Below are 72,089 nucleotides of genomic sequence, written 5' to 3' on the forward strand. Positions count from 1 at the left end.
GGATGAGAGTTCGTGCCCCGGTCCGGGAGGATCCCACATGCGGAGTGGCTGGGCCCGTGAGCCATGGCTGCTGAGCCTGCGCGTCCGGAGCCTGTGCTCCGCAACGGGAGAGGCCACAACAGGGAGAGGCCCGCGTACTGCAAAAAAAAAAAAAAAAGAATGCAAAACACTTGTCCCCATCCTCCTGTGCACCCCTAATCACTGCACTGCGCCCCTAATCACTGCTCCCCCTGCAAGGCCCCTCATCTTTTTTTTTTTTTTTTTGCGGTACACAGCCCTCTCACTGTTGTGGCCTCTCCCATTGCGGAGCACAGGCTCCAGACGGACAGGCTCAGCGGCCATGGCTCACGGGCCCAGCCGCTCCGTGGCATGTGGAATCTTCCTGGACCGGGGCACGAACCCGTGTCCCCTGCATCGGCAGGCGGACTCTCAACCACTGCACCACCAGGGAAGCCCATGCCCCTCATCTTTTAACCTATCAAATAAATTACCTGTTATGTCTATAATTTCTTATCTGTCTCCCCCACTAGATTTAAGTCCTATGAGGGCAGGGATCTGTCTGGTTCACTGATATGCTCCAAGGGCCTAGAACAGTGCCTTGGCAGATAGTAGGTTTGCAATAAATATTTACTGTATAAATATGTGATAGGCTACAGTCCCACTGGGCCCACTGTGAGGTGCTCCCAGGTAAAAATTCCACGTATCACCTGTGCTGCACTCGCCCCACACTGACCAGTGGACCTTGACACTGGGCCTAGGTTACATGCCACACCCTAGCTGGAAAACAAGTGTTTGCTTCTATTTTGGAGAGGTGGGATTCACAAGGTGAGAATTTTCTCCAGTGTGGAAAGGTTGTTCAGATGGTACTAAAGCAGCCACAAAGCTAAGTCACTACATTGGGCTACTGAAAAAAACGAAATCATATTTTTCTTCAATTTCCTGTTTAAGTACTGAACACAAAGAATGCATTCAATTTAAATGAGGTGACAATTTATTAATACTTTCACCAAAAAAACAAAGTTTATCTTCCGTCATGTTGGAGGATATTGGCTTAATTCATATTATTATTCCCACTGATGTTTTACATAATATGGGACATATAAAATGTACTGCAAATAAAAGTTATTTTCATTCCAACAGAGAAGAAAATGACAGGTTCATAAAATCAAGTTTAATATCAAAAGAAGTTGATATCAAAACATAAAAGTTTTTACATTTCAAAAAATGTGATAGTGAAAATATTACTAAACTTGTGATGAGATATATATGCTGAGCCTCTGAAACTTTTGAAGTTGAATCTTCTGCTCATAAATAGTGCAAGCAGAGCAGACCTTTTCATATTCTGACAGGAGGCGAAGTTTAAGAGTCCTTTAGTTCAAATATCCATTTGAGCATATCAGTGAACCAGTGTTTCTTTGTCAGAAACACTCTTTAGAGTGTAAAACAGAAGCTCTTATTAAGAACAGGTGTCCAGCAGCCACGGCCCTGTCTTAGGGGAGTCTGTTTACTTGGAAGCCTCTGGCACTGTCAAGATTCCAGAGACAACCATCTTCTACTCTGTACAGCTGACGTATAAGGACTTGAACCTGGTTTACAGTAGCAAGCCTGCTATTGCCCAGGGGAGTGCGACTTCTTATATTTGTATATGAGCGCATCTGTTTTTCCAAGGCTAACTCTGTAGCATTCCACTGGCACCAAAGAGCCGAACGGCGGCATTCCGTCCAAGCACTCCTGGTTACTGGCTGCAAATGAGGATGACGCTGGCTCTGATATGACAGCTTTTTCTTCAGGATTCAAGCACTCCATGCTTCCAGGTTTATCTGTGCGGCTGCCCGTGGAATTCAAAGGGACGCTGCTCTCTTCACAACCTTTAAGGCGCCTGTGGTGATCTTCGCTAAGCAACAACACAATGGTCCCGCCAGCACGAAGCACTCTGTGACAAAAAAAAATGGTAATTGGTAGGAGTATTTCCCCCTTTGTAGACAGCACACAATCCCACTTTGTTTAAAATACTTGGTGTTTTTGATCTGAAATTTAATTTTATCTATTTAAATGTGAGGATTTTGATAATTAGGTGGTATCTTCCATAATGCATATTCATTATAGTAATTATGAAATCACCAGTACAAATCTGCTTTAATTATCTATTTTTACTCTATTTAAAAGGCAAGCCTCAAAGTAATGTGTAGTCACAGTTTAACAAATGATGGTACAAAGGAAAAGGCAAATGAAAGAATCCCGAGGAATCGGCGCATGTGAAAGGCAGCAGGCTGATGGCAGGAGAGAGTCACCAGGAAGGAGTGAGGACATGAACAAAGACAGGGCAAAAGGGAAGATCAGAAAAAGAAGGGAAGACCTTGAGATGTCAGCTTGTGGAGGAGAATTCATTTTCTCAATCATCTGACCGAAGTCTGCATGGCACTTCTGTGGAAAAAGTGATGAAGGACATACTATCCCCCGAGTTGCTGAAGAGAGGACTGAACAGTGGGAGAGAGAGGCAAGGGAAGAGTTGAAGAGTGAGGCGCTGTGGGAGCACCTTAGCTGGGGCCCACACCCAGCACTGAGAGTGGGGAAGAGCCCCAGGGGATGAGAATACCTGCAGCGGGTGTGAAGGACACCCAGGCGTGGGCCGGGCTGAGGGACAGGGCGGGACTAGAGCAAGGGGGGTGCTGGAGGCCGAGAAGGGAGCCAAGACAAAGAGCAGCGGAGAGCAGGAGGCCCTGGAAGTGCTTCAGCTCAACGGCAGGTCAGAGGGGGGCGGGAGGAGGGGCAGGGCAAGAGCTCCGTTTGTGACGTGCCGAGTTTGGGGGCCGACGGACAGCTGGACGTCCAGCCTGCTGGTGATGAGAAAGACCAGCGCTCGAGGTGGAGATTTCACAGTTTCCAGTAGTAAATGGCAGATGGAGCCATAATGGGGCACGAGATCATCTGGGGTGCAGAACAGAGAGAGGACAGACAAGGGGCCAAGGAACAGACTTAACATTCAAGGAAGGAGGGAGAGCCCATGAAACAGCCTCAGAGAAAGTCTGGACCACGGTGATGTCATGGAAGCCAGAAGAGTAGAGTTTCAGGAAAGGAGTGAATAGTCTCAACAGCGTCAAATGCTACAGGACTAACAAGCGACGCAGCAATCTTAGTCGAGGGCAGGAGCCAGTGCTGGTCTGCTGGAGTCAATGGGGGGCGGGAAGGTGAGGAAGCAGGGATGGCGAGTGTAGACTTCTCTTTGAAGAAGCTTGGCTGCAGAGGTAAGGAAACCGGGCGGCAGCTAGAGGACCAAGACTTAAAGGGAACCCCCTGCCACGCCCAGCAAAGACGTCAGGAGCTTAAGCAGCTTTCCCTTATCTAAACAGTCAGACCCTCTAGATGAGTCCGCCTCCAAACGACATCACAGATTCATCCACTTCAGCCTATGCTCGTGCTTCTCCGGCACTAGCGCCACCTGACAGGCCTGGTTCCCATTCCTGTCACCATCTCCCCACCTCCCCTTCCCGGTTTCCACACAGGACACAACTGCAAATCCCTGAGACCTCTCTCTCTTCCGTTATACTTCCAAGAAACTCTCATCTCCCACTTGCTTGCTTCCCTTTGCCCACTCTGCTTTACACACACCAACCTCCCTTCTCGCCTCAGGACGTGCATCCCTGTTGTTCGTGTGGCAATGACACCCACTCCTTTGTCCCAGAGGTCAAACACCATCTCCTTGGAGAGGCCTTTCCTGAGCATATATCTAAGGTAGCCACTGCTTCTCTCTTAGTCACTCTCTGGCGAAAATGTCCTTTTTAGTTTCCTTCTTGGTATCAATCATGATGTGAAATTATCCTGCTGATTTACTCATGATCTGTCTTCCCACGCTGGAGTGCCAGCCCCACGTGGGCAGAGGCTCTGTCCTGTTCACAGCCAAAGCCCCAGTGCCTAGTACAGCGGGCGGATATGCAAGGCCACAGAAGTGTCCTGGGAAGGGATGGCTGGATCTGGGAAGAACGAGGAGATGAACAGGTTGAAGATAAGGATGAGAAGTGGGCAGAGAACGGTCCTTGAGGAGGTAGGAACCAAGGGGATAAACCCAGGCTACTGGGAGAGGAGGGGGCGAGATGAGGACAGATGTGGCCGTCCCAGGGTACAGACACAAAAACCATACAAGTATCTCTAAACACAGGAGAAAACGTCATTAAGATAATAAATGAGATACAACTTTTTACCTACCACATTAACAAAAATAAAAAGACGACCATACGTAGGATGGCCAGATTTAGGAGAAAATGAGTACTTCCAAAGACAAAAACTCGTATAACTTTCTTGACAGTAGTTTAGCAATAATGTATCAAAAATATGGAATGTACATAACCTTTGACCCAGCAATCTCACTTCTAGGAAATTATTCTAAGATATAAGAGTAGAAGCAGAAGCAGTAGTATAATAACAGTGACAATAATGGCAGCGACAGCTAATATTTATTGAGTACTTACTATGTGCCAGCCACTGTGTTAAATGCTTTGTATTATATATCATTCAGTCCTCAGAATTCAAGTATATTCTGTTAGCACAGCCATTTTGCAGATGAAGAAACTGAGGCACCGTGGTTTTTTTTTTTTTTTTTTCTTTTTGCGGTATGCGGGCCTCTCACTGTTGTGGCCTCCCCCGTTGCGGAGCACAGGCTCCGGACGCGCAGGCCCAGCGGCCATGGCTCACGGGCCCAGCCGCTCCGCGGCATATGGGATCCTCCCAGACCGGGGCACGAACCCGCATCCCCTGCATCGGCAGGCGGACTCTCAACCACTGCGCCACCAGGGAGGCCCCATAGGCACCGTGGTTTTAAGTAACTTGGTTATTACAGTAAGTTTGAAAAACTGTTTGGTGCAAAGATGTTCAGAGCGTTGTTCTTTATAAAAATGAAAAAGTGGGAGTCACCTAAATGCTCATCCCTATTATGTATACAGGCTACATAATGGTGTATCAGGTACATTATAACAACTGATCAGAAAGGAGATTCATGACATATTTTTTGAGTGGAAAAAAAAAAGGTTATATAGTGCAGTAAATTAAGGATGATCCTATTTATGTATGGCTAGAATTGAAGACATGTTATCTATTTGTGTGTATGTCCATGGAACAGTGTCTCGCAGGACATTCACCAATTAATTTATTGTAAATTTTTTCACATAATGGAGAAAATAAGAAAGTAAAAATCACCTGAAATCCTGCCACTCAGAGATGAACATTTTTGATAAATGTTCTTCTAGGCAACTTTCCATGATCATATACACATAATTTCTTACTAAGAAAGCTATTCAGAAGTTATAAAGCAACATTTCCCCAACTGTATTCCTCTGAACACTAGTGTAGTATGAGAGATTATTTCTTGCTAAAAAAACCCAACAAGAATTATGTGGTCAATAAGTTGGGGGAAACTCTGTATCAAACAACACAAAAGAGATTTCTCTTTTGCATGTGAACCTGCAAGACTAGGGGTAGGTGATACAAATACCCAAATTATTTGAACTTGGAAAGCATTAGGCCTTAACCTTCTACCACTAATCTCTGCTCCAAGCAGTCTGGTATATTCATTTTCTTTTTAAATGAGGTGTTTTTTTATAACCTTAATTTATTTATTTTTTGGCTGTGTTGGGTCTTCATTGCTGCACGCGGGCTTTCTCTAATTGCGGTGAGCAGGGGCTACTCTTCGTTGCGGTGTGAGGGCTTCTCATTGCGGTGGCTTCTCTTGTCGCGGAGCACGGGCTCTAGGTGCGCGGACTTCGGTAGTTGTGGTGGGCTCTAGAGCGCAGGCTCAGTAGTTGTGGCGCACAGGCTTAGTTGCTCCGTGGCATGTGGGATCTTCCCGGACCAGGGCTCAAACCTGTGTCCCCTGCATTGGCAGGGGGATTCTCAACCGGTGCGCCGCCAGGGAAGTCCTACTCACTGTTTTTTGAACACGCTTTTTGCTTCACTATTTACTCGAGAAATACTTGTTGAATATCTGTATGTATAAAACATGGTGTGGTCTCCGTTTTTATTCTTTGCAAATTTCTAAATTTCATTGAAATCATGTTTCTTCCATGAATCCACCTCAAGTCTTTTGGGGATGTAGTGACTTCTTCCTTCAAGCTTAGCAAGTTTAATTTCTAATTTTGCTCATGTGTTTTACATGGTTGTATTTGAGAGGAAAGCGCAAATATTATACTTCTCTGAAGCACTTTACATACATGAAATTGTTACTGCTGAAGTAAATTGAAGGAGGAAATAATTGACCAGAGCAATTATCTGTCTGGAATTTAAAATTCTGATTGCATGTTCTTTCTTGAAGAATCCAGTGCTGTTTGACATTCAGGGCCAACTATTTCCATTGCCTATTGTAAACAGGTTTACTGACCTCTTGTATTTTTTCTTGTTTTTACTAACACAATTCCCCCTCCACTCCCTTCCATTTTCTATCTAGAGTCTTAAACTATTGGTAAACCACTGGGAAAAAAAAGGTATGTGTACTTATATATATTTACATATAGCCCCATCTACTTTCCCAAAGCATTGGAAGTGGTTTACACTAACAAAGAGCTCACAGCATTTCTAGGTGCCTAGCACTGTTCTAAGAGCTTTAAATCCACTGACTCCTCAGGACAATGCTATGAAGTAGGTACTGTTATTTAAAGATGAGGCACAGGGTGGTTAAGCAACGTGCCTGTGACAGAAGAACTACTGAGTACTAGAGCCAAGATTACAGCCCAGGTATTCTGGCTCCAAAGCCAGTGATCTTCACCACTACATTACACTACACAGCCTGTATAAAACCTCAAACCAGAAAAGTCAAAGGCCAAACGATAAAGGCTGAGGGCAGGTGGCAAGGAAGCTTGGTCACAGGAGCAGGGAAAGTTCCTTATGTACAAATACATAAACTTTGATTCTATGGAGGCACCTGAATTATGTGGGAAATCTTGAACGTCTTCCTGATTCTCAGGTAAAAATTTAAATTTCCTGAAACAATGTGAGGGCAGTCATATCTATTACTGCCTCATTTTCAGTTACCTAGAACAAAAACCAAAACTGGTCTAGAGAAAGTGAGGCTGGTCTAATTTTACTAAAGCTGAAGAGACTGTCTACTCCAAACACTGCCCTCCACTGACTTGTGGAAATGTTTAAAATATACAGCACTAGATCGTCAGGTAAGCTAAGCCACCATCTCTGGTGGAAAGTTCAGGTTAACTGTAAATTTCCATATTAAGTGTAACATGCTCCCAGAGTAGTATCTCACAACGAGCTGGCTTCATAGTATACCTGGTGAGTTACCTCGCCAGCAAAGGCTGTGGTTATTAACCCTGGCGGCACAACAGAATCACCTCGGGGGCCATTAAGAAATACCAACGCCCAGATTCTACCCCGGACCAGTTAAGTTAGCCTTCGTGGGGAGGAGTGGAGGATGGGCATCAGTATTTTTCAGAAGCTCCTGAAGTGATGTTAAAATGAAGTCAGAGTTACAACATCTCGAGGGGAATGTGCTGTCAGGCACATATAAGGGGATATAGGAGCTCAGGAAATGTCTGAATTACAGGTGCTGAGATCCCAGGTGATGTCATGAGTTAGGTAACTGCGTAACAGGATTACATACAGGCTCTTGACCGTGTATGTTATCCTGCACCATCAAATGCTCAGTTGAGACAATTTAATGTGAACTGACTCCTTATCCATGTCCTTTCTTTCCTCTGTGAAAGGTTCTCCCTTTTATCAACTGAAATGATCAGGAAAATACATATTCAGGCCTCACTGTTTGAACCTCTCCAAGAAATACTTTCCCTGAGGTTGACCTTAGAATCACTACATGAAGAGCACCTTTGCATTTTCATTTAACAATCAACAATGAAGGTGTCCATTCTATGTGACTGAATGTTCTGTATGTAAATTCTGTTCTGCTGCTTAGTAGTTCTGTGATCTTGAGAAAGATAATCTTTCTGGGTCCCAGGTTCTCTCCAGTAAAGTGTGGGGGATTAACACAAAGGAGGCAGGGTTTTGGGGAGAATTAGAAGTAAGTATGTAAATTAACTAGCTCAGAAACTGAAATATGTCATTGTTTTACATATTCAAATTTCAGGCAGTAATGAAAAATTAATATCTTTTCCTGAATAAACTTACAGTATGATGATATAGAATAACTATTTCAAATATAAAGTTCTGATTTGAAACCTTAGAAAATTAAGCTATAAAAATTGGGAAATTACTAAAATGCAATCAAATCTTAAGAGCTACGATACATTTTGGTTAAATGCCCAATAGCTCAAAAATTATGGAAATAAATTCAACAACTTACCTTTCCATTTCTTGTATAATGTGTTTGATGTCTTTTTCTAATTTAAACTTTTTCCCAAATGGAATATCGGAAATAATAATATCGACACTTTCTGAAGGCAATGGTAATTCTGAAACACAAAAATGAGAGAATCTTGTTGCAGTAAGTTCAAACATTTGCAACCTAAATATGAGAAAACTGAAGTACACTGGATTATTTTTGCATATTAAATAAAATTTAGGGTTGCTAATATTGTTTCTAAGGAATTACAAGATCCTGAAAGGCTTTCATAATCACTAAAGATAGATGGCATAGTTGTTGTATTCCGTTCTTTGAAAAGTGTTTTTTTAGGTATTGTTGTAATAAAATATGACATAAGCAGAATTTTAAATTAACCAGAAAATTCAACTCTTTAAACATATTACATGAATAGATACTAGATCCAAGAAGAAATATATTAGGATGTCTAGAAAGACCTTTTACAAAATTACGTCCTATAACTTTCATTTTTCTTTTCATGATCATATATAAAATTTTGCATGATCTATTTGTTTTTAAGAGAGGTGGCCCATAGCTTTCATTGTGTTTTTAAAGGAGACTCAAAGGGTTAAGAACATCTACTTAAGTCCTAAGACTAGAGAAAAGGCTAAATAATCAATAATCAACAAAATGAATATCATCTCTAAAACAAAATACAGTGTTTGATTATCAAATCTAAATTTCCTTCTCAACTTTACATCTTATTCTCAGAAATTAGATTACCATAAGGTAATCTTACCTACACCCAATCTTAACTTCCACATTTTCTGAGTATACTTTTCACTTTCCAATTATTTTACTTCCACCACCATCTAAACTAAGTTAGATAATCATTTTTATTTTGGAAAGCATCTAATTCTATAGAAGCGCAATAGAATTTAAATAGTCTTTACTATCTGAATACAATACAAATTTTTGTTGGCAGGAAATTTAAAAACAAAATAAAAAATCCTGTTATCTGGGAAAATCTAATGAACACTTGCTAATCTTTCCTAGTTCTGACCTTACCTGAGATTAGAAGAGCAGGCTGTTAGAAAACAAGTAACGGGCTAATATTCTGTTCGGACTAGGCAGGAAATCTTTTCTCCAGGTCACGTTTTGACTTCATGCCTTTGGTTTTAGGTTACTGATATAGGACACATCCATTTGAACACTGTTAACTATACTTTTTGTGAAACTACTGAAGACAATGAACAGACATGGTTATCAAACGTTTCTACATGAGGAACCAGGCAGTAACTTACTCCTGAGATTAAGCCCAAGTCTTTTGTCTACTTAAACACACACTCATACATGAGTTGCCCATCTTCAGATTTGGTAACATTTTTTCCCCTTCTGGTTGGTGTCTATTTTTATTTGTAACTTTTCTTTTTTTTTTTTTTTTTTTTTTTTTTGCAGTACGTGGGCCTCTCACTGTTGTGGCCTCTCCGGCCGCGGAGCACAGACTCCGGACGCGCAGGCTCAACGGCCATGGCTCACGGGCCCAGCCGCTCCGCGGCACGCGGGATCCTCCCGGACCGGGGCACGAACCCGTGTCCCCTGCATCGGCAGGCGGACTCTCAACCACTGCGCCACCAGGGAAGCCCTATTTGTAACTTTTCTACTCTGTATCATATAATTTGCTGAACTGCTTTAAATCATTTTAGAAGCTGAAGGAATAAACTTCACTGATATAGAAGAGAGTAACTTTTTTTTTTTTTTTCTTTTTGCGGTATGCGGGCCTCTCACTGTTGTGGCCTCTCCCGTTGCGGAGCACAGGCTCCGGATGCGCAGGCCCAGCGGCCATGGCTCACGGGCCCAGCCGCTCCGCGGCATATGGGATCCTCCCAGACCGGGGCACGAACCCGTATCCCCTGCATCGGCAGGCGGACTCTCAACCACTGCGCCACCAGGGAGGCCCCGAGAGTAACTTTTTTACGAAGTTCTAGAACTGAGTGGTGTCATCTTCCAATAGAACATAAAATAATATGAACTTCTGTTGATGTGGCTTTTGTTGTGTAGTCTCTGGCATCAGACAGCTTGCATTTGGCCCTGCCACTTACTGGCTATGTGACTTTGGGAAATTATTGCTTCGGTTTTCTCATCTGTAAAATGGGATAAGACTACCCATCTCAGAAGTTAACAAGCGAGGAACTCACGGAAAGTATTTAAACCTGGCATGTAATGAGCACTCAGTAACTGTCAGCTATTGTCATTATTTACAATGTCCTCTCTGAGGTGTATAAGGAGATGACAGCCAGGTGGAGACCAGTGGGTCAGCATCCTTCAGGGAAGCTCTGCAGAACTTAGCAATTCCTTGTCACAGCGCCTCAAAGGCCTAAGTGGGGCAACTACTTCCAGATGGGCCTCTTTCCAACTCACCTTCCCTTTAGCAGTGGTTCTTAAAGTGTGTCCCCAGAGAAGCAGCATCAGTATCACCTGGGAACTACAAATGCAAACTCTCAGGGCCCCCAGCCAAACCTATTTAGTGCGTATCAGAATCGACTGAAGGGCTTTGGTGGAACACAGACTGTTGGCCCCGCCTCCAGAGTTTCTGATGCAGAAACTCCGAAAATCACGAGCACTTGACCCGTAAGATTAAACATGCAGTAAAATCTTTTAAATTATTAAATGTTTAAACTGCCTGTGAACAAAGAGTTTGTAATTAAGGAGATAAAATTCTGAAATAGAAACAACTCAAAACAAACAAGTAAAAAAATCATCTCTTTTTTACATCTCTGTAGGATGATTCAAGAACATGAAAAAATTTTTAAAAGGCTGGTATGTCTTGAACAAAAACTGTCCTATTTACTCCCTCCTTCTGGGAGAAAAATGAGTAAGAACTGCTTAAAACCAGGATTATGGCCCTAAGATGTTTTCTTCCAAAAGGTTTTAAGAGCCTTTAAGATATCTTTCCATGTGTCTACTTAGACAAGAGACAAGGTAAATTGAGCACTTTTATAAAATTGGGCACACCCTTCTTCTATTTTCTTTCATTGTACTTTGTTTGTTGTTCTTTGCATCGTCCAGGTTTATAACAATCGCATTCTGTCTTGTAATTCTCAGTTGTTCAAAATTGGTTGTATATTTGATTCAATCCTCATGACCATTTTACTTTGGCTTTCTCTATTCCTCAGCTGGTTCATCTCTTAATATCTGGATTTTATTAATTTTTTCCCCCCTCAAAAGTGCTTCTTAGTGAAATGTTGACTGAACTTTTTTATATTTGAAAATATCTCTATAGTAAAATGACATCTTGGTTGGGCGTGATATTTCTGGGTCCCACGTTGCCTCAGTAACCTTGTAAGTAGCCACTATTCCACTGGCTGTTGCTCTACCACTTTCTGTTTCTTTCCATCATGGCCAGATTTTGAAGTTTATTGCATTAGATTATGCGCTTTACTTATCTGGTTGCTTCTGGTGAAATTTTTCCCTTTTATTTATACTATTCTTTTTCTGATTTCATTAAATACAAGAGAATACAAATACTTCAATGAAGTTGAAGTTTCAATCTGTCTTCTTAATCCATAATGAGTCCTGAATATGCAAAATGTAGTTTGGCATCTGGATCTGGTCACCATTTAATTTATAGTCCAAACAGAAATCTATATTTATTTATTTATTTATTTATTTATTTATTTATTTATTTATTTATTTATTTATTTATTGAAGTATAGTTGATTTACAGTGATTCAGGTATACAGCACAGTGATTCAGTTTATATATATATATAAAAGAATATATATATATATATATATATATTCGTTTCCAGATTCTTTTCCATTATAGCAAACAGAAACATTTTTGAGAACAAAGAGGTTAGAAATAAAATTATATACTTTTTGAGATATTTATTGTCTAACAAATTGGTTTATTATTATGGTGAACCTAAAAAAATAACATATCTGGCATAGTGAAGTTTTTTTAAATTAATTTTTTTATTGGAGTATAGTTGATTTACAATGTTGTGTTAGTGAAGTTTTTTTTTTTTTTTCTTTGCGGTACGCGGGCCTCTCACTGTTGTGGCCTCTCCCATTGCGGAGCACAGGCTCCGGACGCGCAGGCTCAGTGGCCATGGCTCATGGGCCCAGCTGCTCCGCGGCATGTGGGATCTTCCCAGACCGGGGCACAAACCCGCGTCCCCTGCATTGGCAGGCAGACTCTCAACCACTGCACCACCAGGAAAGCCCTGAAGTTTTTTCTTTTAAATAAAAACTTAAAATATTATTTAACATTAAAAATAAGTGAAATACTTATTTATGGTCTGTACTCAAATGCTGAGCAGTTTCTTAGATGCATCAGCTCTAATACCATGTCATCACTGGCATTTTTCAGAAGAAGGTAGTATTTTTTTTAAAATATGGACTTCTAATATTTTTTGTACAGTTGCTTGCAACATTCTTCAAAGTTTCATTTTTGTGGTTGATAGTATGGTAGAGCTCAGAGTAAATTTCGCTAAATGGAGGAGACTCTCAATTCTATTTTTTTTCATAGGGAAAGTTTAAATATATCGGCCCTCTAGTTCACAGTCTCTCCATTCAGAGTGCCTTTGACAAATATTTTCACAACACAAAAAGCAAATAAGTTGTCTCTATTATTCTTTTAATTGTTATGCCAAATTTAGAGGCTATAAAATCTAAGCCTTCTCAATTTCATTCCATTCCATTCTAGAATATACATTTATCCAATTAAAATTAAGGAAGCCATTAGAAGATTCTTCCTATAATATACCCAAGGTGTATTTACAAATTTCAGAATAAATACTGTGCATAATTGAGCTCTCACTGTTTTAATTTGTTTATTTCTTCCTTGGTGTTTGTAGGGATAGATTTTAATGTCCAGTTGCCAGTTTTGTTTTTAATAACTGCGATTCATCAAAACTTTCAAAAACTTAAGGTTTTTGGCACTCCATTTGTTGAATCCTTTGATTACAGATTTCCAATGAATTTTGAAAAAAATGCAACTGCAGTTAGGCAACTTGTTTATTTTATAAAGTTTATAGCACAATTATAAGATACCCTGGCTGATTTACAAAGTAATTCTTCAAAGGCTTCAACATTTTAAAAAACATTTAAGTATAGTTGATTTACAGTATTGTGCCAATCTCACTGTACAGCAAAGTAACTCAGTTATACACATATATACATTCTTTTTTATGTTCTTTTCCATTATGGTTTATCCCAGGAGATTGGATATAGTTCCTCGTGCTATACAGTAGGACCTTGTTGTTTATCCATTCTAAATGTAATAGTTTGCATCTACCAACCCCAAACTCCCAGTCCATCCTGCTCCCTCTCCCCTCCCCCTTGGCAACCACAAGTCTGATCTCTATGTCTGTGAGTCTGTTTTGTAGATAGGTTAATTTGTGCCATATTTTAGAGTCCACATATAAGTGATATCATATGGTATTTGTCTTTTTTAAAAAATAAATTTATTTTACTTTTGGCTGCATTGGGTCTTTGTTGCTGAGCGTGGGCTTTCTCTAATTGCAGCAAGTGAGGGCTACTCTTCGTTGTGGTGTGTGGGCTTCTCATTGTGGTGGCTTCTCTTGTTGTGGAGCACAGGCTCTAGGTGCGCGGGCTTCAGTAGTTGTGGCCTGTGGGCTCTAGAGCACAGGCTCAGTAGTTGTGGTGCACAGGCTTAGTTGCTCCATGGCATGTGGGATCTTCCTGGACCAGGGCTTGAACCCATGTCCCCTGCATTGGCAGGCAGATTCTTAACCACTGCACCACCAGGGAAGTCCCTGTCTTTCTCTTTCTGACTTACTTTACTTAGTATGGTAATCTCTAGTTGCATCCATGTTGCTGCAAATGGCATTATTTCATTCTTTTACAGCTGAGTAATATTCCATTGTATATACATGTACCACATCTTTAGCCATTCATCTGTCGTTGGACATTTAGGTTGTCTTCATGTTTTGGCTATTGTGAATAGTGCTATGAACACAGGGGTGCATGTATCTCTTTGAATTATACTTTTGTCCAAGTATATGTCCAGGAGTGGGATTGCTGGATCACATGGTAATTCTATTTTTAGTTTTCTGAGGACCCTCCATACTGTTTTCCATGGTTGCTGCACCAACTTACATTCCCACCAACAGTGTAGGAGGGTTCCCTTTTCTCCACATCTTCTCCAGCACTTGTTGTTTGCAGACTTTTTTTTTTTGGCGGTACGTGGGTCTCTCACAGTTGCGGCCTCTCCCATTGTGGAGCACAGGCTCCGGACGCACAGGCTCAGCGGCCATGGCTCATGGGCCCAGCTGCTTCATGGCATGTGGGATCTTCCCAGACCGGGGCACGAACCCGTGTCCCCTGCATCGGCAGGCAGACTCTCAACCACTGGGCCACCAGGGAAGCCCTGCAGACTTTTTAATGATGGTCATTCTGACCAGTGTGGGGTGGTACCTCATTGTAGTTTTGATTTGCATTTCTCTAATAATTAGTGATGTTGGGCACCTTTTCATGTGCCTACTGGCCTTCTGTATGTCTTCTCTGGAGAAATGTCTATTAAGGTCTTCTGCCCACTTTTTTGATTGGGTTTTTTTTTGTTGTTGAGTTGTATGAGCTGTTTGTATATTTTGGAGATTAAGTCCTTGTCAGATGCATCATTTGCAAATATCTTCTCCCATTCCGTAGGTTGTCTTTTTTTTTTTTTTTTATGGTTTCCTTTGCTGTTCAAAAACTTGCAAGTTTGATTAGGTCCCATTTGTTATTGTTTTTATTTCTATTGCCTTGGGAGACTGACCTAAGAAAACACTGGTACAATTTATGTCAGGGAATGATTTGCCTATGCTCTCTTCTAGGAATTTTATAGTGTCGTGTCTTATGTTTAAGTCTTTAAGCCATTTTGAGTTTATTTTTGGGCATGCTCTGAGGGTGTGTTTTAACTATTGATTTACATGCAGCTGTCAAACTTTCCCAACACCACTTGCTGAAGAGACTTTTTCCCATTTTATATTCTTGAAAGGCTTAAACATTTTTAAACCTACCTAATGATGGGCAAGCAAATAAAGCATGTACTGTCATGCTGAGTTACTTTTTGTGCATTCAACCGTCTTTATCACAGATAGCCTGCAGTTCAGTTACTCTGCGTATATTAAAATTTTTTTTAAAAGCCTGTTATTTTGATAACTTAAGTTTCTATTTCAATTCAGGACATCACAGCTTGTTTGGAGGTAATTATGAATTATGTAGGTACCATGTCGAATTCCAAGTACATTTCTGCTTCACAGGTTACTTTATTTAATAAGAACATTAATTTTCACCATGATGCTGTGGTTCACCAAATAATGCATTAAACAGACACACATGCAGTGCTGAGCTGAATTTATAGTAGTATTCAAAATAATGAAAGATGTTTCATTTCTGACAGAAAAACTTCCTAAATTTCTAAGAATTGGGGTAAAAAAAAAGCTAAACCACTACTGGAATTGACTTAGCTGATCTTCTTTTTGAAGCATCTGATAACACTGATACAAAAATGGCAATATCTACCTTTCTGCAGAGGTCTTCTGCTAATGGAATCAACATATTAATAGCTATAGCTTCATTTTATTTATGTACATAAGAAAATTTGGAATTGAAAATGAGCAAAATTAATTTAGAAGAGTGGTCATTTGATCTAAATGAAAAGTCATGCTTCACAGGGTGATATTTAAATGCAGTTATTTCAGCTGCATGTGATAAATACTTAACTTTGGCTCAGTCTCCTTAAAATAATGACTAAGTTTTGAAGTAAATGCTAGATGCTTCTACGAACAGACTTCATTTGATTAGTGCTATCATCATGGCTCTCACAGTGGATGATAAATGGTAATAAACATTTTACTCAAGTTATCTGTTCATCAACAGATTTCTTGAGAAATATAAACTTTTTCATTAAATATGCGCTTTTAAAACCTAACTACTGCTGAAAGAGTCTTACTTTTTCATTAAATATGCACTTTTAAAACCTAACTGCTGCTGAAAGAGTTTGTTACAGAATAGTAGCATTACCAAATGATAAAAAGGGATTTATACCATATGATAAACCATAAAGCCATTGTAGCAAAAACACTCAAACTCTGTGGTGAGCTTCTTACCCCCTATTTCCCACACACCTAACCCATCACTTCCTACATTTCCCCCTGACTCCCCAAATGCCAGGGCATCCTGGCAGCTTCATGAATCTTGCAGGATATGGTGTGAGTCACAACACACCTGAATAGAATACCGAGGGCCAGGTGAGCAGGGGCAGGACTGGTATTAGAGGAAAACTAACACTAATAAGAAACAAAATGCAACCACCACATTATGGGGAGCTTATGGGTGTAGAAAAAAGCATGTCTTATATCTACAAGTGTAGAGACGAAGGCAGAGATGTGACTGAGAACAAAGCACAGTTATTACCAATAATATTATACACTCTTTCACTGAATGTGACAGGCTATAGAATGTCTAGTTAGAAGGAGTGAAAACATTCCCCTTTTTTCACCTGCCTATAATTTTGTCATTTTAGTTAATCATTCGTGTGTTTCTTTTGCTCAAATCTGTATATATATTATACTGAGAATGTAAGTATTTCTGTGGATTTAAAAAAAGCCTAATCAATGACTAATTATTTCCTAAGATAGCCTGCAACATAATATTCATTTGGTTCCAAATTTTCATGATGATTAAAACTTAGGAATAAACATGTGCAAAATTTCTGCATGTTAAAGGATTATCTCATCTTATATTAGTAGAGGGTTATAAGATAAAGTGAATGTTACTAAAAAAGTAGAAAAAAATAAGGCCATTAATGCATACAGAGAATGAAGACAGTGATTCTGCAAAAGCACAAATCACAGTAGGAGTTTCATTGAATACTAATGTTCCTAGATGTATCCATGCTTACAGAAGTCTTTAATTCATGCTGTGTGTCAGACACTGGGCTCCATGTAGTTACATGATAAATTCTCACTACGGCCCTATGAAGTAGGTACCAGCTTCTTATTATAGATGAGAAAATACAGAGAGGTCCAGTGTTTTGCTGAAGGCCCCATAGTGAAGAAATAACAGTGGATCCAGGATTTATACTCAGTTTGATTCTGAAGTTCATATGTACTCTCATTATAGTAAGAGGTGTGAGATCCTTGTGTAGAAATACAATTCTAAATTGTAGTTATGGTTAGAGCTCTAAAAGGTAAAACCAAATTAATGAAGAAAATATACAAAGAATAAATGTGGAGAGGGTGTGGAGAAGAGGGAACCCTCTTGCACTGTTGGTAGGAATATAAATTGATACAGCCACTATGGAGAACAGTATGGAGGTTCCTTAAAGCACTAAAAATAGAATTAGCATACAACCCAGCAGTCCCACTACTGGGCATATACCCTGAGAAAACCATAATTCAAACAGACTCATGTACCACAATGTTCATTGCAGCTCTATTTACAACAGCCAGGAAGGACATGGAAGCAACCTAAGTGTCCATCGACAGATGAATGGATAAAGAAGATGTGGTACATATATACAATGGAATATTACTCAGCCGTAAAAAGAAAAGAAATTGAGTTATTTGTAGTGAGGTGTATGGACCTAGAGTCTGTCATACAGAGTGAAGTAAGTCAGAAACATAAAAACAAATACCATATGCTAACACATATATATGGAATCTAAAAGAAAAAAAAATGGTTCTGATGAACCTAGGGGCAGGACAGGAATAAAGATGCAGACGTAGAGAACGGACTTGAGGACACGGGGAGGGGGAAGGGTAAGCTGGGACGAAGTGAGAGAGTAGCATGGACATATATACACTACCAAATGTAAAATAGATAGCTAGTGGGAAGCAGCCACATAGCACAGCGAGATCAGCTCGGTGCTTTGTCACCACCTAGAGGGGTGGGATAGGGAGGGCGGGAGGGAGACGCAAGAGGGAGGGGATATGGGGATATATGTATACATATAGCTGATTCACTTTGTTATACAGCAGAAACTAACACACCATTGTAAAGCATTATACTTGAATAAAGTTGTTAAAGAGAAAAGAAAATAAACACTTGTATCTAGCTAGAATGTCCACCTCTAAAGTAGAGGCATGCAACGAAGGGGTACTTATTAAATAGTTAATATTGGCCCCTATGTACACAAGATATATAATCCCCCCAGACTGACTTTTAATATTAAAAGGCTGTGATGTTAAAATAATTTAAAACAGATGTTTTATTCTTTCCACCAGAAAGTTATCTTGAAAACTAGTAATTCACAAAAGAAAAATCTACAAATGACATAAAGTGAAAAAGGTTTTATCTCACTAGTAATTAAAGGTAAATTTTACAAATTTTTACCAGATTTGTAAAGAGTTTAAAAAACCGTAATAGAATGATAATATCCGGCCTCAACAGAGGCTGAGGGAATGTGCACTATAATGGCCACACCTGGTCTGGTGTGACCTGTTACAACTTCCATCCTCATGCGCTCTGCCTTCCCGTCAGCAGGAGTGCCCGTCCCGCCACTTGTGCACCGCGTCCCATCCTTTCTTGGGGGCTGTGAGTGTATCAGATGAGCAAGTCTCTCTCTCTTATGCTGTCGAGTTTCTCCTGTTTATCTGTTCATTCTCTTTAGCATAAGAACATGTTGTACTTTTTTAAAAAAGTGAATTCTATCTTCAAAAAAATCCCTGCTTGATCCCTAATCTCCCCACTTTCTATTACTGCCCCATCTCTCTGCTCCCCTTACCTGTCAAACTGCCCAAAAGAATGACCAGGACCAGCCGTCTGCAGGTTACCTTCCCCCATTCTCTCCAGAACCCACTCAGGCGGGCAGGTCTATGTTCCTGCTGCTCTACGCAAACAGCCAGGCCATATTTTGCTTCAACGCCCAGCAGCATCTGCCACAGCTGATGGTTCTTCCTCAGATTCTCTCTTACCTTCTCATCACTGGTTGTTCCTTTACTAGATTCTCACCCTCCAGAACTCTAAGCATCTCATCCTCAAAGAAAGCCTCTGTTTTCTCTATTTGTACTTATTTCCCAGGTGATCTCATGGATTTAAATGTTATCTATACTAGTGATGTCCATCTTCTCCCCTCAACTCCAGGTCTGTATACTGACCTACTACACTGACATCTTCTCCATGTGGTGTCTAATCATCATGTGGAACTGAACAGGCCCTAAACTCTAACTTGTTCCGCCTGCAGTTTTCCCCAACTCAGTAAATGGCAACACCACCCTCTAGCTGCTCAAGCCAGAAAGCTCAGTCATCCTTGTTCTTTTGCTCATATTTAATCCACCAGCAAATCCTGTTGGTTCTACCTTCAGAAAATATACATACATATCTCTGACCTCTACTTAACACCTCCACCTATATCACTTTGCCCCAAGCCGCCACCATTTCTTACCTGGATTATTGCAATAGTCTTGTAACTAGTCTCTTTGTTCCAATCCTTGCCCTACTATTGTCTCTTCTTAACACAGCAGTTAAGAGTGATCTTTTAAAAAGGTAGGATTTATTTGGCTATTTGGTGTCATAGAGAACTTTTTTCTTAAAATTTTTTTTTTTTTAGTAACAGTTGAGCACTTATACTTGATTTTAAAGTGAAATCTTATGGGAAATGCCCCAGACATGAGAACTGATGAAAGTGGAGTTGGGAGCGCAGCAACGTTCTGATGGGCAAATCAGTACTTCCTTCGTCATGCTGTTAAGGCACTTTGGAGATTGTACAGGGTATGAAAAACCACTGCTCTGGAACAACTTATAGAGCTATTCCATTTTTCTTGATGTCTCAAAAAAATAGCTTTCTTAAAGAAATTAGAGTATATGAAAACTTGATTTCAGTCTAATCACCCCTTGGCTTCCTCTAGAAAATTGTGTCTTACGCACAGAGTCCCGTTAAAAACCTTGACAGAAAGGTTGAAAAGATAGTCATTGATAGCAAACAACTATGAGATCTCAATCAATAGTACAATTTCTTCTTTGACGCTGCTTTATTATGCATTTATATAAAAGTTATCCTCATATTTTCTTCTTGTTAATAACTCATCTCTACTACTTTTCTACTATAATAAAAATTTGTTTAAACAATATTCTGTTCCTCTAGACTACAGATTCAATACTGGGACTTACCTACCACCTATTCTCATTCTCATGTCAAGAGAATACGAGTTTCTTAGCTGGGAATTAAATGTGGTCACTTTTAAGGGAGAAAGGTGCACTAAGGGAAAAAAAGAAGGAATGTGAGGCTTCTCTCAAACAGTCTAAATACCTTGGGCCTTAGGGAAATATTATTTTGGACTCCACAGACTTGATTCCTCATCATGTTTCTTGCTGCTGATTCACCATCAGTAAACTGGGAGTTATGGTTTCCCTCTACCTCACAGGGTGACCAATTGTCCTGGTTTGCCCCAGACTTTCCCAGTTTTAGCCCTGAAAGTAGTACTGGTTTAGCAAACTGGGATAGTTGGTCACCTCACTCCCTATATCACAGGAATACTGTCCAATGAGGCAAGGAGAAGGTAAGATAATTCAAAACATTTCATATACTTTATCTGAAAGAAGCCACAGAGCTATTATTATTATTATTCTGTTTATTTTATGCCTATACTAAGTGATCCCTGGTTATGATGTGAGAAATGGTTCAGATGCAACAAACACATCTTAAGAAGGCATGCTTTTACTTACATGCTTAGGGAAACTACATAAATACCGTTCCTGATCATGAATCATTTGAAGAATTAAAAAGTCACAATTATCATATTGGAAATAAACTGAGTATTGGCGCCACAGATATATTACAGGGTATAAACAATTCAACCTTTATATATGAAAAGTGAGTTTCGTTTTATATTATGATTCTAAACGTATTTGCAAATGTTCATTTACCCCAAATGTTTGCATTTTTAATATCTTACCTATCACAGAGACTTTAAGTAACTCAATTTTATCCTTAAGGCCTGCAGCTTTCAGATTGTCACATGCACCTAGTAACTGTGAGTCACGGACATCAGCACCCACGTAATACACATCCTATGAGGGAAGAAATTCATATTATAAGTATAAATAAACCCATATTTTATGTAGTTAAGAAAATCTACTTGCATTTTCAATGATGAAAATGAAATTAATAGATTTGTTAATTCAGGTTAAAACAAATTTAGAATATTTAAAATGACATTCATGGGCAAAAAATTGAGAAGTTTTTGTTAAAATTTTTAAAACTGTTAATAATATTTTACAATTACAAACGTCTAAGGAATTTAGGGATTTATATAATCTAGGTCATGACTAATTATTGTATTTCTATCATATTTTCCTAAATTTATCACAGTATTTAAAGAAATAACACAGCAATTTAATTAACCCTTCATAGTCTATTTTTATTACAGTTATATAGCAACTTGTATAATTAAAAAATAATCCCTAAATAGACAGTCTACCTGTAAATAATCGGTAAGTGAAGACACACACACACTGATTAACGTAAAACATTGCCTGGTTTACCAAACTTTAGAACTTACTGGCCATTCTTTAGCAGCTTCCAAAAGTATTGTTCCAAGTCCACACATTGGATCTAAAACAACTGCACCAGCCTATAGACAGAAATGTTGATTTGCTATCATTAAATCTATTATAATAGGTATTACAAAAGAAACCTAACACTTGAGGAATCAATATTTCAGAGTAAAGACTCCTTTCTATATTTTATTAGGAATTTCAGGTAGTTAAAGCCCTAGTGCAGGTATGCTTGACACATTTAAAGATGAGGAAGGAGACCAGTGTGGCCACAGCACAGTGAGCGAGAGGGGAAAGGTGGTAATTACGTCAGAGAGGTGGCCAGACTACTCCACCAAGATGGGCTGCATAACACCGTGTGCAGTCACAGCCACCAAGTCCTACAGGTTTAAAACACCGTGTGGCTCAGGCTCCAAGCCCACAGAATGACACCGGGGGCTTCTGCTCCTCATTCAGCAAGTCAAACAGTGAAGTGGTCACCACCTGGAGCACGGCCACCGCTGTGGCAGAGGGAAAGAAAGCAAGACGAATCGGGCACTGGCTTTTAAAGGTGCCATCTGGAAGTGATATACATCATTTCCACCAAAATTTAATTGCGGAAAGCGTGTCAGTCACATGACACACACAATTTGAAGGGGCCAGGAAAGTGTCATCCTATCTGTACCTGAGAGGAGAACAGGAAATGTGGAGAAAAAACTAAGAACTCTCCCATCTGGGCAGTGGGGCTGGGGTGGGGTCGCACCACGTCAGATCTCGTAGGTGTTACAAGGGGTCTGGTTCTATGCTGAAGGGTGGGAAGCTGTCGGAGGGAAACTGAGCAGGAGTAACACGATGTTACATTTCAAAGGCATCATTCTGGCTGCTCTGCTGAGAACGGATCACAGAAGGGCAAGAGTGTTACAGGGAGGCTAGTTAGGGAATCCAGGTAGAGATAACGGTGGCTTGAATAAAGTGACGCTGGTGGAAATGGGGAGAAGTAGTTGGATTCTGGGTATATTTTAAAGGTAGAACCAACAGGATGGATGGCATGCGGCATGTTAAAGAATGACAACGGTCTGAAGTGACTGAAGTTTTTGACCTGAGCATCAGGAAGACGAGCTGCCTGTTACTGAACTGGGAAGTGTTGGGGAGGAAAAGCTACAAAGGAGACAAGAGTGTAGTCTGGACATGTTCATTTTGAGATGCCTCTTAGACCAAGCATGGATGTCAAGTGGACTTAAGCATCTGGAGTTCAGAGGAGAGGTTCAGGCCACAGATATAAATTTGGGAACCGTGGTTGTTAGTTTGCAAATGGTATTTAAAGCATCAAAACTGGATAAGCCATCTAGGAAGCAAGAGAAGTTAGAAAAGAACAGTCTGTGGGCTGGACGCCGGTGACCTCCTAAGTACAGACATTTGGTAGATGGAGATTCAGCAGTGCACACCGACAGCAGCCCATCCTGACGTAGAACCTGGAGTGGTCCTGGAACACAGTGGAAACACCCATTTCAGGGAGTGAGGACAGTGTCCACATGCTTGTAGATTAAGCAAGATGAGCTGTTTCAGTGGAGTGCTGGCGAAGAGAACCTGAGGGAAGTGGGCACAAGAGAGAGTGGGAAGAGAAGAAGCAGACACCAAATATGGACAACTAGTTTTAAGTTTTTCTGTAAAGGGAAGCAGAGAAGGGGGTGGTAGCTGAGGGAGTGTGTGGGTTCAGGAGAGGGTTGATTCTTTTTTAAGTTGCAAGATATTACAGCATGTGTACATGCTGATGGGAATGACCTAGTAGAGAAAAAAGTCCTCAAGTAGGCAAGAGGGAATGGAATCCAGTACACAAGTAATGGAGTGAAACAAGGACAGTTCATTTATTATAATGACGACAAGGCAAAGTATGAGGGCGTAGCTTCCAATATGTCGGTAAACTTGGTGGGAAGAACATGTTACAGTTCTCTTCTGATTCCAATATTTAAGTCAATTAAGAAGTAAGAGAATTAAAAGTATGGTCAAGAAATGGCTGTAGTGATAGAACATAAAATTCAAGCTGTGAAAGAGGGCTGAGGACAGGTGGTGAGTAGGGTCACCTACTAGAGGTCCCACGGAGTTAAAGAACTGCTTTAGGGCACAAGAGGAAGCGAAAGGGAAAGAGAAGGTTAACAGCAGGATTCTTGAATCTGAGATTTTGGAAGGCATACCCTTCTGGGTATGATAAAGTCTAGGATATGACTAAGGCAGATCATTAGAGGTAGGGAAGCCAAGGGATCAGACTACAGAGTGGACACTGAGGTCATAAAGAATTATGACAGGAGTAATGGTCTATACCATTACCGAAAAGATAGGAAGAGATCTGTAGACACCGGGATAATCTGATGGCACGTGCTTCTAAGGCAGTGAGAGACCTGGGGCAGAAGGGGTGACGAGGCCAAGCAGGACACCTACCCCACCTCCAGGCCCAGAGGTCCCTTGGTCTGTCTACAGAGGAGGCAGAACGCTCAGAGGACAGCCAGGTTTCAGTCAGAGCCAGGGGGTACCTGATGGAAAGAAACAAAATGTCCTTCAAGAAAGAGACTTTCCCCTGGCACGAAATTACGGAGAGTAGCACATGGGTCCCCCATGAAGGGGCAGAGAGTGACAAAAAGAATAATGATTTAAATGGCAACTTTAAGATTAATAGTGGTATGAGAACTAGCTTTTATGAAGATCTTAAAATGTGCCAAACACTGTGTTCTTTCTCCCCCATGGTCCCTGTTCAATGAGGTAGTTTGACCTTAAGCATCTTTCAATGTCTGTTTTACCATAGGACCTTTTCTATCCATGACATTTGGGTACACAGGCAGAAGCAGAGAAGTATTTCCATGTGCTTAAAAGAATAACTGAGATGTATAGAGCTTGGTTTTCCTTACTTGTTATGATATATAGGAAGAACAGCTTATAGGAAACATGAAAAATATCTCACGACCCCAGACTTAAGTTTCATTTTTCGTGGCACTGGCCTACCTGAGGTTGAGCTGCTTGCGCACTGCTCTGGGTACCAAGCTCCAAAGAGGGGCCTGGATCAACGCTGGATACTGGGATCACTTACACGGTGGGTCATCACTGCATTCCCCCCAAAAGAACCCTGCTGTGCTGTTTCTCACCTACTTTAACAGACCTTCTTTGTTGGTGGTCACATTAGAGAAACAATTTTTACTTTCGGTCCTAGCAGGACAAACTGACAAAAGGGAAAAATTTCATTGAGTAGTATCTGTGGATATTTTCGATCATTTACTTTCTATATTTCTGAAAATTGTATGTTTGTATCAGATAAAGGCAACATTTCAAATTTGTAGGTGGTTATATAAATTTATATGTAAATATAAACTGTGGTGACATCACTGGAAGTTTGGGGAAAAATAAACTGTTACCATACCCCTCTCTCCTTACTAAAAGAAATTTAGGCTAAAGATTTAAATCAAATAAAAAAGAAAAATGGATTCTGGGAACGTGGTAACATGGAAATAGCTCTCTCCTTTTTCTCTCAACTCTGAGCTACTTACTTCTGAGGCAAGTGAGGCTCAGAACTAGAGGCAACCGGCGCTAAGAGACGCCCTGGGCTCTGCTGACGTCCTGGGAGAAGGAACCATGTGAGGTCTCCTTGCCATGGGCTGGGTGGGTGATTAGAGACCAGCACTGGAACCCAGAGGGGAAATCACTGGAATCAGGGAAATACCTGGTCTTCAGAGATCTGTGGCCCTGCAGGGAGCCCGGTGCACAGAAAAGTTTTCACCGAGCGCTTCAGCATGGCTGACAGTCTCCTTACACTACCAAAGCCAGGGGTGCCAGAGATCCACTTGCCTTTTACCACTTACAGGATTCCAGCCATTTAAAATACTTTACCAACCACACTTGAGCCCCAGTGAGCCAACAAAGAAAGATAATGACACATCTAAGGGGAGGAGGTCCCTCAAAACCTAGAAAGAACATAGAGCAAACAGAACACACATCTAGTGAAATGAAACTTTTGGAGGGAACAGATAAATATGTGAAAAAAAGTAAGACCTTCTAGAGATAGCAAATACAACACACACACACACACACACACACACACACACACACACACACACACACCATTTTCCAAAGCTAAAAAAGACCATGATTTTAAAGCTAAACATTTCAATAAATAAAGTAGAGCACATCTTTGTGACTCTCGTTATAGTTTCTAAGATAATATCCAAGAATAACTCAAAATGCAGAGCCAAAATATAAAGAGATGGAGAGCATGTGCGAAAGGAAGCTTAACATGCTTATCACAGGAATTGCAGAAGCAGAAAAAAGGAAGTGGTTTAAGGTTAAAGACACTAAAGCAAAATAATTGAGGAAATAATAATTAAGTAAATAATGCACGAAAGAGTACCTGAGGTGGAGGAAAAAAATGGTTTTTTTATAATTATACATTCCAAATAATAACCATTATAACTATGATTATTATTACTGTTGGGGTCCAGGGCAGGCCACCCCAAAATATGCTTCAATGGCATATTGATTATCTTGAATTAAAGTTACTTGAGAAACAGCCAGTAAAAAGAAATGATATTCACAAAGAAGGAAAGAAAGAAAAAGACACTCTGATCACCTCCTTTCCCCCTGAAAGCAGCAACTAAATCTCCCTTGTGAGGTATCCTCCCACTACTGGGAGGAGATAGAAAGCATCCTTATCACCAGAGTTAGGGAACTGAAGGCCAAGAAAACTGTATAAACAAACTTTGTTAGTTCTTCATTTGTCTGCTACTACAAGCACAGGCCCCTTTGTTTCATTAAATCTTCACAAATAATTGTTTCTTTGTCTAAAAATAATACATAAACAGCCTGCTTTGGTCACTTCAGGGGTCCCATTTCTATTAGACTTCCATGCATACAAATTAAATTTTTTTCTCCCTCCTATTAATCTGTCTTGTGTCAGTTTAATTATTAGACCAGCCAAAAGAACTCAAGAGGGGTAGGGGGAAAGTCTTCACCTCCCCAACATTACTATAGCAGAAGTCAACACTTACATACTTTCTATATGCTAGGCATTGTTCTAATCACTTGATAAATGCTAATTCACTTAGTCCTCACATGACCCTGTGAGATTATTATTTTCATCTTGCAAATGAGAAACTTAGGCACAGAGATGTTAAGTTATCTTACCTAAAGTTTCCCAGCCAGTGTGTGGTAGAGCCAGAATTAGAACTCAGACAGTCAGACTCACCGAGTTCTGGGTTGAATAGAAAAGACTCTTACATAAGTATTTACATCCTGGTGATATTCCTGAACTTTAGAGGATTAAAGAAAAAACTCTCATAAGCTTGCAAGCAGAAAGGACAAGCAAGACAGGCATAATGGAAAAGAAAAATCACACTGGCGTGAACTGCTCACCTAGAACACCAGAAGTGAAAAGACAATGGAATAGCATCTACAGACCTCTGAGAGAAAAGGACTGCAACTCAAGAATCTTATACCTAGCCAGAGTGGCGATACCCAGGTTGACAGGAAGAAGTTTGAGGATATACAGAATCCAGACAGTATATTCCTCAATACCACATTTGAGGAAAGTAGCTAAGAAAAGACTAACCAAGCAACAAATAAACCTGAGCCAAGGCCTCAAAGTGAAGAACAAAGGCGAGGAGCACTGCACCTCACAATATACCTTTGTGTGTTTATACAGAAACGTGCATGTTACACACATGACATCTTAATGATTCAGGATAGGCTGTGTAATATACGTGCAGAATAAGAACTTTTGAAACAGAGGGTCATGCTTTAAGGGAAAGTCTGATACATAATAAATAATTTAGTTCAATCTAGTAGTTGGGAGTTGGGAGTGGAAGGGGGGGAATGTTTCAAAGGTCTCATTGTAGGGAGGAGTAATTCTGTGGGGCAGAAGAGAAAGAAGTACCCCGGAGGTCTCATCTTATGATAGGGGAGAGGGGACGGGGCGGGGGAAGATGAGAGTGTCTTGGTGGTGAAAACAGTTTCTTGGCAAAGAAAAGAGTCGATGTCTTGTAAAGTTAGAATCGAGTCCCATGTGTTTAATTACGAGAGCTGGGAGAGGGAGCCACTAATGGAATAGAACATAAAGTAAAATCCAACCTCAGGGAGAACAGTGAAATGATTAAGTTGCTTAAACTAGCAAAAATAAAGAGTAAACTGTAAGAAGTTACAAACAATAAAACAGGAAGAATGCAATCAGGTGTATCTATCATAATACTGAATTCTCTCACTGAAAGACAGAACCTATCAGAGTGGGATAAAAACAGAGTTCTGTGTTTATAATAAAAAACACACTGAAAACAAAGTTGAAAATAAAGCAGTGTCAAAGAACTACTACAAAGGAAAATGCAAAGAGAAAGAAAACAGTGAAAATATTAATAAGACATGGTGAAATTTAAATTTCCAAATCAAAATAATGAAAACTTTAATAACAAGAAAGAGGCACACTGCATAATGAAGCAGTAACATTCATAAAAGAGTATAAACCAAACTACACAGCAGTTGAATGAGGTAACAATAATAATGCAAAATCTTAAAAAAAATGTAATCACCTAATAAATTTCAAAATACCTCTTTCAGAACTGAGCAGATAGTAAGACAGTAAGTAAAGACATAAAGGCCATCTCTTGACTAGAAAATAAAATTATTTTCTTATGTCCATGGAATATTTACAAAAACTGATCAAGGTCTTGGTTAAATTTTAAGAAGTAGAGGTTGTACAGGCCATGTGATTGTGACAAAAAATTAGGAATAATAAAATGTAGCTATCTTTTGACTCAGCTTTTTCATAGCCAAAATACTCTCAGAAGTTCAACAGTATATAAAAACACATCACTGCAGTTCGTAAGAGTAATGGCAAGAAAAGAAAAAGAAAAAAAAAGGTTAGAAGAACTAAAGAGAAAAGATGACTATCAATAAGAGACTGTGTAAGTTAATTATGGAAAGGACCTTGCTATTACATTAATAAGAATGAGAACAGTTTCCTTACCTTAATTTCTGCGAGAGAGGCCATTGCCCACGCTATGGTAGATCTCAGTCCTGCTGTCTTGATGTAAGCTCTGCTGGCTAAAGGAACCCTAAAAGAAAAGAACACCCAATATTACTGTATGTTAAAGAATATGATGTAAACAAAAATAATTAACCCATTCATATCTGTACCTCATTTTAACAAGTTCATACAACATGCACTAAAGTATTTCCTGTTAGAGAATATTTAACCTTATTACAAAATTACCTTCTCTAATTGGCGTCTTGTCTAACCAGACAGTGTGGTATTTCAGAAAGGTAAATTTTTTAGATAAGTGAAATTTAAACCCTTATGTGTTTAACTTATAAAGAGTTAATCACATGAGGGAAATCTTCCTAAAGAGTTTATATACTTCCCTGACTTCCCACATGGACTAGACCTTTCCTTGCTGATCTGGAGTCATCAAGAGGAACAGACTGCATTGTGATATAGATGTAGTATAGGAAGCAGGGCTGAATGGATGCTAACCCTTGAAATATGTTTTCTAAAAGGTCCCTCTTGTAAGTTTGCTTTTTGCTCATTTGCATCTTTCTCAAAAGATGGAATGAAGCATGACATTGCATTGCCTAAGATAATTTATCGAAAGAAGGGCTGAAGCAGACATCTCCCCAATGAGTTCACCGGTCTCCATTATGTATCACTTTATACTTTATCCTTTACCTAATCATTGCTACTATCAGTGTTTCCAGATTTGATACAAATTTTCAGAATATTATTTTTATGTTTCTAATGCAATGAACAAGCCTTTCCTTGGAAATATCAATGCACTTTTCTATTTCATGTATACAGTTTGTTGGTAAGACATTACGATGATTTCAAGAATCAGTGCCTGGTTGTTTTGGGGGTAGGCTTGTTCCAAAGCCACTAAGGGGCTCTTCTACTAACATTACACAAAGCCACAGTGTTTTCCAAACCCTATTTCCTTTCATTATTTTATTTCTGCTCTTTCTCTGACTTTAAGTTATCCTGTTTTGTGCATATTTACTGCAAGCCTCTTAAGATCTTAGAATGAAATGAGGTAATTATAAATACCTTGTCAAATTAAACAGTATAATTGCATATTTACTATTATAATGAGGAAGCCCTGAATGGTAAACCCATGAGAGCTGTGTCTTTTTTCTCTTAAAAGGTTTATCGGGAAATAAAAATTTACATTGTAAATAGTACTATATCCATAGATTTGGAATCTGGGATATAAACTTTGCAGGTAGAAAGACTACAAAATATTTCGATCAATGAATCTTGCTTCTGCAGGCTAAGTGCAGCAATTATCTTGCTACAAAACACATTAGTTAAAACCAAAATGGAGAGATTATTTTCACTCTAGACACAAACACGCACAAAGAGAGAGAGAGAGAGAATTGGTATGGAAAACTGTCTTTGCCCATATATATTACAAAGTGCTTTTCTAAGCATCAGAGATTTATGTAGAACCTTTTAAATTCTTAGCCATTATGTGCATATTTTTACTAATAGAGGTTTTATTTTATGGAAGCCAATTCTATTAATATGTGAAAAAAGTGAACGCATTCTTATTTTGCTTAAACTTGGGCAAAACTAATCTATTACTTCAACAAAACGGCCTCATTATGTCAGTAAAGATAAAATTATTCAGGGGAAAGAAGTGTTCAGAAATAAACTCCTTGAAAATAAAAATAATTCCCTACTTTCGTAAAATCCACTGATGTGTTTAATCAGAGTTTAGCTGACTTTTACCCTAGTACAAAAATAAAGGTGTTTTTTCCTCCAGAAAGTAGGCATAGAGGGAACTTACCTCAACATAATAAAGGCCATATATGACAAACCCACGGCCAACATTGTTCTCAATGGTGAAAAACAGAAACCATTTCCTCTAAGATCAGGAACAAGACAAGGTTGTCCACTCTCACCACTATTATTCAACATAGTTTTGGAAGTTTTAGCCACAGCAATGAGAGAAGAAAAAGAAATAAAAGGAATCCAAATCGGAAAAGAAGAAGTAAAACTGTCACTGTTTGCAGATGACATGAAACTATACATACAGAATCCTAAAGATGCTACCAGAAAACTACTAGAGCCAATCAATGAATTTGGTAAAGTAGCAGGATACAAAATTAATGCACAGAAATCGCTTGCATTCCTATACACTAATGATGAAAAATCTGAAAGAGAAATTAAGGAAATACCCCCATTTACCACTGCAACAAAAAGAATAAAATACCTAGGAATAAACCTATCTAAGGAGACAAAAGACCTGTATGCAGAAAACTGTAAGACAATGATGAAAGAAATTAAAGAGGATACAAACAGATGGAGAGATATACCATGTCCTTGGACTGGAAGACTCAACATTGTGAAAATGACTATACTACCCAAAGCAATCTACAGATTCAACACAATCCCTATCAAACTACCAATGGCATTTTTCACAGAACTAGAACAAAAAATTTCACAATTTGTATGGAAACACAAAAGACCCTGAATAGCCAAAGCAATCTTGAGAAAGAAAAACGGAGCTGGAGGAATCAGGCTTCTGGACTTCAGACTATACTACAAAGCTACAGTAATCAAGACAGTATGGTACTGGCACAAAAACAGAAATATAGATCAATGGAACAGGATAGAAAGCCCAGAGATAAACCCACACACGCATGGTTACCTTATCTTTGATAAAGGAGGCAAGAATATACAATGGAGAAGAGACAGCCTCTTCAATAAGTGGTGCTGGAAAAATAGGACAGCTACATGTAAAGAATGAAATTAGAACACTCCCTAACACCATACACAAAAATAAACTCAAAATGAATTAAAGACCTAAATGTAAGGCCAGACACTATCAAACTGTTAGAGGAAACCATAGGCAGAACACTCTATGACATAAATCACAGCAAGATCCTTTCTGACCCACCTCCTAGAGAAATGGAAATAAAAACAAAGATAAACAAATGGGACCTAATGAAACTTAAAAGCTTTTGCACAGCAAAGGAAACCATAAACAAGACGAAAAGACAACCCTCAGAATGGGAGAAAATATTTGCAAACGAAGCAACTGACAAAGGATTAATCTCCAAAATTTACAAGCAGCTCATGCAACTCAATATCAAAAAAACAAACAACCCAATCCAAAAATGGGCAGAAGACCTAAATAGACATTTTTCCAAAGAAGACATACAGATTGCTAACAAACACATGAAGGGTGCTCAACATCACTAATCATTAGAGAAATGCAAGTCAAAACTACAATGAGGTATCACCTCACACTGGTCAGAATGGCCATCATCAAAAAATCTACAAACAATAAATGCTGGAGAGGGTGTGGAGAAAAGGGAACCCTCTTGCACTGTTGGTGGGAATGTAAATTGATACAGCCACTATGGAGAACAGTGTGGAGGTTCGTTAAAAACCTAAAAATAGAACTACCATACAACCCAGCAATCCCACTACTGGGCATACACCCTGAGAAAACCATAATTCAAAAAGAGTCATGTACCACAATGTTCATTACAGCTCTATTTACAATAGCCAGGACATGGAAGCAACCCAAGTGTCCATCGACAGATGAATGGATAAAGAAGATGTGGCACATATATACAATGGAATATTACTCAGCCATAAAAATAAATGAAATTGAGTTATTTGTAGTGAGGTGGATGGACTAGAGTCTGTCATACAGAGTGAAGTAAATCAGAAATTCTCACCTACATCTCTCTAGCCTAGATTTGTCCCCTGAATCCCAGATCTTTATCTTCAAAGGTGTGTTTGGACACCTTTTACCTGGAGGTTCTTTAACTACTGCAAAATTTACAGATATAAACTAAGTACACTCTCCTTTCCCTGTATTTACTATCTTGATATACGTCTTCATTTTCTTAGGCCACTTACCATCTATGTACTGGGTAATCTCATCTACACCTCCATTTGAGACTTGTCACCTGAACTCCAGAGCTGCAACTTTAAATATCTACTTGGACATGTTTCACTGAACACACAACTACTTCCTTTTCCCATATTTTATATCTCAGTGACTGACACCAGTGTCTCTTGGTTGCCAAAATCAGATATCTGGAAGTTATTCTAGACTCCCTAACATTTTCTTGAATGCATGGCCTCCTTTTTATTACCCCCAACTTTGCCTTAGTTCATTTCTTCATCATTCATTGCCTGAACCAGTATAAGAGTTTAACCCCCCGCTTTTTTATTTCCCTTCCACTTTAAAATATAATTTCCTTGGTAATTTTTTAAAAATCACAAACCTAATCACAACACTCTTCTGCTTCAAATTCTTACTGCTTTTAGAATAAAATTCAAGTTATTTAACCCAGCTTATAAGACACTTCGTGACTCGTTCCCAATCCTCAGTCTCCTTTTCTACCACTCTCCCTATGCACTCCCTGTCCCATCTATACCGAAACTACCTGCTGTCCACCATGTACCTCAAGCCTCCTCACACCTCCATGCCTCTGCACATGCAGTTCCTTGCTTGTAAGATCCTTTCCTTCTCTTGTCCACATGAGATATCCTTGCTTATTATTCTCCATTTAAGTGATACACTGAGTGATACTCTTCTGTGTTCTTTTGCTCACCTGTCCTCCATCCGTTAGGTCCTCTTTTCTAATTCCAATCAAGCACTGACCACATATCTGTTCTCCCACTAGAGTGAATTCCTTGTGTTTAATAACCATCTTACTCATCTTTGAACACTGGATATGTAGCACAATGCTTAGCACAAAGTACTCATTAGATAATTTCACTTGAAATTAATTGAATGAATTAAACTTACTCTGGCAAATGCTTCTCCCCTTCCCTCCCTAGTTGCTGATCTGTTTAAAGATAGAATAGTTGAAATTTATTCACCACTTACTGTATCATAAAAGCAGCTATCTCATTTTCATATGTGTTATCTCATTTAATCCCAACTATAAAGCTAGGAAGTAGATACCATCCTTTTCCTGATTTTATAGCAGAGGAATGTGATAATATACCCCAACTCACAGAGTTATTTTGTGGAGAAGGGGGAACTGAAGTCCATGGTTCTTATCCACTATGTTTACTGTACCAGGTGATGTGCTACTAAGATACACATTTTTGTGTGTCCCTCAAACTCGATGGCTGCTCTGTCCTCTGTTGCATCACTTCTGACTTTCTTCTCGTCAGGGTGACCAGGTTACAGTTTCTGACCTCCACCATCACTTCTCTTGTCCACCGCTATCTGCTTTTCAGTTTTTCATATGCCTCCCTTGCCTCACACAATGGCGAACTGTTTTAATCAACACACTTCGTGATTGCTTCCTTCCTTTGCTGAGGTAGTGAAACAGACTAATCACAGAGCGTCTAATGCAATCTTATTTTCGGCCACTGCTCATTCAGGGTCTGAGCCTTAATTTTCAGATACATACCTTTTATTTGTCAACTTTTAGGTTAAATTACCAGTTATTACTTGAGATGCCATAAGCATGACTTCTTGAGGGTGTCTAGCAAGCATTAAATAAAATTGTACACCTTTTAAAAACACATATAAAAACTTATATATGTATATTTGTTACGTTAATAATAAAAGAGCATGAAAGTTAGCATTTTTATATATGATTACAAATTAAAAATGAGTTCTTTTATTTGGTGCCAAAAATCTAAATACATTCATACTGCATCAGTCAGCCCTGCTGGGGATGAAATGTTCCTTGTAAATCAATATTCTAGACACTTAAGCTCACCCTTTTACGGGCCAAAGTGTTAAAGAATATTTAGCTGCTTTATGAATCCTTCTAAAAATATATTTCATATTTTACTGTCTTACTAGTCTTCCTTACCCTTGTCTTGGTGACTATCAATAATTACACTAGGTTGAAATGTGGACATCTTTCAGTTTTTCCCACCTTTCCTGTTGACTATTATAAAATTTAAAAAACCCATGGTAGGCAAAATTGGTAAAAAAAAAAAAAAGATTAACAAATATTCTGCAGGGGTTAGGGCCTGGGACTTCAGAAGGCACTGGAGTAGGGCAGCCTGGACACCTTGTAGGTGTAGCTATAAAATAGTGGGGTTAGGTTTCGTCTGGGAGAGTTGGTAGGCTACTGGGGTAGGTGGGGGCCAAGGGAAAACAACAGAGCATTGAGGCATGTGATGACCTCGTGTGTGTTGAGTTGACAAGAAATATTATTTGGTGCATGATTTTTGTAATCTAGAGGCTAGTGGGGCCTACCCTATAACTAGCACACAGTGGAACTCAATCATTCAACACTTCTTGAACATCTACAGTGTTCTCAGCATTACACTAATCAACTGCTATGGTGCACCATTTGATAAAAGCTATTACAGTGACCTTCAGCATTCCTTTTTACATCCTGATTCAGGCTTACACATGCACAAATGTGAGCTTAGGGTAAGTGAGGTATTTCCATAGCACTTTTAGGATTTTAAAAACATTCCATGCCTAGAATCACCTAGAGAAAGGGTATCTAAATCACTTTATACTGTGTAAACAGGGCTTTGCATATAAAATGTTTTGAAGATGCCAACAATATTCACATGTTCTCAACAAACTGCAAATCCCTATTTCCATCATCCAACCAGCTCTTTCTTCCCAAAGCATCTAGAAAAAGGACCTGTCGTATGATAAGCGTTCAATAAGTATTTCTGAATAAGAAAAGGAATCAACTGCATTTATTATTACATAGTACCCAACATAACTAGGGAGAAAACCTGAAGAAGATTTTAAAAACTGGAATTGCTCTCCCACAAAAAAAGAACTGCAATAAAATTTGAAGAATGTTTAAGGTGACTTTTAAGAACTGTGTTATATTTTCTACTTTAATAAAAAAATCCAAGAGGCCAACAGACCAAAAATTTTAGCTAAAATATGGGCCTGTGAGAATCATTTAATAATAGAAATAATTAGATATAATTTTCAGTATGAATCATGTAATCAGTGGGTTATTGTGATCAAATCTTTCACAGCTCTAGTCCGATCAGATCATATCTACTAAGCTCTGTGAAAACACTTTACTGGCTCAAGCAAAGAACTCAAATGCTTTGCTTTTAGCCCCCTCTGATATATCAATGTTTCTTTCATACTATAAATAAAAGCACAAAGTTCTTAATTTTACAAACTCTACTAAGGAACAAACCTGAAACTTAGAAACAATATCTACCTGAACACAGGAATTCCCACCACAGAGTAAATGTCACTTAGATGTATAAAGATCTGAAAGAACAAATACAGAAGTTAAAATGGAACAGGAAATGCATTACCAAATGATTGACAATTTGAAAACTTCCATTTTGAACCTATACAACCTATATTTTAATAAGAAATTCCAAGGCTTTGTCATATCCAGAAAAATGTTCCATAATATTTTTTACTGAGCAGAGGCAAAGTAAATTTTAAGTACGTCTCATAGAAAAATTCTGAGGTCAAATTGTATACAAGTTATATTGAGAATCATATTACGAAGAACACAAGGTCACCATTCTTCCCAGCGATTCTTTGAATTACCTTAACTAAATTAGGTTTTTCATCATTTTAGGTTAGAGACAACTACCTAAATCTACCCTAATTCTAGCCTCAAATAAGACTTGATGCCGTGGTTAACAGAAAACTTTCTTTAAGCCAAATATACTGTAGCAAGGGTGACCTTTCCCCTCCCTACTATTTATAGGGGAGCTTCTTCCTTCTATTACCTTGTTATTTTTTCCCCAGTTTTATTGAAACATAATTGGCATATATCTCTCTATATGTTTAAGGCATATAGCATGAAGGTTTCATTCACGTATGCTGTGAAATGATTACCACAATAGATCCAACTAACATCCATCTTCTCATATAGATGAAAGGAAAAGAAGGGGAAAAAGGAAAAACTTCTTCCTTGTCATAAGGACTCCTAGGATTTACTCTCTTAACTGCCTTCCTTTAAGTTGTATAGCAGTGTCAGCTGTAGTCGTCATGATAGGCCATGATGACGATTTAAATGTCTCAAGTTATAATTAGTAGCCCACATAGATTTTAAAGAACCCTCCTTCTGTAGCCTGATGAGGCTTATGGAATTCTCTAATTCTGCTGTTTGACCTCAAGAACATTTGATTCCTGATACTTTTACCCCAAAGGTATTTTAATATAGTTTAATCAGAATTATTCCAATATTGATAAACTTTTATTAAGAAAAGAATAATCTGGAGTGAACTCCGTTTAGTCAGTTTAATTCCTTGATTACTGAAGCTAAACTTTCCAATTTTTTATATTTTTCATTTAAGCAAAACTACTAATTGGGATTCTTTTCTATTTAATAGTTATATTAAAGATATGATATACTGATATTTTTATATATCAAATGTTATCAGGTATAGCTTTCCCCACTATGAAGGTTTTTCTCTTAACTGTACAGAACAAAATTTGTTAAGATTTGATCCTTCTGTCAATTTTGGTCACGGATTTTACTATGTGTGATTCTATTGTTGTCAATTTTGTTTTGTGTTGATTATTTCTACCAATAGATATTATTATTATTATTATTTTTTAAAGAGCTTCAAATGCTTGGCTACCTATCTATCTATCTATTTATTTATTTATTTTTGGCTGTGTTGGGTCTCCATTTCTGTGCGAGGGCTTTCTCTAGTTGTGGCAAGCCGGGGCCACTCTTCATCGCAGTGCGCAGGCCTCTCACTATCGCGGCCTCTCTTGTTGCGGAGCACAGGCTCCAGACGCGCAGGCTCAGTAGTTGTGGCTCACAGGCCTAGATGCTCCGCGGCATGTGGGATCTTCCCAGACCAGGGCTCGAACCCGTATCCCCTGCATTAGCAGGCAGATTCTCAACCACTGCGCCACCAGGGAAGCCCCCAATAGCTATTATTAATTGCATTAAATGGATGATAGATATTAAATTAGATATATTTAGTTATGAGCTAAACTATGAGAAAACTATAATTCTGAGACAGTGAGGTAGAGTCGGGGAGAGATGGAGAGGAGGAAACCAGGAGAGCAGAAGATAAGAAAAGTGGAAAGGGGCAGATGAAGGAAGACACCCTTGTGTCAAAACATTCTTGAGGTCAAAATATTTTGCATAACAGCAATAAAGAATATAAAAGAGGCATGACTTTTTAAAAGCAAAAAATATCAAATAACAAAACTGAAAAACAACACAAAATCTTCTGATTTGGCCAGCCATTACTCCATTTAAAGCTATATAACAATAAATTTACGATTAACGAATCATAAAAGTGACTAAACTGGTCAAATTTATGAGATGGTTTTCAAAAAATAGTGAAGAATATTTTTTATAGCTAGAATTTGTTTTCCCATGTAAGTGTTTACTTTGTTCTAATTAAAAATTGTGTAACCTCCTTAAATTGATTTTGAAAATAGAGAAAAAGAAAAACAATCCCCAAACCCTAACAAAGCCATGATTAACACACTATTTAACTTTGTATTGGCCTTTTTGTTTTCCGATTTTTTTTTACCATTAGCTAGAATTTCTTATTATACAGACTTGTTATTTATTATAGTGATTATAGAGAGCATCTCTGCAACCTTGTATTAAATGTTCAGTTTAACTGTGACTAAACAATTCCATTCCAAAAGTCCTATTTGGATGAGACATTTTCACAGTGAAAACTGCTAGCAAAATTATCTGTAGTATTCTATTGCTAAAGAGGAGAGAGACTGCTGGATCCATGTAGACATGATTTTTAAAACTCTAAAGCAAAATTGGAAAGCACAATAAAAGTTGTTGACATTGCAATAATATTGTAATAACTGCATGGGGACAGATGTCTACTAGACTTATCATGGTGATTATTTTGTAATATATGCAAATGTTGAATCACTGTGTAGTTCATCTGAAACATACTATTTTATGTCAACTATATTTCAATTTAAAAAAAGAATAGTTGGCATTGTCTTTAAAGAATTAGGTTATAAGCATATAAAATAAAATGAACATTCATTACCTCTAAATTTGGATTCCTCAAATCTGCTTTCCATCCAAACTGTTTCATGAGAGCAATTCCAATTACTCTTCCTACCTCCTGGAAAAGCAGCAGGTTACAGAAAAGAATATACTAAAAATGAAAATTTTAAGTTTAAATGTAAGCAAAAACTAACAGAGTCTGCAGGAAAATCAATCAGACTATCTGATGGTAATTTAAGGTTACAATATTAAAATATCACACAAAAGCATTTTCTACTCGAGGCAAAAAGGGTACATTTTACCTCTTCCACCCCCAACACATCCTATGGCATTAACGTCTACTCGTATGTAATCTTTATTCTTGTAATTTTAGATACATGAAATAACCAGATCATGGCCTGATAAATATGGTCATTCTGGGTTTTAGGAAACAGATGCAAGCTGAAAGATTAACTATTTTAGCTATGGCAATCCTATATGTTTAAAAATTACCAGCAATAGCATTAGGCTCAAACTTAAGGGTCTGACTTTAAGACTGGCCAAAGGACCTAGGCTTATGCCCTTTATATTACTGAACTTTGTAGGGTCTGTTCATGGTCTTTGCTCTCCTTTTACGTCCATCTGTGTATTTGCATCTGGGTCCTGGGACAATCCCACATGCAGGACCTGGTGCAGAGCAACAATTCAATAAACACAGAACCGAACTACAGAGAAAGCCAAAAAGCTTCAGACCATGATATTAGGATTTCCAAATGTAAAGGATATCTATTTGTTTAACAAAACTTTTAGGGAGAAAGTAAAAGGAGGTCTTTACAAAGAATGGCATACTATTCCTCTTAAGCATCTGAGGTACAGTTAAGAAGGAAAATGCATTTTTAGAAGAGATTTAGTTATATGAGATTAGGCCTAGTTATCTGTCTGGGCCTGGTTTGTGTATTCTGAGAAAGGTTTTCACCTCTTTTTAGATCTAAAGAGTAATAAATTCTTTTAGAAAATGGTAACCCACTCTGGAGGGGGAAAGTGTACCTGTGCAGTAAAGGTCTTTGTAATGGCTCCACTACAGCGACAGGACACTCTGAAAGTTAAGTCATTCTGGTTATGAGTATCAACTGCTTCTGCTACATCGTTCTGAAGTTCTTCTTGAGATTTGTCTCTTTTAGTGGTAAAATTTCCTTGCTCCAGTGTTTCTTCTTCTATTTGTTTTTCCATTTGGCATTCCTTATTCTCTTGTATCTCTTGCATTTGATCTGTTTTCAATTTTTTAGCAATGATGTCATTTTCTCCCACTTTTCTTTTTAGTGGGTTAGCATTTTTTTGAGAAAGTTTTACCTTTTTTGCATCAAGTTCAAGAAGATTTTTCCAAATTGAAATGGCATTCAACCAACTTTCAGGATCATCATTTGTAAGTCTCTGCATTTCATTAAATATTTTTCCTAAATAAATAAAATCTTAGTTTACCCTTTATTGAAGCTATTCATCACCCCCAAATCCCATTACCTTTATTTCTTTAAAATAAGAAATTTTATTAAATTGCTACATGAATAGTGACTTCCCTTTCAGCTGGAATTTATATAATTTAACATAAGAATATTGTACAGAATAAAGTTCATTCATATATTCCATACTTAATGTCAAAACTGTTTTAAAATTCCTACAAAGTTATCATTTTCTTTAGCAAGATCATTTATCCTATGATAACATATGCATCTCTTCAATATACTTATAGACCTAGAGCATGTGTTGATCTTTAAAATAATGCTGATCTTGCCTACAAAAATTAAGTTTAAAAAAACAGAATAAATTGCAAAACACAGAGCTCAAAAACAGAGCAACTGAATCCTGGGACTATTTTAGACCATACAATATTAGCACAGATCGTAAAATGATTTTCCACAAAGTAACACTTCAGATATACAACCCATTCATAACTTAGGGACTGCCAGCCATGCTCGATAAAATGTAACCTTTCCTTGATGAACAAGGGACATCAAAATGACCCAAGAATAATTACTGTAGTTCTCTAAAGATGAAAGCGTGTGGAATATTGGGATGAAATTTTATTCACCCCACAATAAAATACCTTAGGATTTGCTTTAAAACAATTTTTCTGCCCTGTCTTGGTTTCTTGCCATTTGTATCTTTCTTGACACATTTTATTATAGACTATATGATGACATGGTCTCTTGTGCACAAGCAGCAATCAAAATGAGGTTTAAGGCAATGTTTTATCCAGATGTATCTGATCCTTTTTTGTTGCTTTTATCAAGATCTTTACATTATTTCAGCAGCGTATTTATAAAATTAGGGAGTGGACAAGAAATCTCTTAAGCCCTCTTTAACTCTAATGCTTTATAAATGGGTATACATTTTTTCAAAACATTTAAAGTTCCCCAAACAGGAAATTTTACTATGTAGTATTTTTCCAATTATATCACTCATCGGTTAAAATTTAGATGGTGACAGTTTTGACCAATTAATTAAATCAATGCATTTTGGGTTATTACATGCTCCTAAATCTAAATAAATGCACTGACCATACATAGCTCTAGAGAAGGTGTCTGATCATAATTCTTAAGGAAGAAATGTGACTTAGGACACTAAAATCTCAGAAGACAGGCAGCAGATTACAAAGAGAAGAGACATAATTAGGTGATAATGTTCAGGAAATACAGAAAAATAACTAATTAATGATCCCACAGGTCTGAATGAATCTTAAAAATGTGAAATGGCTACATATTAATTACCAAGCAGAAAACTTTGGAGTACAATATATCATGGGGGGTAAAAGCAATAGGTATACACTGTACCTTTACTTACAGAAGAAACCTTAAATGGAAGTTGCTTTTTAATCAGCAAAAATAACCTTTCTGCAGATTTTAATTTTTTCAGCATATTCAGGTCAGAACAGGTGGTGAAAAAAACTTTTCCTGAAATATATTCAACCTAGAGATAGAAAAAATAGATATTAATTAAAACATAGCACATAGACTAACAATAATAAAAATGACCATTTCTGAAGTATCTACTATTTATCAGACACTGTACTAGGCACTCTGAATACATTTTTTCCCCCCTCATCCTTATAACAACCCTCTAAGATAGATTTTATCATCCCCATTTTATAGATTAGGAAACTGAGGCTTAGAGAGGTTAAATAATTTGTATGAAGTCACATAGTCAGTGACCAAGATGATAATCTTTCTATGTTACCTTTTGGAAAGTGTGTGTGCACACACTACTAAAAAAATAGAACACAAAATACTCATTAATTATCAAATCTCACACAACTGTTAAGAGTGGGCAAAGGACAGGTATAATGGAGAGGACAAATGAGGTGTCTAGCCCAAGGTTAAAATAATCAGTAGGTATTTCTTAAACATCTACCTCGTGGTCTACAAGGAAGCATACAGTATAAATCTTAAAGATGAATAATAATGTAATAGGCATACACTGACATACAAATTAAAATGTAAAATTTATAAGACAACAACCTGCATTAAACCCAGAAGAAAACTAACAACTTAACATAATAAACGCACTGATAAGTTGTAGGTACAATAAGTAGCACCGACGATGGAAGCCATCGTTAGTAAGTCTCAGGGAAGAATCCTATAAGACTTAGGAAGAGGGATTCTAACAAAAGAAAAAAGGGCACGAACACACAGATGGGAGTGACAACCTGGCTGAAGTAAACTGTAAGTCAGCATGGCAACATTTGCTGTGTGATGCTGACTGATGGTGTCAGGTGGATGGATGGTGTAGCTCAGGCCGCCTTGATAACGGTCACGAAATTTCGAGAACCACAGATGCTAACGGTCAAGCATTATAAGCTTCTGATGAACACTATGACGGCACTAAATTAGCTGGCAGAAAAAATTACTGTGGAAGAGGCATAAAGGACTGAGTGCTGACTGTGATGCTGGAGGGAGAAGTAGATTACTGAGGAAGAAATAATGAACCACTTGGCTGTGGGAACTGGAAAATGGACAGAAGCAAGAAGTATGCATCAAACAGAAAGAGGTTTTGGAGACAGGACGGCTATGTGGTCAAAGTCAGGGAAGAAAGGAGAATGAAGAGAGCACTGACTCACAGAGAGTCGAACGAGGTACAGCAAATGGTGCTTAATGCCAATGGAACCCTAAACCTTGTGGGTCATTCCAATGCCCTCAGGTTCAGGATGGATGTGGATAGTCCTAGCATTCTCCCTTTAGCAGTGGCCATGGGCTGACGGACATGGTTTTATGTCATTTCCTAGGACTGAGGCAACCATGGAATTTGGGGGATCCCATGTGTGTAGGTAGCTCCCATTCAATGGGAATTTGAGCTCCAAATGTTGTATGTTTGATCTGACCTGGTCTAATTAAGCTTTGGGGATGGTAATTTCTGAGGTTACCACTCTAGCTTGATGAAGAAGAATCTCCACTGGGGAAGTCCTAGGTTGATAACAATTAAAACCCCAATACTTCCAGTTACAAGAGTAACAAGTTCTGGGGCTCTGACATATAGCATGGTGATTACAGCTAGTAATACTGTATTATATAGCTGAAAGTTGCTAAGAGAGTCGATCTTAAATGTTTTCACCACAAAAAAGTAATGGTGCTTATATGACGGGATGGAGGTGTTAGCTAATGCTATGGTGGTCATCATTTTGCAATATATAAATGTATCAAATCACCTTAAACTTACATAATGTTGTTATGTCAATTATACCTCAATAGAGCTGGAAAAACAAATAAATTAAAAAAAAAAACCCAAATAGCTTAGGTACCAGCAATGTAGCTAACTAAGAGAGATGGAGGAAGGAGGGAATGAGAAGAATGTTTAGGAATCAGTATTTAAGGGGATAATGAAGTAACTAAAATAAGAACTTCTGGTTTCTACAATTTACTTCTTTCTCATTACAAAGGTGACATTTTCCCTCTAAAGTCAAAACTAAATATATGCCTCAAAAGTGCTTAGAATTTGGAGAGACAGTTTTAAAAAGTAAATTTTTAGAAGTTTAGATTTTATGTTACTTGACCGAAAAATATAGCTGATGTTAAGCCATCACAAAACAGGTTAACAGACATGAAATACCTTGTCAAGATTCTGGGGGAGCTGAAATAAATATTTTACTGAAAATGTATGGTTTTAAGATCCAAGTCTTATAAACAAACTGATGCAAACATCTAGACCCGTGATTTTAACCTAAGTAGTCTAGACATTAAATTTGTTATTTAATTGTACAAAGATCTTATCTTTTCTCATTCACTTGAGTATCAAGAGAAACAGTTTATATAATGAACTTCCTCCAAAAATATATTTTTTTGAGGAGGGTGTGGAGAACAAAAAAACGTTGACTGAAAATAAAGTTAATTAAGAGGACCTAAAAGGTCATTTAATTTATTTGGGGTATCCAATCATAAGAATAATATGTGTTGAGGCACTAAATACATTCTCAAAACCAAAAGCAACATTATTCTCTTTATTTAAAAAATTAACATTAGGCCTACATTCCTTTTACAAGAAATGAACATGTAATCAGAAGTAGTTTACGAAGTTGTAAAACAGCCACTGTGAGAATCAGTCATATATATGAAAGCACTTTAACTGTTCACCCTTTGTAAAGACATTGTATCTCAAAGTAGTAGAGAAATGAATTTTGCTGTTTATGATTTCAAACACTGAAGCTACCCGTTACTCGTTTTTTTTTAGTTTGTAACTGATCATACTCAATTACAATAATTAGGGAGAACTGTGGCATTTTAGAATATTTTATCCCAGTATTTGTTACTTGAAAATTTATTTATATATCCAATCTGTTCTTTCCATTTGGAATTAAATCATTAAAAACTGCCTAAAACCAGCTGGTTTTATGTCTAACACTTCAGAAGATGAAATAACAGCCTTTATTAAAGAAAAAAATAGCTCTGTTATCGGCTAGCATTATCTAAGCAGTTAGCAGTTTTACCTTTCTTTTAAAATTCAGGGATTCAAGTCTGACACAAAGATGAAAAGCTTAAGCCTATGCAAAAAAGTCAGGTACAGTAATACAGGGAGACACCAAAGTTTTCCTAATTCTATAGATGCCATTTCATTTCAGAATTAATTTTTAAGTGCTAAGTGAAGGACTGAGGTGGGGTGTGAGCTTTTTTGGGATCATTTTAGAAGAGAGAATTTAAAATATATACTTTACTACATTAAATGAAAAACTATGAAACAACTCAACTATCTCCTTAGCTGTACCCCACTACCCTCTATCATCATGACCCCACTAAAAAAGTAAAAACAAAAAGACCTGGGTTAATTGTCTTTGCTATGTGGATTTATAAAGGCTGATTAATCAACTGACAGGGCCTCCTGGCCAGCTGGCATTGGAGACACCTCTACTACCTTCAAAATTACTGTTCCTGCTTTTATTGTTATAATAAATAACAGTATTTAACACATTAAACATTATTACAAAGTAAAGCTTAATTTTACCCAACACATTTCTTTAAAGTACTCTACACACTACATACTATAGTATATATTTATATGCTATAAACTAAATATTTAAAAATACACAGGAACCTATAGAGAGGCTTGCCCCACCACCAGGAGAAAAAAATCAAACCTGAATATGACCAAGTGCTAGCTATAACTTACAGGACTCCGATTTACAGGAAACATAGAGGATAGAAGAACATATGAAACCACACCATGGAGAAGCAAATGGCAAAGACTGAGAACAAGCAGAGACCATCTTTTTTCTAATAACGCAGCATATGCAGTCTGGGTCAAGCCATCTGTTTTTCATACCAAGAACTCTACGTTAACATTTTAAAAAATCAGTGCAGCAAGACGTCATGGCCACACAGTGTTTAAGGAACTGGACCCAGGTCCCAGCCTGCCTAGGTTGAACATGATAACATGCTCATGCTTGATTTCACAGACAGCTTGGGTGTGAATCCCAGCTCTGCTATTTTCTGGTTCCACGACTTGAATATTTTATTGGACTTTACCTGTGCTTCATTTTCCGTTTCTGTTAAATGTGGAGCCTACCTCATAACACAGGGCAGTTGTGAAAATTGTCTGACACATATTAAATGCTTAATCCATGTCAGCAGTTGCTACTGTTGCTTTTTTAGATTAGCTACATTCAATACTCTATGACATTCTGTGACCAAAACCACAAATGGCAGGTAGTCTGATAAAGATTGATGCCATTCTTCATGACCCCTCTATACTCCTCCCCCCAACCCCTCATCACTGAAAACTCCTTTTGTAGACCTTCAACACTGCATGAGTCCTGGGAGTGGAGTGGTCAATTTCTTTCAGTAAGCTTTCATTTTCCAAAAACACATCATTCACGCTGTCATATATATCCCAAGATACTGGAGCACTTTTCTATTACATCCTTTTCCTGTTTTCAAGAACCAGGCTCAGCTTGTCCTAGAACCTAAACTGATGTTTAAAACCTTCTTCGTTTCATTGAAATTAACAGCGTATAAATGCCAGCAACTGTTAACTTCCTCCTCTGAGGCTTCCAAGAGAGTTTTTCTAGCTACTATTTACTGCGTGTTTAAGGTGTACTTTACACACCCTTTATCATTTAATCCTCCCGAAAGTCCTATGAGATAAACATAATCATTGTCGGGAAACTGACAAAAACAGCTGAACCTGAAGATTGTATTTGCATTTAAAGGATGGAGAAAGGATTCTGACAGGTCTAATTCTAATTATAGGCACTATCAAACACTTTTCTTTTAAAGAATCCAAGAAGTAACTTGCGTCAACCTCTCTTTTTAACAAAACTTCACGCGTGACAGATACGCGGTAACAGATGTGCAGGGAAAAACGGCTGGCGGGTCTTTCCGGCAGTAATTAGAGGACCTGCCAGCAGAACTCCGAGGGCCGGGACGTCGCCTCCGTGGGTTCGCGGGCCGAGAGCGCGGGGCTCACGTCGCTTTCCCGGGTCTGGGACGGACCCCGGCGGAGAGGCACAACGGCCAGGGGCGGGGACTGGGCCGCCCTGCTTCCCGCCCGGGCGCGCGACCAAGCCGACTCACCTGCGTGGCCGCCAGCCGCGACCGCACCTCCCGCATCAGGAAGGGCTCCAGGCCGCGGCCCGCGGTGCAGAAGAAGCGGGCGCCCGCTGCAGGACCGGAGCAGAGACCGCCCGTCACCGCCGCCATGGCGGCTCGGGGTCATGTGGCCTCGCGTGCGCGCGCCGCGGCGCAGCGGCCCCGGAGGCGGCGCTCACTGGGTGAAGGGCCGGGTGTTGCCAAAGGCGAGCCGGGCAGGGAGGTCCCGGGAGGGTGCGATCGGCTGGGAAGGACCCTGTGGGTCTCCTAGGTTAACTACTTGGAACCCCCTTGATTAGGCATCTGGAATTATTTACAATCACAGGTGGAAGGGATATGATTGGGATCTATAACGCGGATGTATAAGAGGGATATGATTGGGATATATAAAAAGGAGATATATATATATATATATATATATACACATAGAGGGTGGCAGAGTTTATTTCAGAGAGAATAAAGCCTGCCATCGATCTGTTAGATCTTTAGCAGATGATATCATGACACATCTTTGCCTCTGATACTCATGGCCTCGCGGTGCTAAAGAAATGAATGATGATTATAGGGAAGCAACGTAAAATGTGAAAGACTATAGGGACTAACTGATGTGTTGCTTGAAATATCTATTAGATTTCAACCCAATTCTCTTCCCGAAGTAGGATAGTGGATAAGATTACTGGTTTGTGCTAGTAGCGAGATGTGTGAATGAGAAATCCTATTCCAACTGATAAATTGTTGGTGAATAAAACAGATGAGTAACTTGTTAAAAATATTTTCAAATCAAATATTTTTTTAAGATGGGAAAATAAAGCCTTAAAAAATGATTTCTCTGTAACATCTGTAACTGCTACGCTTTAAATGTCTATAACAAAGGAAGCTAATAGGTCCTTCTCTTGTACCTCGGAGAAGACGGTTCATCAGAAGTCCGTTGGAACTTAGATAAGAAGGCAAATAAGAGTACAGCAACGTGTACTCTTATTTTTAATCTTTGACTATAAGCATAATAAAAATAGGCAATAAAAATCAAGCATGATATGCATTAGCATAGTTTTAAAACAAATTTTATCTCTGACATAACTTTTAAAAATAAAGGCGTGAAATTTTTTTTTAGAAAGGAGATATCATATCATCTCATCCATCTGCCTTGTTTTTCAGATTGAGGAAGTTGATGCCCAGAGAGGCCAAGGGACAGTGAGTTAGTGGTGCAGCTGAGGCTGGAACCTAGCCGGCTTGGCATCTACTATACTGAGCTCTGTTCCATTCCTCCCAACTCCCTCCCCTCCTCCCCATCTCTCCCCACTACTCTTCTCATGTAAGGAGCCCGGTTCTGTCTTCACCAAGCATTGGGCTCAAACTGGGAATTCCTAGGCCCAAGAGCAGAACTTCCCATGCTCCCACAAGATGTCTTTATGTTCATGAAACAGGTCACATTTCTTGCACTAAGTTAATCATCAGGGTAATGAATACACCAGCCAGTTTGGCCCACCTGATTTGATTGACTCAACAGTATTTGAAGGGATTTGTTTTTAAACTATGAATTAAATTAACAATGAATATATTGCTTGAGAAGCATAGAAGCCTTATTATAGTATGAACAGCATTAAATTAGCTCTGTAGTTCTATGAATCAGATATATAGGAACTATTAAATGTGTATCTGTCTAGCCAGTACGTCTCACGCGCTTCACAATGCGACACCAAGGTGAATAATGGACTTCCCTTCCCTCTGTCCCACCCCCTCCCCAGCTCATGGTCCACTAGGACAGTATTATGAAAAAAATTTAAAATTATCTATTTGTTTATTTATTTTGGCTGTGTTGGGACTTCGTTGCTATGCGTGGGCTTTCTCTAGTTGCGGTGAGTGGGGGCTACTCTTCGTTGTGGTGCGTGGGCTTCTCATTGCGGTGGCTTCTCTTGTTGCAGAGCATGGGCTCTAGGCGCACAGGCTTTAGTAGCAGCATGTGGGCTCAGTAGTTGTGGCGCATGGGCTTAGTTGCTCTGCAGCATGTGGAATTTTCCCGGACCAGGGATTGAACCTGTGTTCCCTGCATTGGCAGGTGGATTCTTAACCACTGCGCCACCAGGGAAGTCCATGAAAATTGTTATGGAGTCAGGTAACGTGGGCTTTTCAAAGCTTCAGTCCTAAAACTTCTTCTCAGACCCATGCATTTTGGTGAAATCTTTTTTTTTCCCTCCAGACTTATGTTCTTGTTCTCTTGGCAGTTGCCGTAGCTATTCCAACTCCGCTATACTTTGAGGCTGCTGACTCTCAAGTCTGTCTGGGGAAACCCACGAAACCTCCATAGTACTTCCTACATTGTGGACCCAAGATGGTAAGCACCCAGACATACGGTATCCCATTCAGTTCAACACGTACCAGACCCACTCCCTACCAGATGCCACACTAAGCCTTGAGGATACAAAGATGAGTAAGTAAGGGTCTGGACTTCAAGGGGCTCAGAGGATGGTGAGATTGAATTAGTGAGGACTACCCAGGATGCTGTGGCAGCACAAACAGGCAGCAGGGAGAGCTTCCTGGAGAAAGTCACTTCTACGCCAAGCCATGAAGGTTGTGTAAGAGTTAAATGACTCACTGGGGATGGGGGAGAGGGTGAGGGGTGGTAATAGTTGTGTAGAGTTTTGGGTAGAAGGAGCAGCAGATGCGAGTGTGTGTGTGTGTCTGTCTGTCTGTGTGTGTGTGAGAGAGTGAGTGACAGAAGGCCACAACGGCAGTTAGGTATTATCAGAGCATAAATTGTATGAGTTGAGGTCGATAGAGGTAGAGGTAGAAAGGTTGGTAGGGACCAGGTCACAGCAGTGCTGCCCAAGGCAGAAGAAGAAATAACTTCTCCAGCCTCAGGCTGGCCAGCAATATGCTCTCCTGGACAAAACCATGCCTGCACAGCCCATCTTCCTCTTATCTCCCCCGCTTTTCCCTTCTTCTGTTGTCTTTGCCTCTCCAGGAGCCTTTGGTCAGCAAGGTCAGGGGCTACTCTTGTTCCGGTTGGGGGGTCAAGTGCATTTACACACCCTTGGACCCTGCTGCAGCACAGCCCTTCCAACAAGGCCTTTCACACAGTGCTTGAGATGAGATGAAACAGATGGAGAGCTGCCTCTTTAGGGAGAAAACAATTGGTTTTTTGAGAGGAGACTTGCCCGGAATTCTTTCCCTATTATGCAAATGATTTTCCTCCATCATTTCTGTTTCTCATTCAAAAATGTCTCTACTGAAGAAGAGCCACTGATCCCTATAGATGTTTAGCTTAGCCAGCTGTTTTGCTGATTGAATATTGCATATTTAACATATAGGAAGTTGGCAGTTGACACGAGCAATTTTAGAACAGATACACTTTTAATTGGGGGTATTTTAGGAATTTAGGGCAAGGTTATTTGCTTCAAGATCTCTCCCTATTTTGGTGCGATTGGCAGTTCCTTTAGTTCTTAAAAGCATTTGATGTATGAACTTAGATATTAAAATGCAAATGCTTTAGACTGTGAGATCCTTGAGGATGGGATGACATCATTCATCTGGGCATCCGAGGAGAGTATGCTGGCTTGTGTATGGTGGGCTCTTGGTCAATGAATGCTGAATTGGATGGAATCGTGACTATCACTAAAGAAATCCCCCTCAGCTAGAAGGGATTGCTATCACCACCATATCAGTGGGGGCCTTTGTGAGTGAGACATGGGGATAAGAGTAGAGTACTGAGACCACTGAAGGGAATTCAGGGGACAGGAGGACCCCAAAGATAAACTTCTTTGCAACTTGGCCTGCTACTTCTCCCTGCCTCATCATTTCTCTAGCCTCCCCCCAACACTTTACAAATAACGTTTCCTTACCAGAAATCCTCAGAATGACTTGGGGAGTCATTTCAATATGTCGGGCTTGCCATCCCCCTCTCTCCTGTATTCTGGTACAGTTGAGTGGGGTTGGTGACAAGCCAGGGCCCTTCTCCCCAGGAAGGAACCATTGCTATATACCAACCAATTCAACTGCTGACTTCCCCCAAATGCCTGCTCTTTCCCCACTCCCAGGCCTTCGCATATACTGTTCCCTTTGTTTAGAACCCTCTTCTCTTCCCTTTCTTCTCTTTAAGGCTAAGCTAGAATGCCACATCTTCCATGAAGCTCTTTCCCTGCCTTTACAGCATAACATTTTATACATTTACCATTTATTTATTCATTCATAAATATTTATTGAGTCCATGGCAATGTATCAGTTGATATGACAAGGTCCCAGCCTTTGAGAATCTTTCAGTTTAATGGGAGGTCACGCGATGGTGCTGGATTGCCCAGAGAGACATATAAAGGATGACAGTACAGTGTGATATATGGGAAGGAAATGAGAGCAATTGGGCCTGGCATATAGTAAGCACTTTATAAACAAGATTGAACAAATGAATTTATTCTGAAGTTCAGTGAACCCTTGTCACATCTGTGGCTTCTCAGCTCACTTTGAACATCTTTGCCAAGTCAGGACATTCTCTGCCTTCAGAAACCCACCTCCCCAAGGTGGATATGTAGTTAGTAAGCCCCATGGAGGTATGATGAACTCTGTTCACATAGCCCAGCATAGTAATTTAAAAAGAGTAGGATTTTATAAATTTTTTAGAATTCAATTGAATTGTAGCATTGTGGTAAAACCTTAGATACAGACGCAGAAGTCTGTTGCATACACACATTCCAACCAAGTCCGTGCAGGCTGTGAAAGAATCAATATATTTGTATGTCTGGAATGGCAAAAGCAGTTTGGGGAAAAGCTCTTGGTCACATACTGATCATTTAAACCACTTACATGCACACAGTAATCATCATGAGGGGTGCTTCTTTGAATGTACAGTCAAAAAAGAAAATTTAGCAGAAAATTATTGCATTGTGTATGTAAATACTGCTTTAAAGCATTATTTATTCATTAGTGTTCATACCACTGTAGTTTTAATTGTAGCATCAAAATTCAAAAGATGCAACTGCCATGCTTTGATCTAGAGAGACAATTCTTTTATAGATATTATCTTCCTTTAGTTATGCAGTGCATGAAATTATTTTGATGTACAAATAAAACCTAGTATATCCAGTGCTTTTTCAGAAAAGCGTGCTGAGTGTTTAATGCATATTTCAAGACACTAGGGTATTTGATGTGATTTTATTTGTTTAAATGTATTTTGAGCCCATAAAACTGGATTTATATCTGATAGACTTTTATAATGTCCCAGTTAGAAGAGAGTATGAAAATTACTTCTTGGATATATTTGCTGACTGAACGAATGACTGAATCTACAATTTTCTTCAATTTGCTTGAGTGAACTATATTGCCTAAATAAAATAAAGCCATTTTCTTCTTGCAGTTATATTCACCTTACTCCGACTGCTGTTTTAATATTCCTTTTCTTGTGCTGCATTTATGTGTATGTTTCCTATGAATTATTTTCCTTGAGAGGTTTGCTATTACCTACCTTTCTATTTCCTAGTCCAAAGAAAGCCCCAGAAATGTCCCAAACTACCATATTTTAATATTTTCCCCCTTTCATTTTCTTGTAAGTCTTACTGCTTTCTAGTAGACGGTCGCTTTATTTTGCCTGTTTATCAGTGGTCACTGAAGAAAAAAATCACCTTAAAACTCAAGCAGGTGTGATCTGCACATAAACAAAAACAACCAGATTTTATTTCCTCGAAAATACAGAAAGAACGCCCTGTTTTACCGTGAATGGTATTTGGCAGAACAGAATCTGGAGATTTTATTAGAATGTTAGCTTGATTCAGTCAATTTTCTCCCATTGCTGGCATGAAGAGTTGAGAGTGGATTGTGGCGCAAGCAGACTTACTTTATTATGTATTCATATCTTTCTATTTTTTTTTTTTTGTTGAAGGGTGATAATACTTTGCTGTCCGTGGACATTTTGTGCTGCTTTGAAAAATAACTTCTTTAACACTCTTGGAAAATTCTTTCTGATCTATATCCACACATAATCAGGCTTGTCTCCCAACAATTTAAAAAAAATTTTTTTAGATTTAATAATGAAGGATATTCTATTTCCATTTAATGCTATAATTTTTTAAAATAAATTTATTTATTTCATTATTTTATTTTATTTGTTTATTTTGGCTGTGTTGGGTCTTTGCTGCTTTGTGCGGGCTTTTCTCTGGTTGCGGCGAGTGGGGGCTATACTCTTTGTTGCGGTGCACGGGCTTCTCATTGTGGTGGCTTCTCTTGTTGCGGAGCACGGGCTCTAGGCTCACCGGCTTCAGTAGTTGTGGCTTGCGGGCTCAGTAGTTGTGGCACACGGGCTTAGTTACTCCGCGGCATATGCGATCTTCCCAGACCAGGGATCGAACCCATGTCCCCTGCATTGGCAGGTGGATTCTTAACCACTGCGCCACCAGGGAAGCCCCTATAATTTTTAATAATGGTATTAATTACTTGGCTTAACAGAAAAACAATATAGATACAAAATGAAAGATGAAATCTGTAGCACCAGCTTAGGCAATCATTTGGGTCTTTCATAAAATACCTTCAGAATAGGACATAATGCTGCAATTATTTGGTACTGGGTGAGCTTCTAGATCCCAGACAGATAATAATATTTGTATCTTTAATCACTATATGTATCTTGCTTTATTGCCCCGTCACTCTGATCAACTTAGATGACACAGGTCTTCTGCACTAGCACATGGATTAATCACAATAATCAGAATTGCTCAAATTTGTTATCTGGACATTGTATGTGGTTTGTACTGGATGTTGTATCAGCTTTCTACATTGGATGTAGATTATAGTGCAGATTTTCCAGACTTTTTAGACTTTCGGGGTACATATACTCTTTAAATTGGAAGCACTTTTCTTAACTGTGGCAGTGGACTTGGATTCTTTAAAAAACAAATTCCTGAAGTTGTGAAAGACTGCGTGTTAGGGGGGGGCGGGGAATGAGGCTATTGAATGCATATTGAGGCTCTTCGTGGGGTGAGAACAGCAGTCACAGTTTTGAGAGTTGGATTTCCTTGAAGGCAACTTTGATACTGAGCACCCAGTGAGGGCAGCTGGAAGACATAGGCTCTGGAAACCACTGTTAATCCAAACAATTCCAGATAAACTTGACACCCATATGTTTTAAATGTATGGCCCAGATGTGGTAAGTAATAGTATTTGTTATTTCAAAATGGGTATACATAGAATTTAAAACATTCACATATATAACTTGTTGAAAACAGTGTTAGGTGGTAACTTGATTTGGAAATTCCTTGCTCTTCTTTGAATTACAGTTGGCTCTTTACCCAGATTCTGTCAAAGAGATGTTCAAAAACTTGAAAACAAAATTTCAATAATAAGATAAATCTGATGGGGGCAAATGCAAGGAAAAAAATTGGGAAGGACTGACTAGACACAAGTTTAATCCAAAGTTAGCTGTTATAAGCCTAAATACTAAAAGTGGACCTCAAACTGACCACAAACTGCATATTTGTTAACAATTACTTAATATAGTATTTTAGGGCATTTATTAGAATAATTTTACTTTTGACATGGATATGAAAGCAGAGAAGGTTAGGGAAAAAATAACTGAGGAAAATAAATCTTACATGGAAGGTTAGAAGGAATTGAAATTGTTTAGCTTGCTGAAATGAAGGAAGGTTAAGAAAAAGCCTTAAATATCTTCAAATACATGAATGGGATCATTAGTGGGATACTGGTCTGTTATAAAGAAAACTGGAAAAAAAAATGCATGGGTTCAACTCTTAAAGCCCTTTGGGACTTCAAGTCCCAGAGTCTGAAGTTCTGGCTTTCTGACCTGCTGGTCCCTTTCCCATTAAGGTGTCTTCTTGGTGGCCCAGAGTGTAGCCTTTGCTCTTTACCATTTGTTGATCACAATCTAAGCAAGGTAGGTGTCCCAAGATCAGGTCATAAAGGGTGAAATTGATGCATAGAGACAGATGTTTACTGAAGAGGCTAGTTGGGTAATTATTCACTTCCAAAGACTTTGATAAGTGAAAAAAAATTCTTTGTTCTCCCATAAGCTCTTTAGTCTTATTCCTCTATTAGGATTTACCATATTATTTTTTGTTTTGTTTTGCTTTTGTTTTTTAAATTGTGGTAGAAACCACATAGCATAAAATTTACCATCTTAACCATTTTTAAGTATACAGTTCAGTAGTAACTATATTCACATTGTTGTGCAAGTGATCTCTAGAACTTTTTATCTTATAAAACTGAACAACCTCGCCCCCCATCTCTCCCTCTCCCCAGCCCCTGGCATATTGGATTTTGATGGATTTTTTTTTCCTACATGTTTATCTCCCTCATTAGTTTCTAAGTTAAGAACTTATTCATCTTTTGTCCTCAGCGCCTTACACTTAGAGGGTACTTAATAAATGTCTTCTGACTGAATGCAAGAATGAACAGCAGAGTGAGTCTCTTTAAAGGGATTGAACTCGGGCCCCCTGCATTGGGAGCCAGGAGTCTTAGCCACTGGACCACCAGGGAAGTCCCACCTGTTTTGCTTTTAAAAATACAGATTCCCATTTGAAAAAGAATAGATACATGTATATGTATAACTGAATCACTTTGCTGTACACCTGAAACAAACACAGCATTGTTAATCAACTATAATATAAAATAAAAATTAAAAAAAAGACAGAATTGGACAGAATGGCATAAAAAAAAAAAGAAAAAAATTCTTAAAAAAACAATACAGATTCCTGCTCCCCCTCCACAATTCTGATTTAATTGGTTTGAAGTGGGGCATTAGCATTTAAAAAAATCTCTCACTAGGGTAGAGAACCATTGTCAGGCAATCCTGTTCTTTGCCAGATCTTTGCTATTCCTGGCTTTTTAATCTCTGGGGTTGGCCACGTGACCTAGTTCTGGCCAATGAATCTCTGCTGTGTCTTCTGGCACTCCTTTTGCTTTCCTGATAAAAGAGACAGATACCAGAGAACTTAATGCTATGGCATCTTCCTCTTTTTTTCTGTTTTGAACGCAGGTGTGATACCGTATGCTATGGTAGCCGTCTTGCAACAATGAGGCAACAAGCATTAAGATAAAAAACCCAACAAGTTAATGGGGAAGCAGAAAGTTGGAAAGAACCTGGGTCTTTAATAACATTGTTGAACTATGGGACTACCTACTTTTTCTTGTTTAGTAAACAATAAGTGTCCTTATGGTTTAATCCTCCTAACAGTGGCTCTTCTCTCATTACCTGCTTACAAAAGCATTCTGAGCTGAAACAAAGGGTATCATAGACCAAACTCAAACTGGATGCAGATAAATCCCATGATGAAACGTTTTTCAGAAAACCTGGCTAAAACTCTAAAACTATTTGCCTACATGTATAACTGCTATGACAAAGGTTTGTGGTATTTCCCGTAAAACTCCCTGATGTGACTATCAAAAACAGACCAAAGTTGCGTATAAGTTTTACTCAGTTTTGCATTTATGTTTTTATATTTCCAGTAATAAATGTCAGCATGGTAGAATGACTTATCTAATGAAAAATAACATTTATTCATTGAACAAATATTTATTGAACATCAGCTCTGTGCCAGACATGAGTTTGGCTAAGCATATGGGAACATTAGTGAACAAAGCAAATAACTCTGTCTTTAAAAATACCCCTGTGTCACTGATAACTCTAGTTGGGGGCTGCAGGAGGCAAGCACAGAAGCCATCATGATAATAAATAAGATGTGGGGTGTGTTAGAATGTCAAAAGTGCTATTGAGAAATAGAACAGGTTAAGGAGAGCTAGGAGCACAGGAAAGAGCAAGACTCACAGTTTTAAATCAGGTAGAGGAGGCAGACCTCACTGATTTTACTTTTGACATGATATGTCTTTAAATACTCAGGTAAGAGGATCATTATAGAGAATGAAGTTAACTTTAAGTACTAGATTTGTTTTCTGAATATGTACTGTAACAAAAGTGTGCTCCCCAAAGGGCTGGTGAAGTTTATACCTGCTAGCCACAGATTAGGGGAAAAGAATTGATCCTCGATTTTGTGGAGATTGTGTGTCCTCCTGCCTATCATATATTCTTATTAGACATCTTATGGTGGATAATTTTTGGAATCCAAAAGCTGGTGTTACTTTCTGCAGTTTGAATGTACAGAATTAAAAACAGTGGTTCTCAAAAATCATAATGATGCCTATTCTAGATGCTGGGAATATGGTCGTGAACCAGTCTGAAAAGGTCCGAGCTCATGGACCTCACTTTCTAAAACAGGGAGAAAGTTCCTCTGTCTGTTCATAAGCATGTGATTTCCCCGTGCCCTTTGGGTTCTGGTTTATTTTAGTAAGATTGGACATAGAAGGACATTATGATGGTGGCATTTTGCTCTGTTTGAGAATAGGGAAGGGATACAATCAGTAGTGGGCATTCCTTTCTTACTTGTGACAGGTGCCACTCTTGTCACTCTCCACTGTCCAGCTCGCTTTGGTTGATTTAATAGCAGTTTTGTGAGTTCCCAGGGACACCCCACCAATCAGGAATGCAAGGAGGGGGAAAGAGACAGCTATAAGAATTAGTCTCTCCTAAGGATCTTCCTCAGATTTTACCTCAATTAATTGCTTGAGATATTGATAAAAGTCATATACATAAATTATTAAATTTTTTTTTTTTTTTTTTTTTTTGCGGTACGCGGGCCTCTCACTGCTGTGGCCTCTCCCGTTGTGGAGCACAGGCTCCGGACGCGCAGGCTCAGCGGCCATGGCTCACGGGCCCAGCCGCTCCGCGGCATGTGGGACCTTCCCGGACCGGGGCACGAACCCGTGTCCCCTGCATCGGCAGGCGGACTCTCAACCACTGCGCCGCCAGGGAAGCCCTAAATTATTAAATTTTATGTAAGCTTTTGGAAAGGTTTTTAAAAATTACTTTTGAGACAATGGTAGAAAACTAGTCATTTAAAAACATTTTACTAAAATATAGTTGATTTACAATGTTGTATCTAATTTCTGCTGTATAGCAAAGTGACTCAGTTATACATTTATATATTCTTTTCATATTCTTTTACATTATGGTTTATCCCAGGATATTGAATATAGTTCCCTGTGCTATACAGTAGGACCTTGTTGTTTATCCATCCTATATATAATAGTTTGCATCTGCTCATCCCAATCTCCCAGTGCTTCCCTCCCCCACCCCCCCTTGGCAACCACAAGTCTGTTCTCTGTGTCTGTAGTAAGTCTGTTTTTGTTTTGTAGATATGCTCATTTGTGTTGTATTTTAGATTCCACATATAAGTGACATCATATGGTATTTGTCTTTCTCTTTCTGATTTACTTTGATTAGTATGATAATCTCTAGGTCCATCCATGTTGCTGCGAATGACATTATTTCATTCTTTTTATGGCTGAGTAATATTCCATTATATATATATATATATATATATACACACACACACACACCACATCTTCTTTATCCATTCAGCTGGTGATGTACATTTAGGTTGCTATTGTAAATAGCATGTATTGGCTCTTGTAAATAGTGCTGCTATGAACATAGAGGTGCATGTATAATTTCAAATTATAGCTTTGTCTGGGTATATGCACAGGAGTGGGATTGCTGGACCACATGGCAACTCTATTTTTAGAAAACTAGTTATTTAAAGAAATACCAAGACCTCTATAGACTAGGGCTTGAATATTATTGATATTTAATTCTTATCAACTAAATATAAGGGTTATTATAGGGAGCCCAGTGGGGAAAATTCTTCACTAACTACCCCTTGGCTTATATTTCTAAAGAAAAGTCTTTTTAAATGTACTTGGGCAGGGTGTGGGAGGTGGTGCACGTCTAGGGAATGGAGAAAACACTGAAAATCAAGGAGAAGGCTGTTCTTTTGTAAAAATATCCATGAAAAGGGACACAGCTTCACCTTTAGCCAAACTACAGCAATGTATGGGGATTCTCATGGTCTCTTTTAAGGCAACTGATAATCACAAGATTTTGCATATTAAAAGTTTTTCACAGAGCAAACAGAAGTCTCTGGAGGTCAGGGCCTTTGAGAGAGGTGATCTAGAGAGGTGATGTTTTATGGCTGCATGGTTTTAACCCAGTTTGGTTTTATGAAATGAGAGGAGAAAAAAAAAATTCTGTTTGGAGTGCTCTGTGTTTTATTTACCTTCCTGAGTTATTGTGATGGCCTTCCAGGCTGAAGTTTAATGACATCAAATGAAAACTGTTTATTTTACCCAGGCTTCAACATCTGACAGAGGCAAATCATCCAATCTTACATCCTGGATTAAGTGTAAACAGAAGTGTGATAAGATACAACCTGAGGAACAAATTTTAAAAATAGTAGTCATCACTCAGATACAATTTTTATAAGCTTTTTCCTGTTTATTCCGCTTGATTTCATTAACACTAGCATTGCCTACAGAATTGAGGTTTTGTGATGTGTGTGACATTATTCCCTCTTTTTTCCTTCCTTCCTTTCTTTTGAAATCAAAAACAAATATTTCAGTATTGTTTCTATGATTTTGAAAATAAACACAGCTATATATTTTGTGCGTGGTTAGGCCTAATTCAATAAAAATATTTGGAAATCAAAGAAAATCTTGTTCTTATATATACTAGGAATTGACAGATCAGTAGATGGAGTGTTAATGAATTTATTCTAATTATTTTCCCTTTGGAGTTGATAGTATAATTTATTTAAATATAAGTTTTAATTCATCCAGTCTAACATTTGACAAGAACACTGATACAACTCAAGCTATTAATTTTTCAGAGTTTATTTTGGGGCTATTTCTCAATAATAGTCTAAATGAAAATGACCAATTGTGATAATTATTGATGAGGCTTGAAGAGATAATAGGGTAAGCTGCCCGATAAGGACTTACAGGCAGAAGAAAAAAAAGGTCTTTAGAAAAGAAACTGGTTTGAAGGTTTCCAATTATCACTTAAGAGATTCTCACATTTATGGAAAGGGACTCAGGTCACCTGAAGCCCATGATACACAATTAGCCATGAGTCCAACAGTCCTATTTATATAAATGATAATATTCTCAATGAGAGATTTCCCAAAAAAGAGACTTACAATCTTGTAAGAAACTTCACCCAAAATGATGAATGTACTCTAGTCTTCCTCTCTAGGCTTCCTTTGTTGCAGAGATTGTGGTTCTGCTTTGAGCTGTCAATGTTAATAATATCATAGCCAGTTATTTTACCAGCAAAAGCAAGTTTATTCAGAAATAGCCAGAGGAGGGCTTCCCTGGTGGCGCAGTGGTTGGGAGTCTGCCTGCTGATGCAGGGGACACGGGTTCGTGCCCCGGTCTGGGAAGATGCCACATGCCGCGGAGCGGCTGGGCCCGTGAGCCATGGCCGCTGAGCCTGCGCGTCCGGAGCCTGTGCTCCGCAACAGGAGAGGCCACAACAGTGAGAGGCCCGCGTACCGCAAAAAAAAAAAAAAAAAAAGAAAGAAAAAGAAATAGCCAGAGGAATTGCAGTTTGGGATACATGAGCTATTCTGGACCACAGGCAATCCAGAGAACAAGGAAGGCAAACTGGCTTTTATAGGGAAAAGGGAGGAGTAGGGAAGGGCTGTGATAACCAAAGGGACCACTGAAAGAAGCTGCAAGTCCGAAGTATGGAGGCTTCTTATCTGTAGGGCTGCTATCAGATTGGCTGGATTGTCAGTGGGCTGAGAGTTTTCTTCTTCCTGCTGGGCAGTAAAGTAGGCGACATCTTCCTGTCAGAGATGTAGGCTTATGTCTCCTCCTGTTTGGAGTAATTGATGATGCAAGGCAGGGCAAAGAGAGCTCCTCCCACAGGCTTGTCCTGGCTTCAAATTTAGCTGAGGTTTGTTTAATTCTACAAAGTAAGTATTCAAATTAAAAGGTTTATCCAGAGATATGCAAAGTTAAACTTTCCCCTAGAGCATCATTAATGACATATTCTGTATCCAAGTTCTGCTATTAAACCAGATCTTTGAGTCATGAGCTTTGCCAGTTTCTCTTGCTGTGCTTTAATTTCTGATGACTCTACAATAAGAAATTAATCCACCTAGGTTTTGGTGAACCTTTATTTCTCTTGAAGTCTGATAACACTGTCTTCTGTATCTTTTCAGCCCTGATCAGAATGAGATAGAGCTTTTTGACCTACAGCATCATGATTATAGGTAGATTTAAGAGAAAATATCCTTTGGACTTCTTTTCTTTTTAAAAAAAAATTTTTGTACTATTTATTTATTTATTTTTGGCTGTGTTGGGTCTTCGTTGTTGCACGGGCTTTCTCGAGTTGCGGCGAGTGGGGGCTGCTTTTCATTGCGGTGCGCGGGCTTCTCACTGCGGTGGCTTCTCTTGTTGCGGAGCACGGGGTCTAGGCGCGTGGGCTTCAGTCGTTGTGGCACATGGGCTCTAGAGCACAGGCTCAGTAGTTGTGGCGCACAGGCTTAGTTGCTCTGCGGCATGTGGAATCTTCCCAGACCTGGGCTTGAACCCATGTCCTGGACGTCTGTTCTTAAAATTGATTTTCTATCAGAGAGGACCTTGGTGCTAACATCTTGCTTTCTAGGGTACTGATCATAAAAACATCTCTGGCTTGACCATTTTTTATGACAGTCATTATTAGGAGATACTCATAGAACTAAACAAAACATAGGGTTCTAAACTTGGATTTCCTTACCACTTGGATCTATTCCCCCTCAGTACATATATCAGACTCTTTCCCTGCCCACTCCTCACAATGTTCTTGCTTCTAAACTTGGATATTCTTAGTGAATGAAAGAACAGAGGATAGCAGCAACCTGTGTTCTCAAAATATTACTGCTTCAACAGATGGTACAACAGGAAAAAATTTTTTTTAACTTAAAAGAAAGTAATTTCATAATACACTGTTTCTGGAGTCATGGTGGTTTCTCAATTATCAATTGGGTGATAACCCCGATTATCAAAAGATTGAAAGCTTCCTGTATGCTAGGGACTATGCTAAGCCCTTTTCATTTACTTCATTTCACTTATTACTCTCAGTAACTCTATGGTTAGATGGGTACTATTATTAGCCTCATCTTACAGATCAGGAAATCAAGGCACAGATGGTTAAGTGACTTTCCATAACCACACAGTGCTCAGGGACAGAGCTGAGAATGGAATTTGTGCTGCTAGACCTCAATGCCCAGGCTCTTATCTGCTATACTCACTCTTTCTCCTTCAAGGGATGTGCAGTAGATGATTCAATAACTGTAGGGTAATGCTTATTTTAAATTTGTTGACAAATGTCCACAGTTGCATTGAGACATTTTACTAATGTATTCCTCTTCACTCATTTAAATAAGCACTAAAGGTTTGTGCATTTGACTGTCACATTCAAATGCCTTTTCTTAAGGCATTGATTTTCATCTTATTTACCTGGTCCTTATGTTTGTTTTATTCTCTAATATTGTGATTAAGGTTATATATTGGGTATCTTTGTTTTTGTGCAAGGAGGGTGGAATTAGAGCTTTAAGGTAATGAATTTGATATACTGTTAGGGAGATGTGTAGACTTTTCTGGCTATGAAACGCTCTATATATCACTGGCCGAGCTGGTTAACTTTGTTTAAATCTTCTATAGCAGGTGCTGGCGATCTTTCCTTAAAGGACAGATAGTAAATATTTTAGGCTTTGCAGACCATACAGTCTCTGTCATAACTACTTAACTCTGCTGTGATAATGCAAAAGCAGCTATAGACTGTATGTAAATGAATGAGTATAGCTGTGTTCCAATTAAATTGTATTTTCAAAAATTGGCTGTCAGGGGCTTCCCTGGTGGCGCAGTGGTTGAGAGTCTGCCTGCTGATGCAGGGGACATCGTTTCTTGCCCCGGTCTGGGAAGATCCCACATGCCGCGGAGCGGCTGGGCCCGTGAGCCATGGCCGCTGAGCCTGCGCGCGCAACGGGAGAGGCCACAGCAGTGAGAGGCCCGCGTACTGCAAAAAAAAAAAAAAAAAAAAAAAAAAATTGGCTGTCAGCCTGCAGGCCAGAATTTGCTGATCCATGTTCCATTGCTTTATTTACTTGTTATCTACCTGATCTATCATTTTCTGTAGGGTGTGTTAACCTTTCCAAGTAAATTCATAATTTGTTCTTGATGTATCTCCTTAAAAACCTGTCAGTTGTTACTTTATAATTTAGGATAGTAGCAGAAAATAGAGGTTGAGAAAGTGAACTCTGAGTCAGGTAGTCTGAGCATGTCCTTGTGTAAGCCTCTTAACCCTCTGTGTCTCAGTTCCCTCCTCTGTAAAATGGGAGGTAATATTTACCCCAGAGGGTTACTGAGGATTAAATGAGTTAATACATGTAAAGCTCTTAGAACAGTGCTTGGAATATGATAAGCACTAAATGCACATGAACTATTATTATTTGAGGTGCTGTTAAGTGCATTTAGGGATGTAATCATAATACCTTTTTGATTTATATTCTTTTTTTTTTTTTTTTTTTTTTTGCTGTACGCGGGCCTCTCACTGTTGTGGCCTCTCCCGTTGCGGAGCACAGGCTCCGGACGCACAGGCTCAGCGGCCATGGCTCACGGGCCCAGCCGCTCCGCGGCATATGGGATCCTCCCAGACCGGGGCACGAACCCGTATCCCCTGCATCGGCAGGCGGACTCTCAACCACTGCGCCACCAGGGAGGCCCTGATTTATATTCTTTTAACCTATATATAGTATTCATATTTTCACTGCTGTTTTTGGCCTGGCATTCACGTTCAGCTGAAGTTAAAATTGCTTCTCTGGCTTTTTTTTTGGTTCACGCTTGCCTATTACATCTCTTTCCTTCCCTTCCTTTTCAGCTTTTCTGTATCTGAGCAGGTCTCTGTAGACAACTTATTTTTGCATCTAATTTTTTGTTTGTTGTTAAGCCGATCTGATACCCTATTTCTTTTTTGTTGGTTAGTTTAATGATTTACACTTATTTTAGTTATTGTCATATTTAGAATTATTGAGACCATCTAATTCATCTTATCTCTTTATCATACTTTCATTTGGTTAATTTATTTTTCCTTTCCTTCCTTCCAATCAATAAATCAAATATTCTTATGCTGGTTAGACAGGTATACATTTTAAATTTTTATTTGTCTGGTGGTTACCTCAAACTTAAGACCCACTTTTATGTTTTTTTTCCCTTTCATAGTTCTCGATTTTATCAATAGCTATATCTTCCCCTTGAAGACTGAACTCTGAATCATACTGCCTGAATTTGAACCTTGGTACTGCCTCTTACTGGCTGTGTGTCCTTGTATAGGTTTCTTAATCGCTCTATGCCTCAGTTTCCTCATCTGTAAAATGGTATCTTACTTCTGATGGCAACCTCTGCTTTCCTCTTTTCTGGAGAAAGTCCATTTAGTATCATCCTCTTTCAGCTCTGGATTATTATGTGTATTAATTTTTTTCTCTTCTGCTTTTTTCAGGCAAAATAAAACTTTCTGAATTATTTACTTACCCTAACTTCCTTTATATCAGGGTTAGTTTGTTTTCTTTCTGTTAGTGTACTTTTTCTGAGTGTTTTCACAGCAGGTCTTTGTGTGGTAAACATTCTGAGGCTTTGCATACAAAGAATATTCTTATTGACTTCTTACAGTTAAATGAGAATTACTGGACATAAAATTTTTTTTTTTTTTTTTTTTTTTCCGTACGCGGGCCTCTCACTGTTGTGGCCTCTCCCGTTGCGGAGCACAGGCTCCGGATGCGCAGGCTCAGCGGCCATGGCTCACGGGCCCAGCCGCTCCGCGGCATATGGGATCCTCCCAGACCGGGGCACGAACCCATATCCCCTGCATCGGCAGGCGGACTCTCAACCACTGCGCCACCAGGGAGGCCCTGGACATAAAATTTTAACTTTATATATTCTTGAAACACTTTAAAGATATTTTTTCATTGCCTCTAGTGTAGCTGTTGAGAAGACTAATTGTCTGAATTTTATCCTTTGTAGTTGAATTGCTCTTTGTTTCTAGAAGCTTTCAGAGTTTTCTCTTAGACTTTGGAGTCCTTTAGTTTTCCTCCATTGATGTCTAGATTTTGGATTTTCTTTTCCTTCTCCTCCTTTTGTTTGTCCCTTGGTACTCTATGTGCCTTCTTAAAATGAGGGCTTTCATCTTTAATTCTGGGAAACTGTCAGTCATTAATTCTTCAAATATTTACTTCCTTTTATTTACTCTCCCATTACAGCTGACCCTTGAACAACATGGGTTTGAACAGCATGGATCCACTCATATGTGGATATTTTAAAGTAAATATGTACTACAGTGCTACATGATCTGTCATTGGTGAATCTGCAGATGCAGAACTGCAGATATGGAAGCAGACTAAAGTTATATGCAGATTTTTGACTGTGTGGAGGGTAAGCGCCCCTACCCTCCATGTGTTTAAGGGTCAACTGTATACTATTACGCAGATGGTAACACTCTACTTTCATATCTTTTAAATATATTTGTAATATCCCACATATATTCCATCTGTTAATTCATCCCTGAATCCTTTGTTCTTTGCCTTGATCTTCCAGCTCACTAAGTTTTCCACTCTATCCATATTGTCCTTCATGGTTCTTCATTGGTTCTTTAAAATTCTTGTTTCTTCTTCATGTAACCAGTACTTGATCTTATGCTTACTTTACATTCTTAATCTGCTTCTTCCAATAATTCAGCTTTATTTGCTATATGTTACTGTTTGTTGTCTTTTGTTTTATAGCACTTATGTTCTTCAAATGCCATTTTTCCTTCTGAACTTATATTCCCCTGTGGGTATTTGCTACCTTGACTTTTTAAATTTTTAATTTAATTTTATATTTATTTTTTGTTTTTAATCGAAGTTAGGTTGATTTACAGTATCATGTTAGTTTCAGGTATACAGCAAAGTGATTCATATATATATATATATATATATATATATATATATATATATATATATATATAAAAAACTGAATTCTTTTCCCTTCAGGTTATTACAAAATACTGAGTATAGTTCCCTGTGCTATAGACTACACCCTTGTTGGTTATCTATTTTATATATACTAGTGTGTATATGTTAATCCAGAACTCCTAATTTATCCCTTCCCTTTGGTAGCCATAAGTTTATTTTCTATGTCTGTGAGTCTGTTTCTGTTTGGAAATAAGTTCATTTGTATCTTTTTTTTTTGATTCCACATATAAGCAATATCATATGACATTTATCTTTGTCTGGCTTACTTCACTTAGTATGATAATCTCTCCATTCATGTTGCTGCAAAATGGCATTACTTCATTCTTTTTTTATGTCTGAGTAATATTCCATTGTGTATATTGGGTTGGCCCAAAAGTTTGTTTCAGTTTTTCTGTAAGATGTTATGGACAAACTGGAACGAACTTTTTGGCCAACCCAATATATACCACATCTTCTTTATCCATTCCTCTGTCGATGGACATTTAGGTTGCTTCCATGTCTTGGCTATTGTAAACAGTGCTTCAATGAACATTGGGGTGCATATATCTCTCTGAATTATGGTTTTCTCTGGATATAAGCCCAGGAGTGGGATTGCAGGATCATATGGTAGTTCTATTTTTAGTTTTTAAAGGAAACTCCATACCGTTCTCCATAGTGGCTGTACCAATTTACATTCCCACCAACAGTGCAAGAGGATTCCCTTTTCTCAAAACCCTCTCCAGCATTTATTATTTGTAGACGTTTTGATGATGGCCCTTCCGACTGGTGTGAGGTGATACTTCGTTGTAGTTTTGATTTGCATTTCTCTAATAATTAGCTGTGTTGAGTGTCTTTCATGTGTTTTTTGGCCATCTTTATGTCTTCTTTGGAAAAATGTATATATAGATCTTCTGCCCAAATTTTGATTGGGTTTTTCATTTTTTTGCTATTGAGCTGTATGTGTTGTTTGTATATTTTGGAGATTAATCTGTTGTTGGTTGCAGTGTTTGCAAATATTTTCTCCCATTCTGCAGGTTGCATTTTTGTTTTGTTTACAGTTTCCTTTGCTGTACAAAAGATTTTAAGTTTAATTAGGTCTCATTTGTTTATTTTTCTTTTTATTCCCATTACTGTAGGAGACGGATCTAAAAAGACATTGCTGTGATTTATGTCAGAGTGTCCTGCCTATGTTTTCCTCTAGGAGTTTTATAGTATCAGGTCTTACATTTAGGTCTTTAATCCATTTTGAGTTTATTTTTGTGTATGGCGTTAGAGAAGGTTTTAATTTCATTCTTTTACATGTAGCTGTCCAGTTTTCCCAGCACCACTTATTGAAGAGACTATTTTTTTTCTCCATTGTATGATCTTGCCTCCTTTGTTGTAGATTAATTGGCCATAGGTGTGTGTACCTTGACTTTTAATGAGTATCCAGGGAGAGGAGTCTGAAGCTCAGGTCCTGGTATGTAAACCTCCTGGGGAGACTGCTATTTCCTCCTCACTTAAGATCCTAACCAACTTCTAGATCTTCAGGAGTCTCTTATGGGTTTTATGTTAGTGTTTAAAATGCATGTGATTCCTTCCTGGTTTTTGGTTTGTTTTGCTTGCTTTTTCTTTGTTTTGGTGTTTGCTTCTTTGGGTTTGGGTTCAGGAGAAGGAGCTAGTTATCTGGGCTAGTTCATTGTCATGCCACAAGAGTACATTCTTTATAATATTACCAGTTCTCAAGTTGTATAACTGTGTTTAAAAAGGACAGTGTATACCACTGTTTCTTCCCAAATTTCAGTAATTTTAATAATCGTTGCATATTACTGTATAATTACCTTGGCCATATCGATCCCTATCTCTGGAGCTTGCTGACATGAATAGAATGGTATGCCTGTAGTATATAGACTTGGCTCAACTTTTCTTTTCTTTTCTTTTTTTTTTTTTGGCTGTGTTGGGTCTTCGTTTCTATGCGAGAGCTTTCTCTAGTTGTGGCAAGCGGGGGCCACTCTTCATGCAGTGCACGGGCTTTTCACTGTCGCTTCCTCTCTTGTTGTGGGGCACAGGCTCCAGACGCTCAGGCTCAGTAGTTATGGCTCATGGGCCTAGTTGCTCTGCGGCATGTGGGATCTTCCCAGACCAGGGCTCGAACCTGTGTCCCCTGCATTGGTAGGCGGGTTCTCAACCACTGCGCCACCAGGGAAGCCCAACTTTTCTTTTCTTGATGAGGCTGAAAGGGCCAATACTCTACTTTCAAAGATATAATTTATGTACTTGAATGATGATTTTCTGGGTCTACGTTTCATAGTTTTTAACAATCTTGATGATTTACTACAACAGCAAAGTCACATCTTAAAATTTGTTATTTTCATAAAAAGTTTAAATTAAATTTTACTCTCATTGATTTCCACAAAGTCAAGCCATTCGCTTCAGCATTATAAGTTCTGCACCTACACCAGATGTGTCCAGCCATCATGATGAAGACTGATGCTCTTTCTGTTGTTTTCATTTTCATGCAACTTCCTGCTTTGGTAAGTCTTCTTGTGGGGAGGTTTGCTTGAGAGTTCAACAGAGCATCTTACCACCAGTCTTGTGGAGCTCATATGATATTTATTTTCCTGGAGGAAAAAAAATTTAGATTTAACCTGTAGGTTAGATTAATTTAGTGTTTTAAAGGAGATATTCCTATCAAGGTTCTGAATGATAGTTAATTTAGTTGATAAAAACAGTTTGTGTCAGGTGCTGAAATTAGTTACTGAGATGGCATGTAAAATCTTTCTCTGGAGGTCTTTAAATATAGGATATATTTTTATCTTTCTGAGGTGGCTAGTTTAGGAGTATTTTTAAAGATGGAAGGATTGAGATGTTTCTATTTGAGCCCTTTGATGGAAATTGCTCTCCAATTTTAGCTGAAAAATGCAACTTTTAAAAAGTACTTCTCTGAGGACTTCCCTGGTGGCACAGTAGTTAAGAATCCACCTGCCATGGCAGGGGACATGGGTTTGAGCCCTGGTCCGGGAAGATCCTATATGCCGCGGAGCAACAAAGCCCGTGCACCATGACTACTGAGCCTGCGCTCTAGAGCCCGCGAGCCACAGCTACTGAGCCCGCGTGCCACAACTTCTGAAGCCCGCGCACCTAGAGCCTGTGCTCTGCAACAAGAGAAGCCACCGCAGTGAGAAGCCCGTGCACCTCAACAAAGAGTAGCCCCCGCTCATCACAGGTAGAGAAAGCCCGCGCACAGCAGCGGAGACCCAATGCAGCCAAAAAAAATAAGTAAAATAAATAAATTTTAAAAATAAATAAAAAGTGCTTTTGTGCAACTGATATTCTTCAAGGTAAAGCTGTGAAGAAATTATATTTTATCTGTAATTTTGTATTAACCAATTCTTCTTCCCTGTCTCTCCCAATCATTTCTATCTTCTGCTATTGCTCTTTATTTTTTAAGATTTGCCTTAGTTGTACACTTATCTTCTCCCTCCTTAACCTATCCTTCTTACACCCCTCAAACAAATATGTCTCAGTGGCCTAGACTAGAACAATAAATATTACTATGAGGGTGGCCTGAATTTTCCCTAGTTTTATCAATCATTATAATATTCTTGACCCCTCTCTGCCCCCTCATACATCCTTTCAGGGGAAAAGTGAATTATTTGCCTGGAAAACTTGGAAACATGAAGTGGGCACGCAGAGTCCAGAGCCTTCCTTTCCTCTTTTCTCATGGAACCCAGCTGACCCAAGGAAGAATGAATTTTTTTCTGCTTTTCCATGCCACAAAACTTATGGGGAGGCTTGCCTTTATCTGTGTCTGGGAGAGGCCTGTGATCGTTCCAGAACTTCCTGTGACTAGGTGAGGAAGGCTTTCTAATTCTGAGATTCTATCCACTTACTGAAACTCCTGAGTGTTTGGACTTAAATCTACCATCTTATTATGTGTCTTCTGTTTGTTCCACTCATTCTTTGTTTCTTTTTCTTTCCTTTATTGCCTTCTTTTGGATTTAGTTATGATTCCATCTTTTAAAAATCTATTATTTTTTAAATTATACATCTTTTTTTATTCTTTTTGAGATTACCTTCAAGATTAGAAGACATTTTCAGTATCAAAAATATTCATTAATAATTTGTGAAAGTCTAAGTTAATGAAGATTTTCACCTAGAAAATATAAGAACCTTGGAATATTTTATCTCTATTAATTATCCTCATAACTAATATGCTATTGTTTCCAGATAATTTTGTCATTAACATTTTAAATGTCATAAGACATTATTTTATACAGTTAATATTATTTCATATTTACACGTATTTTTACCACCTATTCATCCTTTATTCTTTGCTATATTTCGGAGCTTCCATCGTGGATAATTTTTCTTTTTCATGAAGTATATTCTTTAGAATTTCCTTTAACATGGGTCTTCTGGTGATAACTAAGTATTTTTTCTAAGTTGAAAGTATTACTATTTTATCCTCATTAAAAAAACATTTTATTGTAGTTGATTTACAATGTTGTGTTAATTTCTGCTGTACAGCAAAGTGACTCAGTTATAAGTATATATATTCTTTTTCATGTTCTTTTCCATTATAGTTTGTCACAGGATATTGAATATAGTTCCCTGTGCTATACAGTAGGACCTTGTTGTTTATCTATCTTATATATAATAGTTTGCCTCTGTTAATCCCAAACTCCCAATCCTTTCCATCCCAACCCTCCTCCCCTCTGGCAACCACAAGTCTGTTCTCTATATCCATGAGTCTGTTTTTGTTTTGTAGCTATGTTCATTTGTGTTATATTTTAGATTCTACATATAAGTGATATCATATGGTATTTGTTGTTCTCTTTCTGACTTACTTTGCTTAGTATGATAATCTCTAGATCCATCCATGTTTTTGCAAATGGCATTATTTCACTCTTTTTTATGGCTGAGTAATATTCCATTGTATAAATAGACATACACATATATTGCATATATTGCATATATATATATATATATATATATATATATATATATATATATATACCAGATCTTCTTTATCCATTTATCTGTTGATGGACATTTAGATTGTTTCCATGTCTTGGCCATTGTAAATAATGCTTCTATGAACATAGGGGTTCATGTAACTTTTTCAATTATAGTTTTGTCTGGGTATATGCCCAAGAGTGGGATTGCTAGATCATATGGCAACTCTATTTTTAGTTTTTTGAGGAAGCTCCATACTGTTTTCCATAATGGCTGCACCATTTTACATTCCCACTAACAGTGTGAGAGGGTTCCCTTTTCTCTATACCCTCTCCAGCTTTTGCTATTTGTAGACTTTTTAATGATGAGGTGGTACCTCATTGTAGTTTTGATCAGCATTTCTCTAATAATTAGCGATGCTGAGCATCTTTTCATTATCTTTAGTTTTGAATAATATTTTCACTGGATATAGAATTCTAGAGTCGTATTCCCTCCCTCACCTCTCTCTGCTTTCACCCTCCTCACACACTGAAGATATTCCAATGTTTCCTGGCTTTCACTGTTGCTATTGTGAAGTCAGCTCCAAAGTCAGTTTTGATCCTTTGTAGCTTTTTTTATTCTGGCTGCTTTTAAGATTTCCTTTGTGTGTGTGTGTGTTTTTCTGTCCTTTTGGGTATGATGTATCTAGATGTGGTTTTCTTTGTATGTTTCCTGCTTAGCATTTATTTGTCTTCTTGAATCTGTGGATTAATGTCTTTGATCGGTCTTCAACTATTCTCAGCTACTCTCTTTTTAAGATATTGTCTCCAGCACATTCTCTCTCTCCTCTTCTTCTGAAGCTCCGACAAAACATTCATTATACCTTCTCAACATATCCTCTAAATATCATTCCTTCTTTTCTGAATTTTCTGTGCTATATTCTGGATAGTTTCTTTTGACCTGTCTTTCAATAGACTGATTTTTTTCTATCTATGTCTAATATATTATTCAAACCATATATTGAGTTCTTAATTTTAGGAATTATGTATTTCATTTCTAGACTTTCTCTTGTTTTTCTTTTAGTCTTCTGCCTAAAATTTGAATCTTGGTCTTTATTTCTTTCAACATAATAAACACAATTGTTTTTTGTTGTTTTGCTTTTCTTAGTAGTCTTTGATAATTTCAATACATCATATATTTGTGGGTCATTTCTGTTACTTATTGTTTATATTGTTTTTTTTCCTTTGGGTATTTGTTTCCTTGTGTGTTTGGTTATCTTTAAGTCTATGCTTCACATTGTATTTAAAAGATATTTGGATAAATATTTGGATGCCTTGGATGATGGTGCTTTTCCCAGAGAGGACTTTCATTTGGTTCTGCTCGTTGTTTGGGATCCCATTCTGGGACCTATTTCATGTTGGTTCAAAGCTTGAGATTCCTCGATATCTAGCTGATTGGAGGTTAGAGTACAAATCCATACTATTGATGATTTATTTTCAGTACACACCTATCCTGATGACATGATTTTCATAATTTTAGTTGAAAATGGGAATAAATTTATTAGAATCCCATCCCTTGGCAGCACCCAGGCATTAATTTCTGTCTCCTTGTATTCAAGAGGTCT

The 72,089-nt window shown here is 38.5% G+C and overlaps 1 protein-coding gene across 4 annotated transcripts; it reads right to left on the reverse strand.

The window, feature by feature from the left end:
- Positions 1 to 973: 973 nt before the first annotated feature.
- Positions 974 to 46,920, reverse strand: THUMPD2 (THUMP domain 2 tRNA and snRNA guanosine methyltransferase). Of its 4 annotated transcripts, none has more exons than XM_082641839.1 (10): positions 46,680 to 46,920; positions 41,457 to 41,592; positions 39,676 to 40,082; positions 38,690 to 38,767; positions 35,899 to 35,951; positions 28,733 to 28,820; positions 21,765 to 21,836; positions 21,159 to 21,273; positions 8,294 to 8,402; positions 974 to 1,933 (listed from the first exon to the last, which is right to left on the reverse strand). In XM_082641839.1, exons 1-10 carry the CDS (start codon positions 46,803 to 46,805, stop codon positions 1,609 to 1,611), a joined length of 1,509 nt encoding a protein of 502 aa, XP_082497965.1. In that variant the 5' UTR covers positions 46,806 to 46,920; the 3' UTR covers positions 974 to 1,608. The 4 variants fall into 4 exon arrangements, with proteins under 4 accessions (XP_082497965.1, XP_082497964.1, XP_082497966.1 ...); XM_082641838.1 differs by having other exon boundaries at positions 38,690 to 38,800; XM_082641840.1 differs by lacking the exon at positions 46,680 to 46,920 and having other exon boundaries at positions 38,690 to 38,800; positions 41,467 to 41,550.
- Between the last annotated feature and the right edge of the window lie 25,169 nt (positions 46,921 to 72,089).

The sequence above is a fragment of the Mesoplodon mirus genome (genome assembly GCF_964341445.2).
Source record: "Mesoplodon mirus genome assembly, chromosome: 14".
NCBI classification, from domain to species: domain Eukaryota; kingdom Metazoa; phylum Chordata; class Mammalia; order Artiodactyla; family Ziphiidae; genus Mesoplodon; species Mesoplodon mirus.

Bases quoted from the DNA above. Each gene is read 5' to 3' on its own strand.
- THUMPD2 (XM_082641838.1), bottom strand. From the start codon at position 46,805: ATGGCGGCGGTGACGGGCGGTCTCTGCTCCGGTCCTGCAGCGGGCGCC. The intron at 28,821-35,898 runs GTAGATATTGTT...CTTTTCTTTTAG, and splicing joins GTGGGAATTCCTGTGTTCAG to GGTTCCTTTAGCCAGCAGAG. The intron at 21,837-28,732 runs GTAAGGAAACTG...TTCTGTCTATAG, and splicing joins CCTCTCTCGCAGAAATTAAG to GCTGGTGCAGTTGTTTTAGA.